Source organism: Delphinapterus leucas, chromosome 12 (genome assembly GCF_059928025.1).
Source record: "Delphinapterus leucas isolate spDelLeu-1000000601 "Yukka" chromosome 12, BTC_Dleu_Yukka2, whole genome shotgun sequence".
Classification (NCBI taxonomy): Eukaryota; Metazoa; Chordata; class Mammalia; order Artiodactyla; family Monodontidae; genus Delphinapterus; species Delphinapterus leucas.
Window position 1 is genome coordinate 17,808,766 of NC_143140.1, and position 72,089 is coordinate 17,880,854.

At 37.2% G+C, this 72,089-nt stretch overlaps 1 pseudogene; it reads right to left on the bottom strand.

The window, feature by feature from the left end:
- Nucleotides 1-17,023: 17,023 nt before the first annotated feature.
- LOC111183286 (nuclear pore complex protein Nup50 pseudogene) lies at nucleotides 17,024-19,857 on the bottom strand (annotated as a pseudogene).
- Nucleotides 19,858-72,089: the final 52,232 nt, after the last annotated feature.

Consider the following 72,089-nt stretch of genomic DNA (forward strand, 5'->3'; position numbering starts at 1 on the left):
GTCAAAGATAGTCTCTGTAGGAGTGAGCTAAGAATAACACATGGTGGCCTTTCAAAGTTGGTCTTTTTGGTTTTCTTATCCTTTTTAATAAGAATGAAAGAGTTTAATTTATCATTTATAGTTCTCTCTCTCTCTCTGTGGCTATGCTTCTAATGGCACCCTCACCAGCACCCAATCCAGCCAGCCTTTGCAAAAATGGGACATATGGTCCAGATGGAGGCATAGCTCCTTCCTTTAACTCAGAATTTGCTCTCCTCTGGGACTCCTGATTCCTATCTGGACTTTGCCTCTACTTCTCCAGGTTGCCACCTGAGAGGGACTGCTCACCTGACTCTTGAGCTCTGCATTGCCAGACACATCTTTGCATCAGGACTGTCTCCATGCCCTGCATTCTAAGGCCAGGTTCAGCTGACAAGTCCAGCAAGAGTTCACTGCTCTTTAGAGAGGAAATATCAGTCCTAGTCAAACCCTTCACTAAGGTAATGAAATCAGAAAATTTTAAACTAAGCAATTATTGCTGCTATTTAGGAAAATAATAGCAGTTAGCCCAATTCATCCTTCAGATCATTGTAGGCTAACTTAGGTGTCAGTAAAAATGAAGAAGGTGAAATCTGAGCTGAGCTTAAGGAGGGGTAGGCTGAAGTCAAGCATAAAGGAAGAATAATGCATGTCAGATGGAGGCGAATAAATCAGCCAAGGTACAGCATGAGCAAAACACATTCAACGGACAATCTTGGGAGAGCTGCTACTTTCAAGGTTACACAGGTAGCCTTAGCCAACTTATGAGGCATTTGGTGCCAGTTTTTTGATCCTCTTGTGAATTGGTTTCTGCTTTTTCAAGTGATTGTCTGAAGACCACCTGCATTGTAATTACCAACTTGCTTCACTGAAAATAGTTGGGACCCATATAAGCCTGCTATATAAGAATCCTTCAGCTAAAGCTAGGGAAGTTGGCTTTGTATCAAGTTCACCAGGTCATTCTTGTTTGAGAACAAGTACCATAGAGTTATCATTTTTAAATTTTTTTTGTTAACAGTCAACTATCATATGTTGACAAAAGCCCTGTTTGCATGGTGTGTGTGTGTGTGTGTGTGTGTGTGTGTGTGTGTGTCTATATGTGTGTAGGGGGCTCTTGGAATACCTGTGCTCTCAGTGCTCGGGGGAAAATCATTGCTGTAATTAACAGGGCAACTCTCCTCAGAGAGGAGAGTTACAATGACAGTGGAGGTTTTAGAAGATTAACCAATCATTAGGGTGTGAAATGAATTTGCTTCATACGAAACACACTTTAGATTCAAAGACATAAATTGGTTGAAAGAAAAGGATGAAAAAGATATGCCATGCATATGGTAACAAAATTAAAGACTTTAAAACAAAATTTATTACTAGAGACAATGATGAGTCAATCAAACAAGAACTGCTGTATCTGAATACATCAAATATAGCAATTATCAATATAAAGACATATATGCTCCTAACATCAGAGTCCCAAAACAAATAAAGCAAAATCTGACAGAATTGAAGGGAGAAATAGAAAAATTCAACAATAATAACTGGAGACTTCCATGTAATTTCAATAATGTACAGAACAACTAGGTAGAAAATTAGCAAAGGAACAGAAGACTTGAACAACACTGTATACTGACTATATTAAACAGACATCTATAGTACACTTCACCCAACAGGAACAGGCTATACATTCTTCTCAAGTGCACATTGAATATTCTGAGTATAGACCATATATCCAGCCATTAAGCAAGGCTAGATAAATTCAAAGGAATTTAAATCATACAAAATATGTTTTGTGATTACAATGGAGTAAAATTAGATGTTAATAAATAGAAAGGAATTTTGGAAGATCACAAGAATATGGAAATTAAGCAACACCCTTCTAAATAAAGATTGGGTAAAATAAGAAAGCACAAGAGAAATTTAAAAATAAATCAGGATTTCCCAGGCTGTCCAGTGGTTAAGACTCCATGCTCCCAATGCAGGGGGCACGGGTTTGATCCCTGGTCAGGGAACTAAGATCCTGCATGCTGCAGCCAAAAAAAAAAAAAAAAAGACCATGAAATCAATAAAAATTAAGTTACAGCATACCTACAGTTATAGGATAAGGTTCAAGTAATGCTTAGAGAGAAATTTATAGCTCTAAACACCTATATTTTAAAAAGAATAAAATTAATAACTAAAATTTCATCCTTAAGGAATTCAAAATAATGTAAACTAAACCCAAATTGAGGGAAGAAAAAACTAAAGATTAAAGAAGAAATAAAAGAAATAGGAAATAGAAAAAAATGAGAAAAAATCAATAAAACTAAAATTGGTTCTTTTAAAAGTCGATAAAATTGGCAAGCCTTTAGTTTGACTCATAAAGTAAAAAAAAAAAAGAGAGAGAGAGAGAAGCTTCAAATTACTACTATGAAGAATGAAAATGGGGACATAAATACCAATGTCACAGAAGAAAAAAAAGTAGCAGGCAGGATGGAAGCAAAAGGTTCCATGGTAACCAGGGAATGAAAAAATAAGTTTAGACTACTCATTTGAGATATTTATTGGTGAAAGAAATTAGTTAATTAGGCAAGAGCTTAGAGAGTGAAGAGTAAAGAAGGGTTTCTGGGAAGAGGGTATATTTTCAAATGTTGTGATTGTTAATTTTATGTGTCTATTTGGCTAAGGGATGCCCAGATTACTGGCAAAACATTATTTCTAGGTATGTCTGCGAGTGTGTCAGGAAGAGATTAGCATTTGAATCAGTAGACTGACTAGAGAAGCGTGCTCCCACCAGTGCTGGTGGACATCATCCAATCTGTTGAGGGCCCGAATGGAGCAAAGAGGTGGAAAGGAAGTGAAAACTCGCTTTCTCTGCTTGAGCTGAGACATACATCTTCTCCTATTCTTGGACACCACTGTTCCTGGTTCTCAGGCCTTTGGACTCACAACAGGACTTATGCCACTGGGCCCTCTTTCTCAGAACTTTGAACTTAGACTTAGACCATTGGCTTCCCTGGATCGTCAGGCCCTTGGACTAGGACTGAATTACACCACTGGCTTTTCTGGTTCTTCAGCTTGCAGTGGCAGACTGTGGGACTTCTCAACCCCCATAATCACATGAGCCTATTCCTATAACAAATCTCTTATCTCTATCTATGTCTATAGCTATATCCTATAGGTTCTGTTTCTTTGGAGAATCCTGTTAAATACAAATTTTATATTTGGAAGAGATAAATTAGAACAGTTAAGCAAAATATAAGTGGCAATTTACTGGTTCATTAAATTAGAAAGGATAATGGTGGGGTTGAAATCAAGCATCACTGGTTTTAAGAATTTAAACAAGTTCCTCTGTCTCTCTCTCTTTTACTCTCACTCTCTCACCCTCTTCCTTCTTGCTATTTTTCCATACTGTACTTTGTGGAAGGAAATCACTACGCTACATCACTTAAGAGGTGAGGAGTTATGCTCCACCTCCTTGAGGGCAGAATATCTACATAAATTATTTGTATATCTACTAACCCATGTATATACACATAGCAATAAACATTTCTATATGTAACCATATTCTTCTATATTAAGCTAAACATGAGTTCATACCAATGTTTATTCTGCTTATGTTTTATAATACTACAGAATACCTTGAGATTCAGTTGGACACAGAGGATGGAGAAAGGAAAATGAAGATTCTCATGCTCCAGAGCAGTACTAACCAATGGAAAGTTAATGTGAGTCACAAATGCAAGCCACATATATAGTTCTGAATTTTGTTTGGAATTGACACGTACACACTGCTATATTTAAGGTAGATAACCAACAAGGACCTACTGTATAACACAGGGAACTCTGCTCAGCACTCTGTAATAACCTAAATGGGAAAAGAATTTGAAAAAAATAGATACATGTGTATGTATAACTGAATCACTTTGCTGTACACCTGAAACAAACACAACATTGTTAATCAACTATACTTCAATATAAAATTTAAAAAATTTTAAATAAATAAAAAAGTAAAAGGAAATAATTGAAATGAATTTTATAATATTTTAATTTAATCCAGTATATCAAAAATACTATCACTTCTATATCTGATGCTAGACATGGTTCAAGTGCTCAGTAGCTGCCCGCAGGTAGTAGCTACTGTATAGGACAACATGGCTCCAGGGAAAAATAGCAATCGAGATCACTTTCCAACAATGCAGAAAGTGAATTGTATCACTGAGAGCATAAAAATGTTTCAGGGCTTTCATTCATTTTAATTTAAATTTCTTCTCTAGAATCCTACTCTCAGGTCATACGAAATTGTGATCTTAGGATTTGAGACCTTTTATACTGAACTGAAGAGGGGTCCTTTGTTTGTACTTTGTACTCTTAAGGTTAAAGTAATAGGCATTTCATTTGCGTTTTTTGTAGGTTTTTCTTTACTAGTTTATTCTGTTTTACAAGTACTGAAGATGATTGTGAAAAAGATGGTGATGGTGGTATAGTTTTGTAATTGCCTCAAATCTCCCCTCACAAAATGTAAAACAATTAGGATAATAAAACAGAAAATACACAGATAATATCTACAGAAAAACTAAGAATTCCCAGTAACTTCAATATGCAAGTGGGTGAGGACAAAAGAAAGATAACAAGAAGACCATTTCCTATATTAACTATGTAGAAGGAAGTGAAGGAGGACTAGACATTCTGGGGGCTCTAAGAGGTGGAGAACTCCAAAATCAGCAGACCAATTTGAGGCTGGTGGCTGAAACCAATGTGGACTTTTGCAGGCTCAAATTCACAGGTAAGAACAAGGCACCCATGGAAGTTCAGATGGTGTTAAATTGGTTGGTTGGCCCCTTATGAACTCTGAAACTTAACCAATTGAAACTCCATTCTAGAAAAACAATCCTGCTTTGGGGAGAAACTGCTGAAGATATAATCCAAACTGAGCAAGAAAAAAACACCAGGAAGCGAGGAAAGAGAAAGCCCAGATAAAGGTAAGAGATCTCAGTATAAGGCCGTATTTGTGAACTTACATATAACAATGGAAGAGGAAGCTCTAAGTCTTGAAACTGTGCTTTCCTCATCCACCATCCCTTCCTAAGAGTTCAGTTTAAAAAACCAATTAAATATAAGTAGTAGGAATGAACTTAGTTGAATCACTTAAAAAGTTATTGTAGAAAAAGAAACTAATGAATCGATAAAATAAGTGTACATTAGAAAGGTATGCCCATGCAACAAATACATAATTTAACCAAAAATGTCAAATCAAGCTAAAAGAAGTTAAGAAATGCTAGAAGTAATAAAAGATCGACATAAACCAGAATTATAAAAACTCATAAGTGAGAATGTAAGATGAACTGAAAAGGAAGAAAATAAAAGAATTAAAAGAAAAAAAATAACTATAGATTTGAAGACCAAATTAGAAAGAACAATAAAGCATATTAAAATAACAACTAATGTAAAAGATAAAAAGAATATAGAAATAAAATTTAAAAACAAGTAATGAAAGAGATGGAAAGGATTTGAGAGAAAGTGCTAGATAGAGGACAGGTAAAAAGATCTAATATAAGTACACCAGGAGTCACTGAAAGTGAAAATCAAAGCAATAGTACAGAATAAATACTAAGCATTACAGTTTCAGAAAAAAATTCCTAAACTTTATAAAAGAGCTTGAAACTATATTTAAAAGGTTATGCCACCTACTGGGGGGAATTGACCCAGAACAGCCAATGTTGCAATATATTTTAATAAAACTATTGACCTGAAAACTAAAGGAAAGAATACTTGGAGAATCCAGGCACAAAGACCAAGTCACTTATAATGAAAAAATAAATAAATAAATAGATTGCAGGCCTTTCCCGATCAGTGTTTTATACTAGAATGCAATGGAGTAACATGTGTAAGATTTTAAGAAAAACATTATTAATAAAGAATTTTTTTCAGATCAAATTGATCTTGTATAAATAGACAAACCATGAGGAAAATGAAATAACATAGGAAATATTATTGCTGAATTTACTTGAGAATAAGCTTCAAATAATCTACTTGAGAATAATAATCTACTTGAGAATAAGCTTTAAAACACAAAAATGACCAGAAATGCACTAGCATAAAGGACTGGTTATGGCCATAGAATCTACATTTACCTGTAGAACAAAGACTAGATAATGATTTTCAGGGAGATGGAAGAGTATATGATAGTTATATTCTCTGACAAGGTAGTAACAGTGCAACTACAACAATGTTGTAATAATTGGGACTGTATATAAAATGTAGAACAAGCTCAGTGATTTCAAGTATGTTCCTTGAGATTAGACCACTGGAGATGGAGAAGAGTAGAAGATAATACTAGCTCATTTTTCTCCTGCATGGGGGGAACAGATTAATGGTCTCTAAAAAGAGGGTGGGTATGAAGAGTACTGTATAAAAGAATTAATATACAGGGAGTTATTAAGACAAGAAAACAAACCTTTCTAAATATATGATAAAACAAAAAGTAAGAACAAATATATGAAATTGCATTTAAAAGTATATTTATATAGGGCTTCCCTGGTGGTGCAGTGGTTGAGAGTCCACCTGCCAATGCAGGGGACACCGGTTCGTGCCCCGGTCCGGGAAGATCCCACATGCCACGGAGTGGCTAGGCCCGTGAGCCATGGTCGCTGGGCCTGTGCGTCCGGAGCCTGTGCTCCGCAACAGGAGAGTCCATAACAGTGAGAGGCCCGCGTACAGCAAAAAAAAAAAAAAAGTATATTTATATAAACATGTAAATGTATATATATATATGAATATATAATCATATAAATATAGTATATTTATATTCCTCATATAAAATAATGAAATACAACATTGCAGAACTAAAGCCAAACACATTAATTTTGTCAGCAAACATAAATTGGCAAAACATAGCTATCAAAAGAAAAGGATATTCAAATTTGTCAACAAAGCAAAATCCAAAAATATGCTATTTACTAGAGATATACCTACAACCAAGAAATTCATAATGATTAAAATGACAGGATTAACAGATATATACCACCATGAAAATATAAAGAAAGCAAAGTTGGAAATTTTTAAATCTGGTGAGATAGCAATCAGAACATTAAAAAAGGCAAAGAAGGATATTTTCTAGTGCTAGTAGCTACGATTTACAACAGAGATTTAATTACTGATATTTATGCATCCAATAGTAAAGAAATTTCATAAGGAAAAAACCACATGAGTTTGCTGGATAGACAAAAACACAGCTATAATAGGAGATTTTAATATACACCTTTAGGATTGTCATGCCTTCTTTGAGAATTGATCCCTGTATCATAATGTATCCTACTTATCCTTGATAATCTTTATTGTTCTAAAGTCTACTTTGTATGAAATTAATACAACTACTCAAACTTTCCTTTTGTTAGTGCTCTCACATTAGCCTAAACTCAGTCTTCAGCAGTTCATTAAAAAATTCTACCTTAATCTTTCTACCAAATTAGATGGCATTCCATCTGAGGCAAGCAAATGCATGGATCTTCTTTCTCGTTACAGGTGCCTCTACAAATTTCAGGTAAGCTGCCTAACCTGCAACTTTATTTCTCTGGTGGGTGCAAGAAAAGTCATTAATTTGTAGTTTGCCTAGGTTTTCATTTTGTTAGGATAGAAGCGATGCTCTTTCCAGCTCTGTATATCTCTGAGGTGAAAGTGGAAGCACTCTACTAGGTTTTTTATTTGACTTTAGTGAGATTAGACATCTGATTCGTATGTCTGACAATATGCACGCAACTCTACTTACTCAACAAAAGAGACTTTGGAAGGAGTTAATAAATAATAACCCTTCATCAGGCAAAACCAGGATGCTGAGAGGCTCACCTGGATGCTTATCAAGCACCCCTGTGCCTTAACCTATGTTTGGACTATTTTAAAAGCAGAAAAATCCATTCTTGGTGTTTTCTGGCACAGTATCTTTTCCCCCAACTGGAAATGCGGTTGTCTCTATAATCTGCTCCTTCGTGACCTGGATGGTACATGAGTTGTTAGAAAGGAAGTTACTTGGTCTTTTTTGTATTTTCCCATCTCCCTTTATCTGTCATTTGCACATTGAAATCCTGGAAACTTTCTTTCTGTTCACAGATTTTCATGGAAACTGAACATTTGAAGGGACTCAGAGATAATGTATTTCAACTCTTCATTTAGGGATAGGAAAAGGAAGCCTAGGGAATCAAAATGACTCTAGTTTTACAGAAAGAAGGATTGTTGTCATATTACCAGTGATCCAGTTCTCTTTAAAGAGTTCAAATAATCAGATAGCAGACAGCCCACAAACTGCTATTTAGTATTTATATTTTAAAACATGGTCAGTGAATAAGCATGAAGAAGTAGAAAAAGTATGAAGCATAAGACATGTTAACACCTAGTCTACCCTGTTGACTACATGGTTAAAGCACTACCAAAAATTATCTAAGACTTTATAAATTTCATCCAATTTTAACATAGCTTTTCTTCTATTCGAAAAATATTCATTTATATTTAAGCATCCTTTCTATTCACAAGCATTTAAAATAGATTTTTTTGTTTTCACAGTATAACATGCCGCGACATCCATAGCTTATTTTTTAAAAATCTAAAAATACTCCTTTTTGAATTTGTCAATATGCTCTAGAGGTGGTTACAACCATGATTTTATAAGTTAATGGCTATGCGAGCATTTCTATAATTTTGCCTGGTTTCTCCAGATATCTTTATTTTCTCTTCAATATATTATCTCCTGGGCTTTACATACAGTGTGGCAATTAACATTTTTTAATAAAATAAATAAAAATGATTCAGCCTCCCCGCATTCCTACTTCTATTTTTGGTTGTATCAGAGTACATATTTCATAAAGTTTTTTTTGTGTGTGTTTGTTTTTTTGTTTTTGTGGCACGTGGGCCTCTCACTGCTGTGGCCTCTCCCTTTGTGGAGCACAGGCTCCGGACGCGCAGGCTCAGCGGCCATGGCTTATAGGCCTAGACGCTCCGCAGCATGTGGGATCTTCCCGGACCAGGGCATGAACCCGCGTTCCCTGCATTGGCAGGCGGACTCCCAGCCACTGCACCACCAGGGAAGCCCCTTCATAAAGTTTTTACAGAGCTAACCCCAAAATAAAGAAAATATGAAGTTTACTACGTAAGTAATCATTTTCAGTCACTTTCATAGCTATATTATGAATAGTTAATATGGATTTCCTTTGTTTTATTGCTAGATTTCATAACACCTCGGCTGGAAACTACCAAACTAATAAAAAAAGGAAAATAAGCATTAGATAATTAGGTTTACATGGGATTAAATTTTGGTGGCACAATTTAATGAGGGACCTCAAATTCATGATGAACATTTAGTTGGCCCCTCTTCTTTCAGCCAAGCATCTTACGTGATTGGTTTAATAACACTCAGTGTTTAAATTTTACAGGATGTGAATAAATTTGATGATTTGAGACTGTAAGACATAAAATAGATTTTGATTTATTTGCACCCCATTATTTTGATTAAATTTTCCATGAAACTACACAGTTTTAAGTTCTGGGGAGCTTGGGTAAATTTTTGCATGAGTAACATACAAAAATATTTAGATAAATATTGCAAAATTCAGCTAGCTCTGTGACTCCTTGACTACACTGTGTCAAAAATTTAGATCTTTTGAAATTGTTAGCTGATTCAGTGAAATTTCCATTCCAATATTTGGCATCTTGTGAATTCAAGTTTGACTGGCTTTGTCTTATTTTATATTTTGTCACTGGTTAGTTGCCATAGATCAAAAGGAGACTGAATTAGGAATAACCTAAAGTGTAAGGACAGTCAGCAGAAAACACATGAAAAATCATGATTCTATTATTTCAGATAACTGTGGCAAAGTATGAAAAAACAAAATTCCTGAATTTTGCTTTAGCCGTTAATTTTACTTTCTTGTTTTGCACTTGCTTTGCCCAACTATCTTAACCCAAATTACTATCAGAGTGAACAATTAACTTCAGATGACTTGCATGTTGTTTTTAAATTATTTTTTTATCAGGTCAAAAACACAGAGACATATAAAGAAAAAGTAACAACCATGTGACCACCAGTGAACTTTATCAGATCTGAGTCTTTTGTCATGTTCGCTTTAGATTTTGCAAGCAATTAAACATTAGAGATAATACAAAGTTATCATTCCAGAAACCAGTGGACCCCAGACAGTACACATCTAAGGACTATCTCAAAGACAAGAGACCACTACCATCTCCCTCTCTACCACTAAGGTTCCCTTGTTCACTTATACCCAAAACTATCTAAAGGAAGATGTAGAGGAATGATGATGATGTTAAGAGACAAAATATTACCAAAGTGACTATTGAAAATATCAGCTCAGATTAGGTTTAAAAACCAGAATGTATGAGTTCCTTCTTTCTCCAGCTAAAAAATTTGTATTTGTGAAGCAGAGATCAGCTTTATCCAAATAATGTAACACATTTTCCTCTACATGTCTGAATTGCAGTAAAAAAACATGCACATACATATAAAATCTATATATATATACACATATATTTATATATACACATATATATGCATAGATATAAATTAAGTCAACTACTTTGCATTAAGTAACAGAATATTTAACTTGTCAGAGTCACACAATTTTCCATTTATGGAATAGGTACGTTTTTAATTATTAATGTGAATATACCACAATAAAGCAATTTTTTAATACTATGAAATTGCAATGCGCTAAACACCTAACCAAATAATAATGGAAGAGGGTAATGTCCATTTGAAATGGAATACTACTCAAGTAGTAAAATGATTATGAAATAAAAGTCTTATTATGTCTTTGAAGAATTCCCATTTTAAAATATAGCCTCAGGGTGTTTCTTTTCTTTGTTTGATTTTCACTGACTGAAATAATTTAACAGGAAGACAGGCACGCATGACTGTTATTCTGCTTCTTTCTGAATTCTGAATTCTGAATAATTCAGTGACTAATATGCTCCGGAAGAGATAATGCTTTGCAATGGAAAATGGCATTGAGGAAACAAATTAATTACATTCTTGAATGGATGTGGATTTTTGCACCAAAAAATTTAGATAAATGTTGATTACATTCACTTACTTATATAAACTACTATCAGGAGCATAGTATTAATGCACAAACTGATTTTCCAGGAAATTGTCATGAATATGTGTTTGAATTCAGTTTTGTGTCATATTTATTCCCTAAAATAATTTCTATATCTCATCACCTTGATCTGCTGCTTAGTGCTACAAAAACCTAAGCTGTGGCCTCCAACAATATGTGTACAAGGATACTTAATATAACATTACTTGCAAGGGCAAAAAACTGGAAACAATGTGAATACCCTTCAGTATGGAAATAGCTGAATAAATTATTATATATCTCTACTAAGCATGAAACTAGACATTAGAAGAATAATTTAGAACTCATACACTCTAACCCATGGAATATCCAAAAATATTGTTAAATCAAAAGCATAAGTTGCAACAAAATGTGCATAATATATATGAGTTATCTCAGGATTTTTTAAAAACATGATTTGAATGTTTTCCTTCCTTTACTTGATTTGAAATCATTCAAACAGTATTGAAAGTATCTGATCATTAACAAGCTGATAGAATTTCCCTACAGAACCATCTCGACCTAGTATGTGTTGAACGTTCATTGGGTGGGTGAGCTTTTCTTTCTCTATATTTTCTGCGGTAATTAATCTGTTTAGATTTTCTGTCTTTCCCAAGGCCAATTTTGATAAGTTGTACTTTTCTGGGAATTTCTCCATTTCATCTAGAGTTTCAAATTTACTTGCAAAGTTGTGCAAATTAGTCTCATCATTTTAAAAATTTTCTCTTTTTTGATAGTTATTTTCCACTTGTCATTTCTAATTCTGTGTATTTGTGTCTTATTTTTATGTTGGTAGGATAGCTAGTGGTTTGTTTGTTTCACTGGTAGCCTCCAAAATGAATTTTCTTTCAGCAAAGTATTTCCATAAACAAAATGAATATTTTTCAAATAATTTCCATTTAGATTTATTTATTAGATCTACTATTTTTCTATTTCCAAATTCATTAATTTCTATGTTTATACTTACTAATTTCTTCTGGTTTTTAATTGTTCTCTTCCTACTTTAATTTGTTAAGTCATTAATTTTATTATAGTATATAATAGTTACTTAAATATATTGCTGATTCTAGAACTGAGGCAGTGAAACTATGAGATGAGCCTGGAGTATCTCGTAGTGCCACAAAGGAATGAAGTATTCAAAAGAAAAAATGATGGGGTGGTATCAAATAGATACAAGAGCCAATCTGAATGAAATTCTAGTGGCCAAAGAATTTGAGCAATAAAATAAATAACAATAGCATTGTTTTATAACCCAAAGTATAAAATAAATATATATGAGTACATACTGGTATAAATAAATAATTTTAATAAATAAATGAGGAGAAAGGGATAGTTTTTTTTTACAAAAGAATTCCAAATACTGTATATAGATATTACTCTCTCTAGGAGTGGAGCTTAATAACGACCCCCTGGAATGTGAAATGGACCTAGTCATGCACTTCCAAAGGATACAGTCAGGAAAAAATAGTAGCCATGCATTGGAGAAATCTGACAAACACAACCTTAACCGAGTGATCAAGGTTAATATTATCGATATCATGTTGATACCATATACTCCTAAATATATATATGTGATGAGATGGGTGCTTCTTTTCTGTGGTATTCTTCCAAAATCCACAAACCCAGTCCTCATGAGAAGAACATTAGACAAACCCTAATGAGAAACATTATATAAAATACCTGACTAGTACTGCTCAAAAATGTCAGATCATAAAAAATAAAGGAAGACTGAGAAGTTGTCACAGACCGAAGGAGACTAAGGAGACATCACAGCTAAAGGAAATGTATTATCCTGGATTGGATTCTGGAAATTTGTGGAAAAATGATTAAATAATTGGTTAATAGTAATGTACCAATGTTGATTCCTTAATTTGGACCAAAAGTACTATGATACATAAGATGAATACAATAGACTCAGTGGCTTATAAACAATAGAAATTTAGTTCTCTCAGTTCTGGAGACTAGGAAGTTCAAGATCGAGGTGTCAGCAGATTCTGTGCCTGGTGAGAGCTCCCTTCCTGGCTCACAGACTGTAGTCCTCTCACTGTGTGCTCACATGGCAAAAGGGTGAAGGAGTTCTCTGGGTTTATTTAATAAGGGCACTAACCCCATTCATGAGGGTTCCACCCTCATGACCTAATAACCTTCCAAAGACCTGCTTCCTAATTCCATCATATTAGGAGTTAGGATTTCAACATAATGAATTATGAGGGGATACATTCAGTCTATCAGCGATGTTAACACTAGGGGAAGCAAAGTAAAAAGTACATGAAAACTGTCTATGTTATCTCTGTAACTTTTCTTTATATCTAAAATTATTTCTAAGTAAAAATTTTAAATCTAGAATGGGTTGCAATGGCTTAAGTAAAATATAGCTTTGTGAATTCAGCCAATTGAAATTCAGATATTAATCCATAGTTTCTTCATTAAGTTATTTATTCATCAATATTTATTGATAATTTAGTGTATGAATAGCATTGTGCTAAGTTATGGATTGTAAAATGACCAAGTTAAAATCCTCAAGGCAACTCATCATCCTTAATAGATATGCTCAGATTCTGTCAAATAAACTTTTGAGGTTTAATTAGGGACAGGGGATTATTTTTGAAAATGTAAGGGAAAAACTGACTCTAAGAGACAGATGCAATACCTGAGTCTTCAGAGAAATCCAACTATTTTTATGTCTTTTAATATGATCTTTTTATTGATGAATTCAAACTACTCTAGCCTTTTAAAATTATTTGATCAGGCAAATATTACTGTCAGAAACTAGCTCAAATCAAAATTATCATGTAACCAGTTAAACTCATTGCATTTGAATATTAATTTCTGCCAATCCATAATCTAATCGTTTCAAAATAATCTGTTTTTTACCAAGCCTAATTATTTCTCAAGGAATTAAACACTTGGGAAAACATTACAACGTGTTTTGCTGGGTGCAAACTAGCCCTTTAAATCTGTATTTTTCAAAACATTTATAGTGGCCTATGGGTGAGCCATGATATTTTTAAGTATTTCATAATGAAATAGATAGAATATAATAGAGTACAATACAATATAATACAAAATGGGAATAACCAAATGGCATTTAATACAATAAAGATAAATATTGTTTTGTAAAATTTGTTTCAACGTAGATGTATGTGTGGGGTGTGTGTGTGTGTGTGTGTGTGTGTGTGTGTGTGTGTTATGTCTGGATGTAAAATATATTTCTTATATATGGATCAAGAAAAATCAGTTCAAATCTTCTGCTCTTATGCTTTTTTCAGTGTTGTTCCAGGACCAGAGACATAGCATATAGGTCTTATGAGAGGAGTCTTAACAATAAGCAACATGAAGGTAAAGAAAATAAAAAACATCTTCCTTGGGGAATCGGAAAAGGCTTTTTGAAGGAGGTGAGATTTGAACAGGGTTCAAATAATTACATACAAGAATCCCAATAGGTCGACATACTAGGAAAATGATACTTACTATAGGGTGGCTGGAAAGATGAAGACAAATGCTTCATGTGAATCAGAATCATCTAGATGCTTGTCAAAATGCAGATTTGGGGGCCTTGCACCCAGATATTCTGGTTCAATAGATCTGGAGTGTGACCAAGAAATCTGCATTTTTAATAAGCCCCTGCTCCATAAAAACACTCCCTGGGATTCTGATTCATGGGCTCCAAACACCATGCTAGCTTAGAGAAATGAAATTTACAAGAGGTCAACTAGGACAGTTTGACTGAAATAAAGTGAGGGTCCATAAAGGAAAATTTTAGAAGAATAAGCTAGAAAGCCAGATTGAGCCATGTTGTAAAGGGCTGGGTATTTCGATTTAAAGAGTGTGCACTTTACCTCAAAGCCATAGAGAATAATTTTTATGGAACTGAGAGACACCACCTACAATGATTAATTTGATGTTGGTATTAAAGGAAAGATAAATTGAAAGTGGAAAATTGGTCATAAGCATGTTGAATATCTAAGTATGAGTTAAAAGAACTGGCTTATTGCAGAGGAAGAGCAAATTTTGCACACTGAGAGTGTCTTGGTTTTTACATAAAATATCAAGTTAAGTAAAGTAATAAATTTTCAGATGATAGACTTAATCAGAATGTTTAACCACATATATCAGGTGCATCCATGACCACTAAAAGAACGGCTAATATTTTGTTCCAATCGGAATTCAGCATATTATGCTGTCCCTGAGATTTAATAACAATGTTGTCCCCTGCGAAACCTCATTCTGTCCCTTGAAAATAATAATCCATTTTATTCCTAACAAAGTAGGAAAACATTCGGCAATTTTTGATGCATTAAGTTTCAGCAGAATTGACATTAATTTTCAAAATAAAGCACCTTTGTATTAGAGAATAATAATTCATTCCTCATTATATCCATAATGTTTTCATTTAGCCTTAAGTATGCATAAATACAATCTCCAATTTCTGCTTATTTTATCTAAATTATGTGTTTCTGGTAACAAATCTTGCTTGTTCAAAAATGAAAATAAATTAGCATTAATTTTCATATCCTTGAATCCTGATATCTATCTATAAAGTCACCATAATAATCTATTTAATATGGTCTCTGCTCATTTGAAAGAATATAAACGTGTTTCTTCTGCAATGTGAACAACTCAAAAAAAAAAAAAAACAATGGAAATGAAGCCCAGGTGAACTTCAGAATGTGCTAGATTTTTTTTTTTAATTTTACTTTTTCACAAAGAAAACTGCATGGGGATGTCTGGAGGCCAGGGTTGTCTTTATAAGGAAATTGAACTTTAAGGAAAAACAGATTTGACCTCAAGCTACACATGCATAGATGGAACTTGGCAAACTTTCCCGTGGTCTAATGATTCTGGGAGTAAACAGGGTGCATGCATCCCCACCAAATGGCATTGCGCAGTCAGAATACAATAGGACTCCTTCCTCTACAAGCCTCAAGCTGAGTAAAACAACACATTTTCAGATTATAGACTTAATCAAAACACTTAACCACAGATGGCAGGCACATCTATGACCACTAACACAATTGCTAATATTTTGTTCTAAGAGCCTACACTGGGTTCTGTTTCTCTAAAGCACACTTATTTTAATCATTAGAACTAAATTTGATTGTTAGAATTTCAAAGCCACAATTCAGATTAGAGTTTACAAAAGCAGCTCTCTGATTATTCCAGCACAATAACCACTGATGCCCCGTGTTGGAAGTGACTTTACAGCTAAATTGAGAGTCTTAATATTAGGAGTGTTTTCTAAAATCAACTTATATACCATACAGTCTTTGCTTTTGAATTTTTAAATGCTTATAGGATACACACTATACTAAAGGCCAAATTTACTTCTATTCATAAACTGTGTCTGTGGGGTTGCTTAAGCTAAATGTCTATGGCAGAATTTATTCAATTTATGTTTATTAAATGCCTGGCATTGTACTAAGTGCTCTCTATATGATCACACAAACATACCTAGAAGAGGAGTGCTATTGTTGCATATGAATGAAAGCAAACTTAACCTGCCCATGGTAACACAGCTAGTAAATTGCAGATTTGAGATTGAAAACCAAGCAGTCTGGCTCCAAAGCCCATGATCTTAACTGAAATAAATATTATAAATATTTATTGATGAATATCTAAGGAAATCATAGCTTTAAAGGATCCATCCCTATGTGTTCTGATTACCTTTCGCTACTGAGCCAAAATAGAAGGTAGAAATGAGAAGCTATTTTCCTCTACAAGTTCCCATTTGAAAGTAATAAAGGAAATGCTTTTCGGATGACTCCTGCTCTATTATTGCACATTATCAACTGGATCACATTTCCTATTACTTTGCAAATTATTTGGCATTTATTTGCTATATTTAGCTGCAATTGGTCATTAGTCTACTTTGCTGGGTAAGTTGAATTCTCTAAGTAGGGTTTTAAAAAGTACTAAAGAGGGCTTCCCTGGTGGTGCAGTGGTTGAGAGTCCGCCTGCCGATGCAGGGCGGGAGACGCGGGTTCGTGCCCCGGTCCGGGAAAATCCCACATGTCGCGGAGCGGCTGGGCCCGTGAGCCATGGCCGCTGAGCCTGCGCGTCCGGAGCCTGTGCTCCGCAACGGGAGAGGCCACGACAGTGAGAGACCCGCGCACAGAGGAAAAAAAATAAAAATAATTCAGCAGTATAGTTCCTAAATTGGTGTCTGCCTGCACTAAATGCTGTGCTTCTGATTTGCTATAGGTTTCAGTGCAGGGTATCTATACCCTTCTCTTTAAATTCATTTTCTTATAAAATAGTTTATAGTTTTTGGAGTAAAAAGCATCTCCTTTTACTTGAGTAATTACTATTTTGGGCGGTTCATCATCCCTTCCTTTATCTCTACCTTTGCATTCATTTCTGCCATTTTCTGCTTGGCTCACCAATATTTTAGTGAAAAATGGTGAAGAAACTGGTTTACTTTGTGGAATATTTTTGCCAAAAAAGCTGGTTTGCCAAGGGAAAATGAAAATCCAGTCAGGGGGCCAAAGCTTAACAAGCCTAAAACAGAGGCATCAATCTTCTTGCAAAAGCATCTATTGCTCCTAGCAATGGGTCCATTTTCTTTTCAGACACAGACTTCACTTTCTTTTCAGATGTAGCTTTAGTTTTGCTGTCATGTAACAAAAATGATGATTCTTGTTGTAATTTGTTTCAACCAAATAGGGAAAGAGACTGTGTTTCAACCAACATTTTGTTAGTTCCATTTCGATCATTATTACTGCCACTGTTCCCATGTTTAATGTCTGCTAAATATTTCTTACAGTCTTTAAAGACAGGTGCCAGATCAGAGTGGGTTTGTGTCACATGCTTCACTATCCAATCATAAAGAAAAAGTTTAACACAGCCAACTTCTTGTTACTAGCATTCCATTGGTATGCTTTATCCCAATAAAGACAGGAAAAAGGGCCATTAGTTTTGGGATTTGAACTCTTTTTCTCACCTTTTGAAGTAATAGAATCAAAGGCTACCTTGGTCCATGTCCCAGTCTTTGGACTATTGAGGGAAGGGGCACTAATTACTGCTCTTTCCATTTGACAGTCCTTGTGAAGGTTGAACTCCAGTGCCTTTACCAAATCCAGAAAACTGTCCTCCTTCAGAAAGTACAACCAAACCGTTGAAACATTTAAAAGCCCCTTCACTATCAGATTGAGATTTAACCTTCCTACACTTTGCTTTTTTTCATGACTCTATTCCTCAAGACTTCCTCACTGACCACAGAGGATGCTGCCACATCTTCTGCTTTGTCATCTTGATCCCAATTTCTGTTTATTCCTTCTCTGTGATTCTTTTGGCAGGTTCAAGGTCACAATAGAGGAGCTCGAGTCTGAGGTAGATGCTGGTCTCCTGGAAGAGCGCTTCGTTGCTCCCAGTGAATTTCTAGGGCTCATGCTATTCCGAAAACTTCATGGTTATTAAGCCCAGAGTCTCAAACACTGCTTTTCCCAGGGGCCTCATCACTATGTTCCAGAGTGAAGAGGAGACCATTTCCCACTTCACTAAAGACCACTGTAGTAACAGTGCCAAGCTCTGGGCTGCCATCTTGTAACTACAAGGGCGTTTTATATTTTTTAGTTACTAAATCTGGCAACCCTATATTGAGCAGTGAGATATTTCAGGGAAAGGATGAAAGACATAGTCAAGACTTAGCAGATCGACATTACTAGAAGGAACTAAGAGGAGGGTCTTGTTTGTAGGGAGATATAACCAAGATCCCTGCATGCTGGTGGTACCCAGGGTTCGGTTCCCCTTGAAACCCCTAGATAAGGGAAAATCACCTGGAAAAAAAGGTATTTTTGTATACTGAACTACGTATCCTGAAAACAACTATTTTGAAACAGTGATCCTGGAAGTGGCAATATTAAGTGTTTTCCCCTGAACAGAAATAAACACTCTTGGGAAAGTTTAAGTTACATTTCAAAAAATATGAGTTTGTGACTGTAAATTTTAACCTGCGACAGTTGCCTCTTTGAGACGTGTTGCCAGTGCCAAGATATATTATCAGGGTTGCATATAGCAAGGGGCACCCCTCACACAGCAAAGGATAGTGTCTTTGTTTCTGTGACAGTGACCACTGCAGTTCTCTGGATACTAACCCACCTCTTCCCCAGAAGAGCCAGGGATAGCAAGACTTGTGTTCATAATTTCTTTATTTAAAAAAAAAAAGAATTACCTTATCAAAATAATACCCCTATTTTTAACGAGAAAAAGTAAATAGTCCTAAAATCTTATTTAAAAGAAAAAATAGCAATACCTTGTTTTACAGTTCCTCATCCAGACCCCCACTACCTAAAATTTAACTGAGACCTTTTCTTTGCCATTTGCTCCTATTCTGACTACAAGTTTCTACCTTTTCTGTTCTTCTACACTCATTCAAGTGGGGTTTGTGGAAGATCTTCAGATAAATATGTGTGTCTTCAATACGAAGTCTGGAAGTCTGATTTTCTTTATAATTCTTCACGGTGGCTAACACAGTGATCTATCCAAAAGGACAAATCAGTAAACAAAACTGAATGTTACTGAGCACATAGAAGGAAACAGCTGCTCTGAAAAACAGAAACTGGCAAATTCCCATTGGTAAATCTGTTTTTAGTGATGACCAAATACCTGTGGTCTGGATCTCCTGCATATCAGTGTTCTTGTAGTTCTTCAACCATGTGTAAACAGTCTCCAAAATTATTGGGAGATCCACAAGAGCATCAGAGCGCATGCATGAAATCGGTGGCCACTGCCAATTGTTCAATGCCATGTCTCCCTCTTTTACTAAGCAATAGAGTCACAAGGTCTTTCCTCTGTGTGCTCATGGAGAGAGCGATTTCTGTTGTCTTTTCCTCTTCTTGTGAAAACTTCTTATGAGGACACAATTCCTGTGGAATTAGGGCCACATTTAACCTCATTTAAATGACCTCATTTAATCATAAATACCTCCATGTAAAGCCCTATCTCAAAATACGGTCAAATTGGGGGTTAAGGACTTCAACATATGAATGGGGATGGGCACAATTCAGTTCATAACAAACAAAAATCATCTAAATAAATATTCAGTGGTTACATGTTATGTATATTAAAAAGTATATTTAATTCTCAGGGGGAAAGTCTGGGAAAGTTGAAAGCAGGAGTTAAACAAAGACACAAATTTTCAGTTTTCCCTCAATTTCACATGAAAATAAAAGCATGATTTAAATATGTCATTGCAAGGCAGGAGAACCAGCTCTATAAATCTGGATATTACATTTCCGTTAGTAAATACCTCTTCTAAAAGGAGGTATCCTTATCAGTTGCTATCTAGTTTATAGAAATTTACTAAAAATAGGTCAGACAATTATTTGAACCTGGAAATAATATAATCTCAGCACCCTCTCCCCACAGATTAATTGCAACTCTGAATGTACAAAACTTGAATAAAATGTTAACAGTAAACCTACTTCCCTTAGGAATTTATTATATTACTGGAAATTATGCAAATAGCTTTCCCCAAATTTTTTTTCAGAAAATATGTATTGACAAACCTCGTGGAATTATCTCAACTATTTCCAGGGCTGTTAATTTCTCTTAAAGTCTGCGTCAGTTTATTACTGTACTTCCTATTTGTGCGGGTTGTCATACTGATGAAAAGAATAAAAATAGCTATTGCACTTGTTTGTTTTTTTTGTTGTTGTTGTTTTTGTCTGCAGCACGTGGGATCTTAGTTCCCTGACCAGGGATCAAACCTGCGTCCTCTACAGTGGGAGCGCAGAGTCTTAACCACTAGACCACCAGGGAAGTCCTTTTCTGCACTTATCTGTAACGGTGGAAGTTTTGTTGCATGGAAAGGACCGGATTTATCATTAAGTTTCAGGATACTTTTAAACAGAATTCAGTCTAGAAATAATATGGGGAAAAAGTGTTTCTTTTGAAATTATGACAAAAAGCTCATAAAATAATTATAAAATTATATTACATAAGTATGAAACATGTGACCATATGGAATCATTCATAAGCAGAGAAAGTGGGTCCAAAGGGTGGCTGAGGGATTTGAAGGGTGTACGGCAGGAACAGGGTCCAGTGGGGCCTCCTGCTGATTTGCTAAGCAGAGAAGGGATCAGTCTCCAGTAACAGACTCATGTTATTCAAATTGCCCAGGAGAGATCCAAGGAGACGACTGGGGTTGGCTGCGTGAACACAGCTTGAAGGGGGCTAATGCACCACAGCTAGCCGGGAGGGAGTCCGGGAAAATGTCTGGAACTGCCTAAGAGGCAAGAGACCATTGTTTCAGGGTGCACGAGGAGAGGGGATTCAGAGCACTGCCTAAATGAGCTCCAGAGAAGGGCGCGAGCCGCGGCTATCAGCGCAGACCCCAGAGACGGGCATGAAACGCTAAAGCTGCTGCTGCCGCCACCAAGAACCCTGTGTGCGAGCACAGGTCACTCTCCACACCTCCCCTCCTGGGACCCTGTGCAGCCCGCCACTGACAGGGTCCCGTGATCCAGGGACAACGTCCCTGGGAGAACGCATGGCACGCCTCGGGCTGGTGCAACGTCACGCTGGGCCTCTGCCGCTGCAGGCTGGCCCGACATTCCGTACCCCTCCCTCCCCCCGGCTGGAGTGAACCAGAGCCCCCGAATCAGCGGCTCCTTTAACCCCGTCCTGTTTGAGTGAAGAACAGACGCCCTCAGGCGGCCTACACGCAGAGGCAGGGCCAAATCCAAAGCTGAGCCCCGGGAGCTGTGCGAACAAAGAAGAGAAAGGGAAATCTCTCCATGTAGCTCCAGGAGCAGCAGATTAAATCCCCACAATCAACTTCATGTACACTGCATCTCTGGACTACCTGAACAGACGATGAATCATCCCAAAATTGACACGGTGGACTTTGGAAGCAACTGTAGACTTGGGGTTTGCTTTCTGCATCTAATTTGTTTCTGGTTTTATGTTTATCTTAGTTTAGTATTTAGAGCTTATTATCATTGGTAGATTTGTTTATTGATTTGGTTGCTCTCTTCCCTTTTTGTTTTTTTAGTGTATATATATATATTTTTCCTTTTTTTCTCCTTTTGTGTGTATGTGTATGCTCCTTTGTGTGATTTTGTCTGTATAGCTTTGCTTTTACCATTTGTCCTAGGGTTCTGTCTGTCCATTTTTTGTTTGTTTGTTTTAGTATAATTTTTAGCGCTTGTTATCACTGGTGGATTTGTTTTTTGGTTTGGTTGCTCTCTCTTTCTTTTTATTTTTTTATTTTTAATAATTCTTTTATTTTAATAACTTTATTTCATTTTTTTTCTTTCTTTTTCCCCCCTTTTCTTCTGAGCCTGGTGGCTGACAAAGTCTTGGTACTCCAGCAGGTGTCTGGCCTGAGCCTCTTAGGTGGGAGAGCCAAGTTCAGGAAATCGGACCATCAGAGACCTCCTGGCCCCACGTAATATCAAACGGCAGAAGCTCACCCAGAGATCTCCATTGCACGCTAAGACCCAGCTCCACTCAACAACCAGCAAACTACAGTGCTGGACACCCTAGGCCAAAAAACTAGCAAGACAGGAACACAACCCCACCCATTAGCAGAGAGGCTGCCTAAAATCATAATAAGTTCACAGACACCAGAAAACACACCACTGGATGCAGTCCTGCCCACCAGAAAGACAAGATCCAGCCTCATCCACCAGAACACTGGCACCAGTCCCCTCCATCAGGAAGCCTACACAACCCACTGAACCAAACTTAGACACTGGGGGAAGACACCAAAAACAATGGGAACTACCAACCTGCAGCCTGCAGAAAGAAGACCCCAAACACAGTAAGTTAAGCAAAATGAGAAGATAGAGACACAGCACATGAAGGAACAAGGTAAAAACCCAACAGACCAAACAAATGAAGAGGAAATAGGAAGTCTACCTGAAAAAGAATTCAGAATAATCATAGTAAAGATGATCCAAAATCTTGGAAAGAGAATGGAGAAAATGCAAGAAACATTGAACAAGGACCTAGAAGAACTAAAGAGCAAACAAACAGTGATGAACAACACAATAAATGAAATTAAAAATTCTCTAGAAGTAATCAGTAGCAGAATAAATGACACAGAAGAATGGATAAGTGACCTGGAAGATAAAAGAGTGGAAATAACTACTGCAGAGTGGAATAAAGAAAAAAGGATGAAAAGAATTGAAGAGTCTCAGAGACCTCTGGGACAACATTAAATGCACCAACATTCAAATTATAAGGGTCCCAGAAGAAGAAGAGAAAAAGAAAGGGACTGAGAAAATATTTGAAGAGCTTATAGTTGAAAACTTCCCTAATATGGGAAAGGAAATAGTCAATCAAGTCCAGGAAGCACAGAGTCCCATATAGGATAAGTCCAATGAGAAACACACCAAGACACATATTAATCAAACTATCAAAAGTTAAATACAAAGAAAAATATTAAAAGCAGCAAGGGAAAAACAACAAATAACATACAAGGGAATCCCCATAAGTTTAACAGCTGATCTTTCAGCAGAAACTCTGCAAGCCAGAAGGGAGTGACAGGACATAATTAAAGTGATGAAAGAGAAACACCTACAACCAAGATTACTCTACCCAGCAAGGAGCTCATTCAGATTCGATGGAGAAATTAAAACCTTTACAGAGAAGCAAAAGCTAAGAGAATTCAGCACCACCAAACCAGCTTTACAACAAATCCTAAAGAAACTTCTCTAGGCAGGAAACACAATAGAAGGAAAACACTTACAATAACAAACCCAAAATAATTTTTAATATGGTAATAGGAACACACATACTGATAACTACCTTAAATGTGAATGGATTAAATGCTCCCACCAAAAGACATAGACTGGCTGAATGGATACAAAAACAAGACACATATATATGCTGTCTACAAGAGACCCACTTCAGACCTAGGGACACATACAGACTGAAAGTGAGGGGATGGAAAAGATATTCTATGCAAATGGAAATCAAAAGAAAGCTGGAGTAGCAATTCTCATATCAGACAAAGTGGACTTTAAAATAAAGACTATTGCAAGAGACAAAGAAGGACACTACATAATGATCAAGGGATCAATCCAAGAATAAGATATAACAATTGTAAATATTTATGCACCAACATAAGAGAACTCAATACATAAGGCAAATGCTAACAGCCATAAAAGGGGAAATCAACAGTAACACAATCATAGTAGGGGACTTTAACACCCCGCTTTCACCAGTGGACAGATCATCCAAACTGAAAATAAATAAGGAAACACAAGCTTTAAATGATACATTAAACACGATGGACTTAACTGATATTTATAGGACATTCCATCCAAAAACAACAGAATACACTTTCTTCTCAAGTGCTCATGGAACATTTTCCAGGATAGAGAATACTGGGCATATACCCTGAGAAAACCATAATTCAAAAAGAGACATGTACCACAATGTTCATTGCAGCACTATTTACAATAGCCAGGACATGGAAGCAACCTAAGTGTCCATCGACAGATGAATGGATAAAGAAGATGTGGCACATATATACAATGGAATATTACTCAGCCATAGAATGAAACAAAATTGAGTTATTTGTAGTGAGGTGGATGGAATGTCATACAGAGTGAAGTAAGTCAGAAAGAGAAAAACAAATATCGTATGCTAATACATATATATGGAATCTAAAAAATAGAAAATAAAGAAAATGGTTCTGAAGAACCTAGGGGCAGGACAGGCATAAAGATGCAGACGTAGAGAATGGACTTGAGGACACGGGGAGAGGGAAGGGTAAGCTGGGATGAAGTGAGAGAGTGACATGGACTTATATACACTACCAAATGTAAAATAGCTAGCTGGTGGGAAGCAGCCACATAGCACAGTGAGATCAGCTCGGTGCTTTGTGACCACCTAGAGGGGTGGGATAGGGAGGGTGGGAGGGAGACGCAAGAGGGAGGGGATATGGGAATATATATATATGTATAGCTGATTCATTTTGTTATACAGCAGAAGCTAACTCACCATTATAAAGCAATTATACTCCAATACAGATGTTAAAAAAAAAAAAAGTGCCCAGGAGAGAGATCCAGTTTATTCACAGTTTTGCAAGAGTCTGAACCTCAGCATGTGATTTTTAACATAAGATAACATTTTGATGAATATAGTAATTTGTGAAAGTTTGAACTATTTACTTTGAAAAATAAGAGACTGAACAGAAGCATGGTCTATGAATCATTTTTCACAGATTTCACAGAGCAGGAAGAAGCCGACATTTATTATCTTTGCCCCCAGGTATCCCAGTCTATGGATACTTCAGAGTTAGAGTTGATTGTCCACTGAGACACATGCAAACGGGCTGTTTATGATCAACTTCCATTCTGATTGGCCAGTGTTCTATTTTGATGCGCTACTGTCTGTGCCATAAAAGGTGCCTAAATATTCTGAATATCTCCCTGATGATAATGTTATAGCAAGTATTCAGCTTAAATTTTCAAATTATATTATTTCATTGATACGTGTGTGTGTGCATACACTTGATTTCACTTTATAGTAAAATATAAAAATTCTGAATATCATTTGACAGATTTTACAACTCCAAAGTAGACAAAATAAGCCAATAGGAAGCCAACTGACCCTGTTCTTGGATGTCGTATGCCCTACAAAGAGCACCGTCTCTTCACGCTACTAAACAGCCCTGCCTAATCCGAGCAGCATCATTATATACGAAGCAGGGACTGCAATAATGAAGGAGAGACTTAACCCAAGTCTCAGTTCTGAGAACTTGCACACATCACCTCTGTGAGTGAAAGCCTCCTTACCTCTAAAATAGGATCAAACAGTATGACCTCATCTTTTCCAAAAGGCTGCTGTGAGAGGCAGGTGAGAAGGTAACACAAATGTGAGGTCTTATTTTTCATTTTGTTTCCACTGGCTTTTAAAATCCAATCCATGAAATTTTCTTACTTTTAGGGACAATGATGCTTAAACCAATTCTCTTTGGTTCACTTGGATTCACTGTTTACACTGAAGAGAAAGTACCTACAGCAGAATTCTTAAGAAGTTGGCTCTGATAACTGGCTGTTTCCTCATTTTTCTCCTGTTAAGCTGAACTTCTTGGACCATCTTCTATACTGAAGAAGCCTAGCGTCATTATCCCACCTCCACGTGTTCAAGTCTCTTCCAAATACACTTTCCCCAGTATATGACATGAAGTTACTGGAGGCATATCGCATTTTTATTTCATACAACAAAGCAAACATTGGATTTTTTAAACTGTCACATTGGCTACACATGGGAGGTAAACATAAAGTGAATTTTGTTATAGCCCCTCTGTCAGAGAATTACTTTTACACTTAATAAAAAGGGGAATTTTATGAGAGGTTTAAAATCTGTTGTACAGTGTGAGCTAGAAACACAAAGGCCACATAGCTAACTGCAAATGTGAGACATGGCTGAACGTGGAAGGGTGAGTAGTGGGGACAAAGGGTAAGCGTTCTGTGTGGGAAGCAACCTCTTCTCCTGTATTTAACCTAAGTTGTAACTCTGTGATTTTTTAAATTTACAAACAGTTTGCCAATCTTATAAAGAACCCAAAGGCATACTCAGTCATGATAAAAATAGAAAATCATATCTGGCCACCTCTGTTGTAAAGTGGGCATGGTCGCCAAGAAAGGGGAATCCATGCCAGCACCTGTGGGTCAGGTGACTTCAGAGAGCCTGACCATATGGATGAGTAGCTCTTGTGTCTGCTAGACAACTGAGGAAGACAAAGTATTCAGGACTAGCATTATTTTTGCTTAAAGATTCCAAGAGGGAGAGATAGACTATACTGAAAATAATAGCATTCTAAAAGTCACAGGTGGTTTCAGAAATTCATGGCAGTCCGTCTACCCAGAGCCTTTACCAAAATGTCAAGGCCGTGAGGACTTGGGAAATTTGGTTGCTGGTTGAGCAGCTGTTTCCCAGAGACAATTCTATACCAAGAAAGGAGAAGTACGTGTTTGAGGAGTGCTAGTCATCTCTGCCACAGCTAAACCTTTGGCTTTAAAACGTTTGGGTAAACAATTTGCATACAATTTTCAAACTGAGCTGTGTATGAAATCTTGAACATTATTATTTCCTTGAGTGATTTTTATGATAAATCTAAAGTTGAGATTTCATTTTAAATGGATGAAGGGTAGATCCCAGCTTCCAATATAATCTTTGATTACATTGTTAATCAAAGTGAGATTATTAATTTAGGGAGTATTGCATTACGAACGGTTTTTGAGGAAGAGCTGTCTTTGTAAGCCAGCTGAGATTGCTTGGTCTTTGGTCTCAGCCGCGTCCCAAGTTGCTGGCTCTCCTTTTGTGGCCAATGAGTTCTTATGACAATCACCAATCTCACTTGTCCAATAATTTTCCTCTATTGAAAGACTTTCCTTTTGCTACCTAGTGAGCAAGATTACTACTGCCTAAGAAAACAAGACTCCCAGTAGATTAAAAATCATAAAATGTATACAAATTGGGGGTATTTGAGGTGGGGCAGAATCCAATGTTTTAGAATGGTATGACAGATTTTGCATGCTTCGTTTTAGTTACTATTACCACTAATAGCCCTATCATCAAACCACTTAAGCCTAAAAACATCATACAGTAAAATCACTCAGCTTTCACTTAAATGACAAATGGAAGATTTTATATATATGCTAAAAACCCATAAGTGACAAGGAAAGAATAAGTCAAAGAAGGATGTATACTCATTTTCCTATGTGTCCCTTTTTTGGCTAAATAGAATTCTAAACATGAAGATAATTTATATATGGATTAGGAAAATTAAGCCTGTAACTTACTCTCATGTTCGGTGAAGTTTTGAATTTTAAAAAGGGGATGAGATGTTAGTAATCCAGGTTACAGATGCCAGAGGATGAACATCTGAATGAGAGCAGGGGCTGGCACGTCTATGTAAAGAGACACATATAGAATATCTCTTATATTCATGAGTCTATGATTATTACTGTTACAAAAGAAAAAGAAAAAGACACAACATTTTGCTTACAATGTGAATTCAGCTTGTGTGTCCTACTCTGAATGCAGAGGCATAAGCTATCAAACAGCAATAGATTTGCTGAGCCAAAAAATGAGATAAAAAGTTATTTTAAAATATTTAACCTCAGTTCAGGATTTCAGATTATACTTTGGTAAAAATGATTATTTTAATAAGAACATTTTGCTTCTACTATCAATAAGTATTTTGTAATACATAGATATATATAAAGGTTAACTTTAAATTTATTGTATATTTTTTAATTCAGTCTAGGAATATATTTTGGCATCTATAAAAAAGCTTTGAATTCAAATTTAAATATTTTTATTGTCAGAAACGTCAGTAAATTCACTGAATAAAAAAAGCCTGCTATAACTTTATTAAACCTTCAGTGTTTGGTAAATTCCACATAAATCAGACTAAAAGCAGTGATCGCATTTCAGCATTCTACCTAATGACAGTATAAAATACACTACAGATCAAGATCTTTAGGTAAAGGATGTTTTCTGATGAGAAAAAAAGTGGAAATTCAAAAGGATAAGCAAATTAGCTTGAAAAATATTTTTACACACAATCATAATAAAACTTTAGAATAAAAATCAAGTTTTTTTTTAGAAAATACAGTTATGAAAATAAAATTTTCTTACATATTCCCTATGGATATTTTTAAATTATTTTAAATGTAAGAATTTGTGTCTGGTTAACAGCTTAGAAGTATATGTTTGTTTATAACTGTATAGTCATATTCAGCAGAAAATGGCAACTAAATATGAAGAGTCATAAAAAGAAAGCTATATTTTTCCATCAGCTTCTTTTAGTTTTTGGAGTTATTCTGATGCATGGTCAAATGTCCTAAATCATTGCTGGGGTATTAGGTCCCCAGAGCTGCTATAACAAAATACCACAAACTGGGTGGATTAAACAGACATTTACAGCCACACAGATTGGAGGCTAGAAGTCCAAGATGAAGGTGTAGGCAGGGTTGGTTTCTTCTGAGGGCTGTGAGGGAAGGACCTATTCCATGCCTCTCTCCTTGGCTTGTAGATGGCCGTTTTCATGTTCCTATGGCTTTTCCCCTGTATGTGAGTCCATCTCCAAATTTCTCTTTATAAGGAAAACAGTCATATTGGATTAGGGCCCATAATCACCTCATTTTAACTTGGTAAAAACCCTATCTCTAAATAAGGTCACATTCTGAGGTACTAGGGTTAGGACTTCAGCATATGAATGGGGGAGCACAATTCAGCCCATCACAACTGTAAATCTCAGTAATCATGAGTGCAGGTATCGGAGGATATATGATTGAGGCAGGTATATATATATATATATATATATATATATATATATATATATATATATGTATCATCTTTCCAACTCTTGTGGAAGCAGAGGGTCTTTCCATCCAGGGGAGAGCACTGGCAGCCTTCTCAGTTTTCATTAGCACAAAGTAGTCACAACTCATGCTTCGCTGGCTTCCCAAAGTGAACGTGTTGTTTGACAATAAGTGATATATGATGTCTGCAATCCAAAATGAGTGCTTTGTGAACATTCATTTAAGGATTCTAATGCTACTCTTGAATCAAATGAGTCATTAAAGGTCTACCTGAGAGCTCTCCATACCAAATAAATACCTTAACATTTGTTACACTAACTCCTTGCAGGGGGTTGATCACAGACTTACAATGTAGTTTTAGCCCTTGGAGTTTATCAAGGTGAATGTTGGAAATAAACTTTTGAATTCTGATTCTACATTTACTGTAAAACTACTGTTGTCCATTTTTTTTGTTTGTTAATTAGGAACAGAATTGTCTTTCTCAATAGCCAGCCTGTTCTCCCTTCTCTGATTATGAAAATATGTAATTTAAAATGCTATCTTTTTGGCCTTTGTGACTGTTATCAGAATTGATGCTGTCAGAGGAATTATGGAGCATAATTGTTTTTCTCCTCTTAGATGCATTATTATCTTTTAAAAAATTCCACATTTAATCTGTCTCTGTGTGTGTGTGTGTGTGTGTGCACATTTACCCATGCATGTGTGTGTGTGTCTCTTCTTTGGCAAGTTTTTCCTTAAAAATTTTGTAAATACATGAGGGGAAAGTGAGTCAATAACTTAAAATTTAATATCACAAGAAAAAACCAAACTACCTTCTTGTTTCTTATACTGTCTATTAATCTACACGACCACCTGTGATGACACAGTTACTCTCAGTAACTAAGGAGAATTAAGCCAATTTTATCTGTCCGCAAGCAGAATGGTTCTTAGAGTCTATAAATGTCAGTTATTCCAACTGCATCACGTGATTAATACGCAAACACTGAATGGTTTAAGCAGATGTCACAACTGAAATATTTCAGGAATCTTAGCTCCTGCTACTGAACCATTAAATATCACCTGTTGCCTTAGTACCATATGATTCATCAAGGACTTAAATGAAATTAAGTCTCTAATAGTACTTTCAGTAGATTTAAAGTTGAGGTTACACTTCTCCAATGCCTGGACATTTGTGTTAATTTATAAATTTTAATTTAATTTATAATTATAATTAATTATAATTATAAATTATATATAATTATAAATTATAAATATATATAAATTATAAATATAATTTTGAATTATAATTATAAATATAAATATATATAAATTATAAATATATATAATTATAAATTTTAATTAATTTATAATTTTAAAATTATAAATTAATTTATAAATTACTCATAGCTATAAGAGCATTCTATATCAATTCTACAAACAAATTCAGAGGCAGCAAATTTAAATCGTATTTCTTCTTTAATATGTTTTATAAAGTTAATTTTGTTTGCTTTGACCTGTGATATCACCAAAATCTGGTGAACAATTGAGACTAAACAACATCCTAGACATGTACATTTATAAGTTGGGTAACACTTGAACAAATTTTAATTTCTCTATCAAGATCTCCCATGTCAGATCATTACACGTTCACATCAGGGTTGTTTCATTATTGAGTTGTATATCCCATCTCAATAATTGATACATAACTCTTAGAGATTTTAAATTGCCAATTGGATAATAACCATGGGATTCTTATTTCCCCACTTCTAAGCAACTGTTTGGTATCTAGGGTATTTTTTTTATTATATACCTGATAGGATCAATCAAAGTATTATTTTAATTCACAGATTTTCTAGATCAAGTGCCGCTTTCTATCTTGTCTGTAAGAGTTTTGTGTAACAGACGATTAATTCAGAGTCCTTGCTTACCTGAAAAGTTCCTTCATTTCACGAGAAAACCCCATTATCCAACAACTCCTCCCACTAATTGGTCTTAATACCATTCTATCTTCTGGGCCTGTGTTTCGATAATTCAGCAACATTTTTTGCTCATGATGAGGAGTATGTTTTTATTTTTCATTATAATGTGGTTCCAGACCACTGCCTGTCTTGTCCTCAGAATCACCTGTTCACTTTCCAGGGGGCAGCCTATGAGTACTTAATCCAAGTAGAGGGATCAGATGGGATTGTGATGCCTAGAAATGAGGCAGACAAGTGTATGCAGGGAGGAGACACCCATGCTTTCAACAAAATATATTAATGAATTCTTTGTGGATTCCACAACGTTCTTTTCTAAAAATAGATGTAATATTCTAAGTTTCAATAGAAAGTCTGAAAGTCTAAACTAGAGTGTGAAACTTTCCACTCTTCAAGTTATAGAATAACGTATTTTCCCAAGCCATTCGTAACAGTTTGTACCAAAATGAAATGTGTTGCTTACATTGGAGCCTTCTAGAACAAAATATCTATGCCAAATTGTAGAGGAAAAAGTAACCAAGATCCATGAACTAAATATCTGAATTTTTAGAAGTTAATATATCATCTTATCTGCAGTTCAGAAGTTTCAATTTGTCAAAATTGGAGGAAGCTTGTTGGGTTGCTGAATGGCAATGCCACACCTTATTCCATACACACAATAGTTTCTTTATATGCATATATTATCATATTTTCATATACTTACTATAAGTAATGTCATAAATTACGTATACCATTTTATATGTATACATTTCCATAGAACAAATACCTTTACACTTGTAATCAAAGGGATAAAATTATCCATGTTTATTTTTAAAGTATATTTCAGTATTTGTGGGACTTAATACTAGAGATTTTGTCTAAATAGATAGCTGGATGATAATTCAATGTTACTTTTCAACTACGGTTTTTAACTAAATTGCAAAGTTCATCTTCCCTATATCTATAGTAGCTATGAAAAACCTCTCATTTCTCTTCTCTTATTCCAGGAGAAACCTGGTACTAATGTGTTAAGAAAAAGAAGTAAACAACCTTAAGATATTATAAGTGGTAGTAACCAGAGAACATCGTCAGAGCTTTAGAAATTCAACTTCATAATCCCATAACATACATTGTAGATATATTTGGTGATGAGACCATCTGCAGCTCTTGGTGCTAACAGGAAACGTCTTTACATGACAGATTTAGGGTATTTTTTAAGGTACTTTAATCTTATTTTATCCACCCAGAATGTCAGTTCTGCTCTCCAAAGAAATTTTAACAGTTACCCTATGTAATGTTTGCATTAAAAGGTGCTAAAAAACAATCATAAGTAGATGTTGAATAGTTTCCAGGCAGCTAAACACAGAGTGTGAGGATGTACAGAAAATATTCAGTTGTTAATTTACCTCATGAATATTATTATTAAAATACAAATATTTTACTCTTCAAGTAACATAAATTTATAGGATTGATAACATGCTACAGTAATTTGCAGTCAAGTTTCCGTTTGTCAGATAGCCTACATTTATAAAATTTTTAAACTTATTATCTGTTAGAAATTATACTAAGATGCCATCATGGGTCCTATAACTCAATAAGTTAGAATGGCCATCATGAGATGATATCTCAGTGTGGTTTTGATTTGCAGTTCCCTAATGATTAGTGATTTTGAGTATTTTTTGTACCTGTTGGCTATCTGGATGTCTTCTTTGGAAAAATGTCTATTTAGATCTTCTGTCCTTTTTAAAATTAGATCGTTTTCTTGTTATTGTGTTTTGTGAATTCATTATATGTTTTGGATATTAACCCCTTATTAGATATATGATTTGCAACTATTGTCTCCCATTTGGTAAGTTGCTTTTTCATTTTGTTAATGTTTTCCTTTGCTGTTCAGAAGCTTTTTAGTTCGACGCAGTCCTACTTATTTTTGCTTTTGTTGTTTTGCAAAAAATTGTAGCTAAGATTTATATCAAAAAGCCTACCACCTGTTTTCTTCCAGGAGTTTTATGTTTCAGGTCTTACATTCAAGTCTTTAATCCATTTTGAGTTGATTTTTGTGTATGGTGTAAGATAGTGATCCAGTTTCATTCTTTTACACGTGACTGTCTAGTTTGCCCAACACCATTCGTTGTACAGTTTTGACTTCTTTATCATAAATTAATTGACCATATATGTGTGGGGTTACTGCTGTCCTCTTTTTTTTGGTTCCAATGATATATGTGTCTGTTTTATGCCAATACCATACTCCTTGGACTGCGATAGCTTTGTTGTATAGTTTGAAATCAGGAAGCATGATGCCTCCAACTTTGTCCTTCTTCCTCAAGATTGTTTTGACTATTCAGGGTCTTTTGTGGTTCCATACAAATTTTAGGATTATTTGTTCTATTTCTGTGAAAAACGCCACTGGAATTTTGATAACAATTGTATTGAATCTGAAGATTATTTTGGTCAGTATGGACATTTTAACAATGTTAATTCTTCCAATCCATGAGCATGGGACATCTTTCCATTCATTTGTATCATCTTTAATTTCTTTCATCAATGTCATATAGTTTTCAGTGTACAGGTCATTATTAGTGTATGGAAATGCAAAGAAAACTTAGTATGTTGATTTTGGATCCTGCAACCTTACCAAATTCGTGTACTAGTTCTAACAGTTTTTGGTGGATTCTTTAGGGTTTTCTATAATATAGTATCATGTTATCTGCAAATAGTGATCGTTTTACTACTTTTCTTATTTGGATGCTCTTCATTTCTTTTTCTTTCCTAATTTCTCTGAGTAGGACTTCCAGTACTACGTCAAATAAAAGTGGCAAGACTGGGTATCCTTGTCTTGTCTTGTTTCTGATCTTAGAGGAAAATTATCAGCTTTTCACAATTGACTATGATGTTAGCTGTGGACTCCAATCAATTTCTTTTGCATAGAAATTAAACACTACTGATTTTACTAGATACCTACCATGTTTTTTTGAAGGGTGACTTGTTATGCTGTATAGTTTATGCCCAGCCAAAAAGCTTGAGTGACAACCAAAATCCGTATTGCTCCACTCACCAAACATTGCTCTTTGGCTTCAGTTCTTATCAACTCAGAGCGTGAGTCTTTTTTCTAGCTTGTCAATTCAGACTGTACCTTTTCTAAATAACTGTATGTGATGATGGGGTAGCCCCATCTTTGGGGTTATTTTATTTTCAGTTAAAACTATCCAAAGTTTCCTTTAAGGCTAGGAAGTTCATATAATATCAATCTGAGAGGTTTGTCATTTAAAAGCCTTCTGGTGGGGACTTCCCTGGTGGCACAGTGGTTAAGGATCCTGCCCACTAGCTAACTGTTTTGCATTTCATAGTGTATATATGTTGATGCAGCAGCATAGCACAGGGAGATCAGCTCGGTGCTTTGCGACAACCTAGAGGGTTGGGAGAGGGAGGATGGGAGGGAGGCCCAAGAGGGAGGGGGTGTGGGGATATACGTATGCATATGGCTGATTCACTTTGTTGTACAACAGAAGCTAACACATTATTGTGAAGCAATTATACCCCAGTAAAGACCTATTTAAAAAAAAAAAAAAAAAAGAATCTGCCTATCAATGCAGGGGACACAGTTTCAAGCCCTGGTCTGGGAAGATCCCATATGCCACGGAGCAGCTAAGCCATTGTGCTACAACTACTGAGCCCACGTGCCACAACTACTGAAGCCCACGTGCACAAGCATTGGAGATTATACAGACAAGAAAAGATGGGGAATCTCTAAGTTGGAGCACATTTCCCCACTTCCACAGATCATCAGTGGGGGTGGGGCTAGAGGAGAGACCAGGAGCCAATGCATTACCAGTACTTTTCCTCTAACCTCACTTCTTAACTGTCAGGTGCTAGGTGTGGAGGTAAGAGTGGGTTGTGTGACATGGAAAAGAATATCCCCAAAGCCAACTCTGCAGTTTCAGAACAAAGGTAACTTTGGGGGAAAAAAATATACTTAAGAAGTCAGTACATTTTCTAAACTGTATTCTCACCAAAGTGTTAGCACACCCAGAAGCAAAAGTTGTGTCACAATTTGCCAACACAATAGTCTCAAGCAATTAAAGAAAAATCACAAACAAAGAAACAAAACAGAGAAAAACAAAAACTTAGATTGTAGCTGCAAATAACAAAGTCAAGGAAATTACAACTACGCTATTCTGGAACAAATAAGAGGTGGAGAAATAACCATTTATTCCAAGATGTGTAGCTAGAAAAATATTGCAACCTGAAACTTTGTCAAAAAGACTTCAGGTATATATTACAAAAGGTATAGAGGATGTCAGAAATGAGAAACAATTTTAGGAAATTGAAATATATCACAAAGAATTAAACAACATGTGTCTGTACTTTCAAGGAATGTTGAGAACACTAACTCTATGAAACATGCTGAAGCGTGAGTTAATAAGGCATTAGGGCGATATTTTAAAATCAAATAGGCACCCAAAAAAACTACAGAGAAAAATAATACGAATGAAGGATTTATAATGTAATTAAAACCATTAATACACAGAAGACTCTAATGATGGTATGGAAAAGTAACTTCAGAAAAATTACACAAAATGAAGAAATGGACAAAGGGATAAAAATAATTATAGATAGATACGAAGACAGATATTGGGGACCCAAAATATGGTGTTTTTTGAAAAATGACTAGGATAAATGGAACAGGGAAAAAACCCTCACAGATATAATAGAGGGCTTCCACATAAATATGACAAGCTAGCCACATGTTTCTATCCTCCCTTACATAAATCTGCACTCAGAACACCTTACAGTAATGAAAAGTGGTAATGAAAGTCCATACGGACAAAAGAATTTGAAAGGGGACACCAGTGAGATAAGATTCCAACCAGGTTTGGGAAGAAGGAAAGCCGATGAATTACAATGTTTTGGCCATGGAAAGCAATATAGAAGAGAGGTTCAGAACTGGGGCAAACCGTGAAGTTGGAAAGTGAGGTCCTTGTTTCAGGCATCCCAAGACCACCCACAATTTTGATGATTCACTAGAAGGAATCACAGGATTCAGCATATAGTTGTACTCACAGCGAATATTTATTACAGTGATACAAGAAGGATCAGTAGGAAAGACATAGGTGGAGCCTAGAAGGAATCGATGCGAGGACTTCCTACACTCCATCCTCTGTCATACAGAGCACACATTCCTGCCATTGAGGAAAATGCAGCAACATGTGTGATGTTGCTGCCCAGGGAAGCCTGTTTGAGACTAAAAGTTTAGGGTTTTTACTGGTGGCTGATCATGTAAGCACCTTTTGCCTAGCACCTACCAAAATCTACACTCCCAGCAGGAAAGCAGGTATTCACCATAAATCCCAGTGTTGTATAAACAGACGAGGCACAGCAACTAACCTTACCACTTAGGGACAAAGAGAACGTTTTGAAAAGCCAAGGTACCAGAAGCCAGCCAACGGCCAACCTTGCAAGCAGGCCCTTCTAAAGACAGGAGCTTCAGCCTGCTGTGCAATGTCTCCCCAGGCCCATCTCAACTTTTACAAAATGACTTCCTCTTCCTCCACTCCTTTGCCAGAGAAGAGAGACTTATTCCCTGGAGGAATTAAAACAGGTTGTTTTAAACTGGGGATGCAGACCTCATGTAGCACAAAAAATGAGGCACAGGATGAAAGGCAAGGAGAGTAGGTAAAAGTCTGTGCACTGAGCTATGGAGTTCTTGGGCCACCACTGCTAGAAGGTTGGAAGATTCTAGTCTAGAGAATGATTCCCCAAGAAAATTACCCTGTACTTCAGGTAAAGATTTTCCAATGAAAGAATTTTAGAGATACTTAAATGCATTTCTCTCAATTAACTGACTAAGTTACTTTAGTAGACACCTGAGCTGGTTTGCTAAGGATCTCCTGTCTACAAACTGCCTCTTCCCCCATCATTATGTTTAGATGGAAATGCTTCTTTCAGTACAGTGTGACCTTGTCCCCTGGACCAATTTGATTTATGTTTTGTGCTCAACTCAAGTTGAATCCTTTTCTAGGATATTTTAATTCAGCCCTAGGGAGATATCTTGAGGTCATTCTCTTCCTGGTGTCTTAAAGGATGAAGTATAAAGATGGAAAGCCATTGGCAACCACATGTTCTGCCATGTGGAGAAGTGTGTTCTTCAATGGAAGAGAATAAAGTTCAACAACAGACAGGAATGGTGGCACCTGAGTACCTGGCATGGAATGTGCCTCACGCCCATCCTTGCCTTTCCCAGGGTTTGGTAGTCAACATTTTCCTGAATTCTATAAGCCAACCCATTTGCCTTTGTTCATACACCATTTGGGGTTGGCTTTCAGTCGTTTGCCAATAAGTGTTATTACTAAATACATTACGGTAATAAATCATTCCTGTTAGGTGAATTTTTAAGTTTATTTTAGTTTTAGTTTTATGCATTCTTCTGGAAACCAAATGACATTTTATCAATATTTCCTCTGATTCAGTTATTTCATCTGTAAGATAAAATGTTGGACTCTGGTTTTTCAACCCTGGCTGGGCATTGAGAATCACCTGGAGGGTTTGTGTGTGTATGTGTTTAATGTCCAGACTCCACTCTGCATACTTTCCTTTTCTTCTTCAAATACTAAAATTTATTAGTCTATGATTCAACTTGAACATTTATGCAATACATTAGGCTAATCTGAGAGATATTTTTGGTGGTGAGAGGTTTAAGAAAAACTTAATTGACATTATATAATAGAATATAAATATAATCTAATTTATCAGTATTCCAAAAGAAGCTAGTCAGTTAAATGTCAGATTTGCTGTGGTTGTTATCTTTTACTATAATAGCAGGAAAGGAACAAAAATATCTGAGGCAAGAGAAAAATTACATAGTACGTAAATAATACCAGTGCAGAATATTTTTTTTAAAGAGGTAGTATTTAAGGAAAATCTCACTGTACAAAGGGAAGAATCTCTTAAAGAAAATAATATTAAATCTGGTCATCTGCAAAGAATTGCTTTCAAATGTCTATTTCATCATAGAAAACAGCTATAAAATAAAGATGAACAGCTCTTGTAGTGGAGCCTTGCAGACCTCCAGCCTCGTATAAATACCCTGCAAAGTCCCACACACCCGAGGTCGCAGCCTTTTTCCTCCTTCCCACAGAAAGAAACAGAAGAAACACGTCTCTTTCTCATTTTCATTCAAGTCTTAATCATAATCCAAAGCTTTTATCTGCCATTAGTTTTTTCATTATTTTCCACTAACTGAGTCAACTAAATATTAAAGCATCTATTCTAGACAAAATACAAGGCCAACTCAAAGGAAAAAATAAAATTAAAATACAAATTCTACTATACTCTGAATTTGTGGGGATAAAGCAGGTCTGCATATAAAATATATGGGCACCACAAATATATAAATACCAGATGAGCTCTAAAGAGAATAAGATCAAACACGAGAGCCATTGTACAGTGAAGGGTGAAAGTCTAGATTTTGAATCCAGGCCATTTTCATTTTCCTGCTTTTGTGACTTTAATAGGTATTTAGTCTCAGCTTCCTTATCTTCAAAATGGGGATGATGATATCCCCATTTTGAATTTTTGAAGTTCAAAAAGTAGTTGTAAGAATTAAATTGATTAACATATGCACCATGACTATCACAGTACCTAGAATAGGGTAGTCATAAACCAAAAGAATTGTCTTAGTCAAGGCTCTTTTGAGGGCAAATTTCAGAGAAAAAAAAAACCTTAGGGCTTCCCTGGTGGCGCAGTGGTTAAGAGTCCGCCTGCCGATGCAGGGGACACGGGTTCGTGCCCCAGTCCAGGAAGATCCCACATGCCGCGGAGCGGCTGGGCCCGTGAGCCATGGCCGCTGAGCCTGCGCGTCTGGAGCCTGTGCTCCGCAACGGGAGAGGCCGCAGCAGCGAGAGGCCCGCGTACCGCAAAAAATAAATAAATAAATAAAAACCTTACTACCTTAAATGGGATTATCTCAAGGAAATCAAAAGAAGAAATTTCTTAGGGAGGAAGAAAAGACAAAAATCAACACCTAGCCTCTGGAAGTCTCAGTAGCCATTCTCCCAACTGTCTCTCTCCTCCTCTTTTCCTTTCTCCTCACACAGCCATAACACATACAAACCCACACTTTACAACCTGGAAAAATCTCCTAACCAACCGTCAGGCACCAGTTTAAATTTGATTTGTTCTACAAATTGTTCACAAATGCCCCAGAGGAGAATTAATTACTCTCCTTTCTGTATTCCCGTACACACTGTATTCTCATACATACATACATACATATGTAATACTCTGTGCAGGTCTGATCTCTTTGAAGGTGATCAGAGTGAAAACCTCAGAACACATGACTACAGAAACCACTCAGAACCAGTTTGATCTTTCCTAAAAATGGTTTCACCTAGCTGCCTCTTCCATTTCTTAAGTTCATAGCTCTTCCTTTTTGGCTTCTTGGATCAGGAATTCTGGAAGAGCATGGATGGGGTGTTCTGAGTCAGTCTCTCTCTGAGTTGGTAAATGTTGGCTGCAGCTGGAGCAGGTGACTGGCTGGGATCTATTTTTCTAAATGCAGTCTAAGAGCTTCTCCGTAAGGTCTCTCCATGTGGGGTAGCTTGGGCTTCCCTGATGAATGGCTTCCCTGGGGCAACTGAGCGGCTTACAAGGCAGTTTAAGCCTCCAATACTATTGTTGCATAACAAACTACCCCAAAACTTAGTGACAACAAAAAATCATTAATTTATTCATGAATGACTTCAAATTTCATGAATCTGAAATGTGAGCAGGACTAAGCACAGTATCACCTAAAGTCATTCAACTGGGGACTAGATAGTTAACTCTCAAGATGGCTTATTCACATGACTGACACACTGGTCTAGACTATTGGTGGATAACTCACCTACGAGTACGGAACGAAGCCCCATGTTGGCTTTTTCATAGGCTTCTTGGGCTTCCTCACAGTGTGGTGTCTGGACTCCAAGACCAAGTGTCCCACAAGAACAAGGGCATTTGTGGCATTTTAAAATCCAGCCTTAGAAACACATAATGTTAATAATGCCACATTCTATTAATTATAAGCAAGTCCCAAACATGCCAAAATTCAGAAGAAAGGAATTAGGTCCTACCTCTTGATGAGATCATGTTAAGTTTCTAAAAGAACACGTGGAATAGGAAATTTTGTTGAGGACATTTTTGGGAAACAATCTTCCCACAGCATATCCCTAAGAATATGGAAAATCTTATCTGAAAGCTTTGGGGCTGTGTGTGTTTAAAAATTCATAATTTTATACCTTTTAGAAAGGTAACATGGTATCTGAATGCTTCCTATATAAAATCCCCAGCGCTAGGGAAGCAAATCTAATCAAGAATAGTAATATTTTCCCACTGCAACAGTCATTCTAAGTAAAGTAAATAAACCTTGGAATGGCATTATGTCAGCTCAGATCCTGTTTTGCCACCAAATATTTGCCACATATTTACAAAAAAAAAACAAACTTATTTTCAGAGCTTTTTGGGGTTTTGGATTTGTAAATAAATGATTATACAACAAAAGTTATAATTTTCAAGAAAAGATTAATGTCTTAGTGATACCTCATGGATACATATCTTTAAACACTGTATTTCTTTTTTTTAATTATTTATTTTTTTAAGTCATACATCCTTCAAGTAGTACTAGTTTGTAATTTTTATATCTTGCTGTGATACGTGGAAAGCAGAATATTAATTTAACATCTCAAGATTTGGGGGAAAAAAGTTTCCAAAATCATGTTGACAACATCCAGCCGTGAAAACTGTCTTCTATCCAGAAGTAATAAAGAATATGAAGAAAAAACAATGGTGTTAGAGAAAGGTGGGGCTTTTCAACCACCAGTTGAATGCTTATTTGGCAACACAAATGTGGTTTGGAGGAAGCTCAGAGCCATTTGTTGTCCGCAGTGCTGAGAGACTATTGCTCCTGAGTTATTTAACACATTTAAATGTTTACTATGAACAGTTATCAAGGACAATTTAATAATAAATAATTATTGGATAACATTTCAGCTTTCCTCCATTGCCCCAGAGGCTCGTTCTACGATGGTGATCTTCAGCCTTGACTTAAACTAGGCATTGATTTTAATGCCCAAACTTCCAGCATCTGGCCAAAATGTGTATTTTCTTACCTCTTTGAACAGTTTAATCTGTAAAACCATTACTCCTTCCTTAAAAAAAAAATTATCTTGACTACAAAAGCAAAATAAGAATGAATGAAATATTACTTGATCTTTAATAATTTTTATTTTTCAAAAGCAAGATGTATAGTACTCACTTTATAGTGTTGTATGTTTTTTAAATCAACTGTCCTTTAGATAATTAAGAAAGTAGCAGAATCATTGAATTTTAAAGCCTGGAACATTTTTATATAGTTAATCCAAACTGACTTTATACATGAGGCAACCAAAGCTTAAAGCAGCTAGCAGATTTGCCCAAGGAAGTTCCTTTCATTGTTATAGAAATTTTCTCCACTTTCTTTTTCTCAATAAACCCATTTAAAGTAAACCAAATGAATCTTTTCACAATAAAAGATAGCCGAAGCTTTGTTCCTGACTTCCACATATTTCCAGAAACCAAGAAAAAGGGGATTCCTTCCAAAACGTTTCTTCAGTAAAACCTTTCTTAACATCTCTTTTTAATAAAATAATTATTAATGATATGCATAGTTTTCCTGAAAAAGTGATTTCTCAAGTGATACTTTCACTCTGTTTAGTAACAAAGTATAATTAAGAAAAAAACACCTGGGGACTTCCCTGGTGGTCTATTGGTTAAGAATCCGCCTGCCAATGCAGGGGACACAGGTTCGAGCCCTGGTCAGGGAAGATCCCACATGCCACAGGGCAACTAAGCCCATGAGCCACAATTACTGAGCCCGAGCTCTAGAGCCCACGAGCCACAACTACTGAAGCCCGTGCGCCTATAGCCCGTGCTCCTCAACAAGAGAAGTACCGCAATGAGAAGTCCGCCCACTGCAGCGAAGAGTAGACCCTGCTCGCTGCAACTAGAGAAAGGCTGCTCGCAGCAACAAAGACCCAGCACAGCCAAAAAAGAAAGAAAGAAAGAAAAAGGCAGCTGAATAAACTATGTGACGTTTGAAGGTTAAACGGTATCAACAAAAATGCACATAAAAGATTTTTAGTTTCTTTTTTTCCAAAATTAACCTAAAGGGTTTGTGCAGTTTGGATCTGACATAATTCAGTAGAGTATGAATAACAAGCCAAATTACATTTACTCTTTCTTTTCTTGAAATCTAATTGAGAAAGTTTGTAACCATCATCACACTTAACACCCCTGAGGAATGCTTTTTGGGTGAACACAACTTGACTTTCATTTTGATAAAATAGCTGATATACCTGAATTCAAAATGTATAATAATCCAATCCAGTTTCAGCATTTTTTCCAGAAAGGCTTTTACATGCTATACTTTTCTGGAAAATATGAATTATAAGTCATGTATTCACCTTCCTCAACTTCATTTCGTCCTTTTCCCGCTGCTTCATTTCTCAGAAAGAGAAAATAAAATAAAACTGATGTGACACTTTTAATATTAACCTCAGCTATGTCTGCAAGAATATAGTGATGTGATTTTTGTTTTGAGGTTTCTTTTTTTTCCTTTTGGAATGTGGAACGTTAGGTCATGCCTCAATTTTGTCCAGACTTAACCACCCCTCCTCTACTTTATATGTCTTGCTGGACCCACAGAGTCTGAGAATGGGATGGAGGACGCTTCCACATCTGGGAATGGGACGGGGAACCGATTATATCTATTTTTAAATCTTCAACATTTTTGTAGTAGCTGAAACCTGGAAAGTGGACTTGAATTATCTCATTGTTGGCCCTCACCTAATACCCACTTATCCTTTCCCGCATGTGGTCACTTGGAGATTTCTCGTGCCATTTCTGCAATGTTGTCAGAGGCCACCATCACTACCTCATTCATTCCCCAACCACTCACCACCTCAATACTCTAACTAAATGATAACCTACTGGCTGGAAAGAGTTAAGGTAGCTTTCTAAAGGCCAAACTAAATTCCATTCAGTAAAGCAATTGGATGGTATCTTTGTGAGTTTGAATAGTTAAATAACGTCCACAGGAATGGAGACTAACAAAATCCAATAGAGCAGACTAACAAAGAGACTGGAGCCTCACACTCTGGGGAGGAGAGTTGAGTTTTTGTCCCTTTAAATAACATTGATACACGAGAAATAAGCTGAATATGCTACAGCCACTCCCTTTCCAGATGTATTCCCAATAGGTTCTTCATCTGAGATTCAGTTTAACTGAGTACATGCTAACTGAGTACTTCCTGCAAGGGAGGCTCTGTGTTTACTACTCCTCTCTGTCAGACTCTGTAATAAGAAATGGGTCCCGTGCGTCCTCCTTCCTTGACGGGCTCATAGTTTAATAGGGAAGAGAGACACTGACAACTCTATTAGAAAAGGGTTGACCTGGAAATATAGCCAGAATGAGTTGGGACCCCAGCAAAGGGACACCAATCCAGCCTGAAGATAGAGGTGAATAGTTTCCGGAGAGAGATACCTGGTAGATGACAGTGGGTGGATAACAAGAAGGGTGGGAGATGAGAGGAGGTGCTTTTAGGCAAGGGGAACAACACAGATGAAAGCATGTAACAAAGCACAGTACGTTAAGGAACAACAAATTGTTTGGTGTGCTGGGAGCACATAAGAAGGTGTGAGCTGATACGGGCTGGGGAGATAATAGCATGAGATAGTATCATGAAGGGTCTTCTATTCCCAGTCTACAGAATGTGGATTCTATCTACAGGCAATGAGGAGCCATTGAATCAGTGCATAATTTAACCAGGGGAAAGAAGAGATTTTCATTAAAAGAATTCTGGAAGTAGGATGCTGAGTTAGAGTTGTAAACTAAAGCAGTGGTCCTGGAAATGAGAAAGAAATTTGGAAGCTGTTTGGAAGTGCTCTATCACTCTTGATTACAGGGTATTTGGGAAAAGAAGCAAGTTAGGGAGGGAAATAATATGAGAGGAATAATAGAAGCAAGTTAGGGAGTGTTTTGATGTAGGTAAGTTTGAGGTGCCTGAGAGACATCCAGGAAAAAATGGAAATAATTATACACGTATACACCAATAATGCAGCTCAGGAAAGAGTTTTGGGCTAGAAAGTGATATCATGAGCTCTTGAACAAAGCTCACATGTCACAAAAATATTCAAAAGATAAACAAAGCACAGGTAAGTGAGAAGTTAACCCAGAGATGCTCCTTCCCTGGGACTTTCACTCATGAAGACATTTGTTCAACCCCATCTCTTGGAGGCTGCTGAGGGATAGACTGTCTGCCGGGGCTTTTAAAGATGAGTGGAATCCAGCTTCTGCCCTCAAGTGCTCACAGTGGGGGGAAGGTTCTTAAATGGGAACAAACAATAGAATGTGAAGAATAAGTTTAGGACATAATTTGTTTTTCCTAGGAGACAGAGTCATAAGGAGACAGTGTCACAGAAAGCTTCACATAGTAAGAGTGACATATAAGAAAAGTCTTGAATATCTTTAAATGTAAATTAAATGAAGAAGAAGAGAGTATTATAGCACAGAGTTTAAAGTTCCACATAGTAAGACTCTCTATAGTTCAATAGTGCTAGACACAGACCAGAGTTTCCAAAAAAAAAAAAAAAGGAAGGATGGCTAAAGATGATATAAGGCTTAGTTTTTTATGTTTGTTTGCTTATTTTGAGTTTTCATTTTTAAATAATGATGGATTAGATTAAGCCATGGTTTCTCAAAATCAGCATTATTGAAATGTTGGACCAGATAATTCTTACTGTGAGGGCTGCCCTGTGTGCTATAGGATTTTCATCAGTAGCCCTAGCCTTTACCCACTAGATACCAGTAGCACCCTTACCCTCATTTATGACAACCAGAAATGTCTCCAGACAGTGCAAACATCCCCTGGGGGGAAAACAACCCACTTGAGAACCACTGGGTTAAGTTATCCAGACTTTCAATTTCCCACATCACACATAAAAGACAATAGTTAAAAGATCCATGTGCCTTTTCTGCCTTCTTAGTACCTAAGTGTTTACCCATGCAACAAAATTATATTCATATTTGAATCAGGGATCACCGGAATCGTAATTTCCCAGCCTCTGAACAGGATTCAACTTATACTTCTGCTCTCCTCTGATTATCACTAAGTGATTAAATTGAGCAATACCTATGCCTTCTGGTCTCCTGTTTATTTCTATTATTTTTTCCTTTTTATTTCCATAATAAATGTTACATAACATTACTACAGTACCTTATAGTGTTCAGAGTTCTTCCACAAAGAGAAACAATTAGGCATGTTCCGTGGTTGTGAAGACAGGGAGTTTGGAAGTCTGCTATTGGCAAATCTTGGAAATGAGAAAAAATAAAGAAGTAGACATAGTAACTAAGGAAATAAGCTCTACTGGGAAACAGTAGGGAGAGAGGGAGAAAGAGCAGGAAGGAGGGAAGGAAAGGGGCCTCCTTAATAGACACAATCTCTTTTCTCTCCCTTCTGAGAAGCCCATTAAGCCTTCAGAAACAGAATGATTCATTTTTATATACACTTGATATTCTGTAAAAGTCCATATTACATTAACAATGAAAACATCATGGATGCATTGGAATAGTGCTAAGGCCTCCCAGGTTCAATACCCTACAAATCATTTAGCAGAAAACAAACACAGGGCAGTCATGCAACCAGGTCACCACGTAAATAGGTTCCATCCCCATCTGCTCAAACTTTTGACACATTTAAGCCTCAATATCCTTTCATCCAAGAAATTTTCAGAAATGTTTTATTTTAAGAAGAGCCAAAGGAAAACCTCTTTGCATTTCAAATACCTTATTTAGACACTGAGTAGCTAATGTTTTATTTAGAAAAATGAGTAATCATCCTGCAAGACTTATAAAATGCTTATGAGAGGAAAAAAAGACCTTTAAGTTGGAAAATTCCTCTCGAAGGAATTCTAAATGTTGCAAAGAACATACTGGACCAATTTTTTTTTTTAATTCTCTTTGCATCAGCGTGTATAATTCACATCTGGGTTGCAACACAGAGGCTGAGACTGTTTACAGATCATCATTATCAGAGACAGAAAAATGTAACTCTAGTGAAGTGGGGTCCAGGGTGACTGAAATCACCAGCAGATCTCCCCGAAGGAAGCCCTTGAATCTGGCCTCCCCTGCAAGCCAGAGAAGTGGAGCCAGACCATGAAAACGTTTTTGTGTAGATACATGCTCCCTCCCGCAGAGGACTCCCTGGAAGGACCAAGACTTCTTGGTGGTTAGCGCTTTCCCATCATTTCTGTCCCCTTCAACCAGTCTGCTTCTGGACCAACTTTACAAGGTTGGATAAGATAAATGTTTTCTGTTAGCCTCCATGTGAGCTGGAGAAAGTGTACTCCAATCCTTTCACTGAAATGAAGAATTTACAGCTTCCTACCAGTAGTTTGGGTTTACGTTCTGGGCCTCAAGGCAAGATTTCTGTGACAGCTTCAACTGCCCCACAGACTGTTCGCTCTACAGATCCTCTGACTGGTCCTCCTTGAAACCCGGTCTTGCTTAACAGAGAGTCCTTCCAAATCTAGTGCCTGAGCAAAACAGGGCCAGACTGGGAGGCCCAGGGGTACCCCGGGTAGATTAGAAGCAACAGAAGAAAACAGGGAGTAAGGGGAGGATGTAAGAGAATCCAAACAGCTAAACATCCTTTTCAGTTGCTTTAAATGCCCTTCTTCCTCCCTCCAGACCCCCAGGAGGAAGGATTGTATTAATTTGTTGCCTTTCCTTTTGATCAAATGCTCTAGAGCTCAGCTGCCACAGATAGTAAAATAAATCAACGTCTAGAATCCTGCCAGAAGGGAGGTGCTGCTACAGAGGGTGTGAGGAACCAGAAGTGAGTATAACAGCCATGTTGCCTACAGAGAAGCTGCCCTCCCTGGGTGGGTCCCCGGCCCTGGATGAGGCAGCTTATTTACTTTTATATCCATGGTTTCCACAAAGGTATGATCCTGATCGTTGTTATATCTGTGAAGAACAAACTAAAAAGGTTTTTCTCTCAGTAAATGAGCTCCCCAGTAAGGAATAGAAGAAGGTCTTCTCAATGAACCTTCTACAGAGCATCAAGAATCCAAGGACAACTCTCCATGGACTAAGTTGCCAATCCTATGATCAGCTTCAGGCATTAGAATGGACACCATCATTTGTTGTCCAAATGAAATGCAAACCTCAGAATATTTTAAAGGGTATCAGCATTTCTTGGGAAAATAAAGTATTAACAGAAAATACTTAATAAATTCATGATGAAGTTTTATTTGCTTATAAAGCTTATGTTCGATTTTTTAAAATCTGGTATTTATCCTTTCTTCTACAGTTATAACTTGACCCTATTTGTCAAACACCAGATGTTTAAAAAATTATTTCTGCTAATATTGTGCTTTTAAAAATTGTATCTCATTAAAGTTCTCATTCGCTTTTTTTCTCAGTATTAGCACTGAGATCATGATTTTTCTTTTCATATGTTTGAGTCATTTCTATTTCTTTTTCTCTCTGGTCCCATTCTTTGTGCATTTTATTGTGGTTCCTCTGACCTTCTTTTTAAAATCAATTTGTAAAAGCTGTTCATATAGCAAGGAAATTAACCAGTTAGCTGTCTTATGAATATGAAATTACTTTTTTCTGTCATGTTATCTGTTTTGACTTTTTATAGTATATACGCCATATACAATCTTTTTTTTTTCTGACACCACTTTTCTTTCTAGAGGTATAATGGTATATACTATTTCTGGGTTGTGATTATATGTTCTTATCTGTTTCTTTAAAAAGTATTTGAAGGCGGGAACTATATTCATCTTTACAGCCTCAACACAGTGTCTGGTACATATTGGATGCTCAATGAATGCTTCAGTTCCCTCATGGCAGACGTTTTGTCTATTTTGTTCACTAGCTTGTACCTAGGACCTAACCAGAGACTGCTTCTAGCTCTCAAAAAGTATTTGCCAAATGAATGCATGAATGAATAACCCAAATAATGTTCTGGGAGAAACATTAATTCAGGCATCATTATTTTTTGTCTTTAGAGAAGAAATTCAGATTTTTAAATATAATACAGTGTTATCAACTGTAGTCACCATGTTTTTACATTAGATCCTCAGAAGTTATTCACCTTATAGCTGAAAGTTTTTACCCATTTCCAACCTCTCCCTATTTGCCCCTTCCCCCAGCCCCTGGCAACCACTTTCAACTCTCTATTTCTAAGAGTTTGACTTTTTAGTTAGATTCCATATATAAGTAATACTGTGCAGTATCTGTCTTTCTCTGTCCAGCTTATTTCACTTAGTAGAATACCCTCAAGTGCCATCCATGTTGTCACAGAAGGAAGGATTTCCTTCTTCTTAATGGTTGAGTAATATTCCACATCTTTTTTAGCTGTTCATCTGTTAACAGACACTGAGGTTATTTCCATATCTAGGCAGTTGTGAATAATGCTGCAACAAACATGAAAGTGCAGTCATCGCTTCGATATCCTGCTTTCATTTCCTTTGGATATACACCCAGAAGTGGGATTTTTGGATCATATAGTAGTACTATTTTTAACTTTTTGAGGAGCCTCCATACTGTTTTCCACAGTGGTTGCACCCATTAACAATCCCACCAACGGTGTGCTAGGGTTCCCTTTTCTCCACATCTTTACCAATATTTGTTATTTACTGACATGAAATGCCACCTTCACCATATACAAAATTCCCACATGAATATTCAGTTTGGTTCCATGGATCTATTTGTGTTTTCATGGATCAATGTTGTTTTTTTCATTCAGATGCTCAAACTTTCCTGAGCATCTACTAAGTGCCAGGCATTGTTCTGTTTCAGGCACTAAAGATATAGCCTTTGGAGGGTTTTGAGCAAGGGAATTATATGATATGCTTTTTGCATTAAAAAATTATGATGAGAAATGTATTGAGAATAATTACAGGTTGAAGGTGTAGAAAAAGGGCAACCAATTTAGGAGGTGAACAACAATGGTAGCTTACAGCTAAATGTAGAGGTGAAGTTGGAAAGAAGTGGTAATAGTATGGATGTATTTTGAAGGTAAAACCAATCAGATTGACTATCAGATTGGAGGCTGAGTGTGAAAGAAAGAGAAACATGGAAGATAAGATTTCTTAACAAAAAAACAGAGCAAATGGAATTGCTATTAAGTAAATTGGGAAGAGCATGAAAGAAACAGGCTTGGGGGAAGTATCAGGGTTGTTAAGAATTCTTGTGCATTCCACATCTGCACCACAGATGGGCAAGTTAAAATAGCAAAAGCTAGAACCAATTACTATTTTGCTCCAAAGATTATAAAATTCGTTAGAGCTGTTCACAAACATTCCAGTTTTCTTTCCAGGCATCTGGTAGTCTTACAATTCCCCATCCAATTTGAAGTTAGGTATAGCCAAGTAACTAGCTGTAGTCAATGAACGCTAGTTACATGGAGCCTTCATCAACTAGAGGCTCCATCAGTCTGAGTCCCTGAACATCCACAAGGAAAAAAGTTCTTCTATTATCCTGTGTTGGACATGTAGCTGGAGGAGGAAATAAACTTTGTTGGGTTAAGCCACTGAAGTTTTAGGGATGTTTGGTACTACAGCATATTCTAGCTGGCACTACGTAGCATATTCTTACCGATACAGAAGTTAGCACGTAGTGTGATGTGCAGTCATGACATATAACATAAAACCACAAATACATAGCATTGCTTAGTAATCAGGTGATGGGCAGCTAGGAAACTGTTACTGGAAGCTGAAAAGATGAGGATTAATGCTGCATACCAATGATATTTTTGGTAAAACTGTTGCCTGAAATAACTTGGAGGGAAGATAATATGTAGGGAGAATCTGTAGCTTTAGTGAAAGAGATAAGAAAATAATGTTACTGTTGTGTGCTGGTTGCTGTTAGCTTCGTTTGATAAAGTATTATGAGGAATAGATGAGTTCAGAAAAGATTTGGCTAGCTTCAGGCAGACGTAAAAGCAAATAAACTGGAATAGATAAAATCCACAAATCAAAAAGCTGCAAGAGGCTACTACTTCTCCTTTCTCAATTTGTAAAAGAAAGAGTTAAGGATGCCTTAGAATGATAAAGACCAGTTAGAACGCACGGAGGATAAAATCAAGGGTGTGGCTTTCAAGCTCATTGTTAAAGCCTCTGAATTGATTAAGGAGACAGAACAGCAAGGTACAGCTAAAGGTTTAATGCTTATTTCTTCCAACTGGAAACAGGTTTAGGGAAAAAAGATAAAAGCTTCATACACTCTTAATTAACTCAAGTGGAGACAGGAGAACTTCAGCAAAATGAATTAGTATGTCTAAAATGAACTGGTTATTGGCAAATGTAACTGAATGGAATCTAAAAGATATGGTGCTTGCTATTTTCAAGTTATACTACCACAGAAACCATATATGGGAACTGAAAAAGGGTGATGACTGTTCCAAGGTTTAAAATGATCTCAGGTCTCCACAGGTATGAAGCAGATTGATAAAACTGCTCAGTACTCAATGACAGACAAACTTCCCAGTATCTGTTTTGATTATCTAAAAGAATAATGGAAAAGAAAGAACATTCTAGAGCGACAGATTCAAAAGCCATGGGGAACAGTGGACCAGGAAGCTCTCCCAGTGAGCAGAGTTGGGGTCTAAATCAAGGAATGTTCCTCACTGTCTGGATTTCAGAATCATTATGGACCTGAAGCTGCTTTGGGTCTCCAGTTCTTCCCTCTTTCTAAATGGGAATGTTGATTTTGCTTGTCCTATGCCTCTCCCACCACTTTGTAATGGGTGTGTGGGAGGTAGGTAATTTGTCTATCACATTCACAGATCTTCAGACTAACAGCGGCCATGCCTAGACCTGGTAAAGACACTCTGCACCATCACTCAGAGATTTTGGACTTGAGGCTGAATGCAATACCTGGATGGAACTTTTGGGTAAGAGGTAGCCAAATATTTGAGGACCAGAAAGGTAGACTACGGTGGTCATTGGCTGAAAAACTGACTAGAAGTGAGATAAGCCACTTCCAGATGGAAACTTGAAGAATGTAGGATTCCCTCACATTCCCTTTTTCCTCCATCTGTCAGTATAAAAGTACATAAGGGAGTGGGTAAGTGCAACTCCTCCAAGTGTCAGGAAGGAGAACAGAAACCCCGATGAGCAGCCCTAATGACCACCAGAGTCTGCCTGTTCTCAGAGAAGAACAGTTATCCCTGAGATATTCTAGTCTCAGCCTCCTTTCTGCAAGTGAAAGGGAAGTAAAGGAGCAGACCCTGCCCACTCCCATTCCAAATCTACTGGCAGAGAGGACGAGCTAAGTTTTCAGTCAGAAAGGAGACCAGAGTTTTAAAATCGACTCACTTTAAATCATCCAAAGTGACCCCAATTCTAATCTGGCCAAGATGTTGTCCAAGATACAACAAAGAGAAATTCATCTGAGCTTGGTCCCAGTCAGTGACTACAGGAAAACCGGATGGTTTCGTGTTCATTCCCCACTGAGTTCAGACTGCTTGAGAAACCAGTTACAGCTGTGACCCCGTCGGAGCCCTGTTGTCCAAAGATAAACGTGGACTCTCAAAACGACGGATGTGGGAAATACCAGTGGATGTGACAGAACTGAGTTTGAAAGCATGTACAGAATGCTTTAAATCTCCTAAGAAAGTGTAGAGTAATACTCAAAAAGTTTAGAAAGGAAAAATAGCTAAGAACAATCTTAAGAGTTTGCCTAAGAGGTGGATTTCTCTGTCATTACTAGAGAAACACCAAAAATAGAAAAGTATAGAAATTGATTTTTGAAGTCTCTGTCTCAGATCCTGAATTTCCAAACAGGAAACATCTTCATAAACAAGAAGTGCCCACGATGACCTGGATGCCAGAGTCCTGGGGTATGAAAACACTCCCATGGTCCCTCACTTAAACATACCACCCAAGACAGCAGCTAACACACTGAAACAGGCAGTGGGGGGAATCTGTATTCCCTTTGATGCAAAAAGTAAGTTATCAATAACTGAGTTTATTTTCCAGAAAAAGAATTTCCACCCTTTAGGGCTTTAGTGAATTTGAATGACTGTCTCACTAATGAAAACAGATACCCTGATGTGTTGAATACCAGAGATCAGAGCATGTCAGTTGTTTGAATGAACGCCAGGAGGCCAGTTGAACAGGTGTGTGTGTAGATACACACTACAATGTGGATGGTCTCTTAAAAACAAGTACAGCAGGACAATTTTCAGCCACTTGCTTTGCTCTGAGATCAATTTGACTAAACCCTGACATATCTCTCATTTTTTTCAACTACCGATGCCATTATAGAAAAAAGCAGAGGAAGGCCGTGATGGCCCACATCCAATATTTGAGAAACAGGTGTCAAACGGATGATTTCAGGGGAACTGGCCTAATCTGTAACCAGCTAAAGTGGACAAGACATTATCAGAGCAGCTGAAAGCTCAGTCAGCTGCTTTGTCAGCTGTTGGGAAGCCTGGGGTCAGCACCTTTCCTGAGGCCCCTTCCAAAACACACTGGCAGATAAGATAGCTCATACCTACCAGTGGGCAGACCTCCTGTCAGTCCGATTGCTTGTGACTAGTCAGTGTGACTAGTCGGGCAACAGGCAAAGGTCCAGGGTTTGCAGGAGAAGGACTGAGCCCACAGTGAGGCTAAGGACCACACTGCACAACCACAACAAGGGGGTTGAGAAGTGCAACTGCCCGTTGGTTAGCTTTACGTGTGGGCAAGGTGAGTGGACTGGAGCAAGCTGCACCCACCAATCTGAAATCAAGGGCATAGGCATCACGTGAAAGCAAAAGCAGGCCTGGTGGAGCTTGAAAACCACAAACCAGGTGGGGAGGGAGAATGTCCTGGTCCCCCAAGAAACTAGTCTCTGATCCAGGTAGGCAAGAGAAAAAAACCTGAGATTACACCTGGTGATGGACACACAGTAGAAAAGGGATGGGCTGCGAAGTGGCAAAGCCAGCCTCTCCTGGGCCCAGGAAGGGCCTGCAAAGTCCACAGCCTGGATCCTTCTCTCCCAGGGACCTCCATAGAAATAGAAACATGAAATTTTTGAGATTCTCAGTTAAAGATTCTGGTTGGAAGATCAGCCCAACTTTCAGCTCAAAATTAAATCCTACATGGCTTCCTTTAAGGCAAAGGCAGCTTCTCACTGGCTGATGAAGATGTGGCTGCTATAACCACGGGAAAATGAGGGGCTCAGAGGGTCCTGGTCCAAGTTTTCTGACCAGTTAAGCCCCTGGAACTTTTGCCAAAGCCTCTGGAAGAATAGAATCTTCTCATAAAAGCAGAACTACAGTTAAATTTCCCACCAATAAAGCACGGAGCCTGGAAGACAGGTTATATTTGAGTAACAAAATATATTAAAATGTGACTTTTTTCCACCTGAGTTTCATGGAGCAAATTCAAATCTAAATACATATATTAGATAGATAGGCCTCCAATCAAGAGCTACTCTTTTATACAAAAATATTTTTTGTATTATTGGAAAACATGGATAAAAAAGAGAAGGAATATCTGCATGATTTTGCCACTAAAACTTCAGGCCATTAGTGACTAGTGGGTATATGACTTCAACCAAAAGAGTCATTCTAATGAGTCAGATAGCATTATGTACCTCCTGGAACAAACAGCCTTGGAGTTGTTCAAGGTTTGATATAGTTGCTGTTATTACTCCCAGTCTCATATTTTTTTTATTGAAGTATAGCTGATGTGCAATATCATGTCAGTTTCAGGTGTACAGCACAGCGATTCAGTTATACATACATAAATGTATACTCTTTTTCAGATTCTTTTCCCTTATAGGTTATTACAAGGTATTGAGTGTAGTTCCCTGGGCTATTCAGCAGGTCCTTGTTGGTTATCTATTTTATATATAGTAGTGTGAATATGTTATCTCTCCCCCCACCTTCTTTTTCCCTTTGGTAACCGTAAGTTTGTTTTCTGTGTCTGTGAGTCTCTTTCTGTTTTGGGAATAAGTTCATTTGTATCTTTCTTTAAGATTCCACACATAAGTGATATCATATGGTATTTGTCTTTATCTGGCTTACTTCACTTAGTATGATAAGCACTAGGTCCACCCATTTTGCTACAAATGACATCATTTCATTCTTTTTTATGGCTGAGTAATATTCCATTGTGTGTGTGTGTGTGTGTGTGTGTGTGTGTGTGTGTGTGTGTATATATATATATATATATACACCACAGTCCCATAATTTAAATATCATCTATATATTCTAATGATTTCGAAGTTTATATTTTCATCCTACACTCACTTCTAAGCTCCATGCATTCAACTGCCTGCTTTATACTTCCGCCTGAGGCTCACAAATCACACTTGGTTTGCACATCTCCTCCCCCAGTTGTGCTCTCCACCTTAACTGGTGCTGCTTCCATCACCCAGTCTCTCAAGCAGGGATTCTGAGAATCACTCTTGATAGTGCCTCATCACTCAGTCTTCATTTTTTTTAAAAAAATCCATCCCAATTACTGTCAGTTCTACACACAAAATAGATTTTGAACTCATCCACTTTTCACGAGTTCCACTGCCCCATGCTAATCCCTAGTCCCAGCCTCCATCATCCCTCCTCTGGGCCACCACTGCCCAGCCTCCTCTTTTGCCTCCTTTTCTTCTCCTGCTGCTCTCAATGTTATGTCTCCATCATCCAGTTTTCTTCTGCCGCATGAGGTCTTCTTTCAGTTCTTCTTGCAGTACTGGCACGGTGGAAAATGAAAATGCCCATGGAAATCCAACCTCAATCTAGGATCACAAGATCCCTCCCTTCCCAATGTTTCTTTCAAGTTTGCTTAAAAATGTAAAACATGAAAAAAATTGTACATGATTTTGAAGACCTCAAACATTGCAGTTCAACAGAGCAGACTTCTTTTTCCTACCAACCAAGGCCTTCCTTCCTTCTAATGCCAATTTATGCTCAAATACCATTTTTCCCCTAACAACCTGAAGTGTGAAAACATATGCTTTCCTCTGTTCACACCCTGTACGTAGCACATCCTGTAAAATTCCATCCTTCAGCAGTTAACTTATAGCTGTAGAATGATTATAGGTCTTAAAATGAAAGTTCGAGGGCTCAAGGAAAATAGTGGGTTCCTACTGTAAATATATCATGAGGCCAAACATTTCAGAAAATATTTGAGTTCCATAAACTTGCCTTTCTTAAAGGAGTCTTTGGAGAGCTATTGCTTTTTTCGTTTCCATTTAAAAATATGAAGTTTGTGCAATGATCATTTCCCCTAGGTTTGTAAACGGAAGCAAGCTGTACTTGGCTATCCAAGAAAGATCACAAAGCCTAGGCTTTCAGGATACTCTGGAAAAATGAACCATTTTTAAAGCAGTTCCTGCACTGTTGGGATAAATTGCAGTACTGAATTCAGTGTATGCCTCAGTCCGGAAAAAGAAGTTTTTAAACCCACAATAAACTTTTTTGTCTAATATGAGTATGATCCCAAAGTAGATAAGGTGGCACTGTTCAGTAGCTAAAAGTTAGATGGCAAAATGTACTGTAGCCAAGCCATTTCTGTATGGATCCCATAACCTCAGAAATCAGTGCAGTGAATGAAGTGAGTATGAATATCCCATATTCTGTCAAAACCTATAATAATGAAGGGAGTAAGGAGAATGAAACTTATAATTTTAGTGCAGGTGGATTCAATTAGGGGAAAAAAATGTTTTTTGGATCCAGAAATTGCAGAGGCATAATAAGTATCTTTTGAATGAAATAAAAGAGGCAGATAGCCTTTTATTAATAGCAGTGAGCATACATAACTGAAGGGATAGCCAGAAGAGGAAGAAGACAAATCACCAGACCTGGAAGTCCATTGTAGCAGAGTGGTTGACACTGTGTGACTTATTTCAAGGGGTGACGGATAACTGGTGACGGGTTTCTCGTCTATGGGACTTTGGCATCACTCAGTCTCTCCCTTGTCTGTTTCCGAATATAAAGGTTGTGTGAGATAATGTCCAATGGCGACGTTTGCATGAACGGGCTGTACCATGTCCCTAAGAAAGAATCACACCTGTGCAACCTCCCACAGGCTTTAAAATGCCAGAAAATACTAAGTAGCCTTTCCAAAGGATAACGGTATTCTATATCTGGAATCCCAGATGCATTTTGTTAAAGAAATACTGAGTTCAAAACTGACAATTAACATGGATGATTCAGGGGGGGATTGTTTTGTTTTGTAGCATTAAAAGTAACGCTAGATCATGCCAAATAAAGGGAGGGTGGAGAAACATCAAAGTCTGACAAGTAGAAAAATGACTGGGCTAATTGTTACGTTGTCTTGATGAAACAGTATGCAGCTACTGAAGACGATAATTATGAAAATGAAACATTAAAACCATTATAATTTAATTGTCATTGATAAGAACACAACATTGATTACAATCATGGAAAAATATTTTTTGCACAAGGGCTAGAAGGGAGTATAGCACATGAAAGTTATGTTTGGATGGTTGTATGATGGATTTTTAAAAATTTTTAGCTCAATTTTAATATTGTTTTATAAATTTTAAAACAATTCCTGACTACCAAGTTTATTATACTCTGTATGTCTAATATGAAAATAGAAATTTACAATTCGAAATTAAGCAATTTTTATCTTCATTAAAGAGGTATAAGAGCATAACATTCGGCTGGTTCAAAGCCTAGCTTGGCCCCTAGATAAGGGGGTTAACTTTAGATAAGTTAACCTTTCTGCACCTCAATTCTCTCCTCCACAAAATGGAAATACTAACCCCTCATGACTATTGTCAAAACTAAATTAGATAATTCATAAAAAGGCTTAGCAGAGTACTTGGCACATAGGAAATGACAACTACTATTGCAAATATACAAAATATAAAGCTCATTTATATACATGTTTGTATTACATATATGTTTGTGTATGTAAAGGCACTTAGCACATGCCTGTCACATACACTCAGTACGAAGGAGCGATAACATGATACTCATATAGCTACATCTATTGAGCACATACTATATGCCAAGAATTCTGCTAAGAATCTTTTTTTTTTTATTATTATTTTTATTTTTTGCGGTACGCAGGCCTCTCACTGCTGTGGCCTCTCCCGTTGCGGAGCAACAGGCTCCGGACGCGCAGGCTCAGCGGCCGTGGCTCACGGGCCCAGCCGCTCCGCGGCATGTGGTATCCTCCCGGACCAAGGCACGAACCCGCGTCCCCTGCATCGGCAGGCAGACTCTCAACCACTGCGCCACCAGGGAAGCCCCACTGCTAAGAATCTTAAACACATATATTATGCACTGTATGTGACATGTTATATGTTCTGTACTATAGCATCTCATTCTTACAAATATTCTGAGGGTGGGGAATTATTATCCCCATTCTACAGATAAGGAAATGGAGACTCAAAAAGCTTAAATAACTTCCCCAAGATCACAGAACTGCTAAATGCCATAGCTAGACAAGAACAAGGTTAGCTGACACCAAATACAAGCTCTTCCCTGCTAGCAATACTGCTTTCAATAAACGAGAAATAAGATATACTTAGCTCATATTTCAGCCCAGTAGATGCATCAATGGTCTGGTGACACTCAGTAAAACGGAGGTGCCCGTTTTTCCTTCAATCTCCTGTGAGTGTAAAGTCCTGTTGTGAAGACCGTGACTTTTCTTGTTGCTGAGAATCCTGGTCCTTCTGACTTCAGCTGCACCCAGCAAAGGCTGTGGGCCACGCTAACTTGAGAAATGAGGACGAGGGGTGTGAGGTCATCCCAAACTGGTGTTAAGGGAAAACAATTTCCCATTAGCAAGATGTACAAAGAAAGTCTTTCTCTGCAGATATGTCATCTTAACTATTAACACTGTTAAAGAAGTTTTTTGTTTTGGGGGGTTTTGTTTTGTTTTGTTTTTACCTTTGGAACTCCTTTAAGTTTCTAATGTGCTACTATGAAACCTGGATCCCCAAGAGAAGGATTTAACACGCAGTATTTCCAAGACTCTTTTTCTCCCTAGAACCCTTTGTTCTGGGAGCTCCAATTAATACCTTCTGGAATGAGTGTCCCTAGCAGCCCATTCCGGGGATGCTGATCGAGCAGAATAAGCCACTGCCTGGCATCAGGAGATGGAGCCTGGGTCCCAGCCCTCCACATACATCCAAGTGATCTTAGGCAACTGCCATGAGCCTCGGTTCTCGCCTATAAGATTAGGAGATGGTATCTAAAAGGCTATGAGTGGTACAGAATGTCTTTCTCTGTCAACTTCTGGAAAAAATCAACCCACGCAATTACTCCACACCAGTGTGGCTCTTAATTCCATCCTTCCATGTGGTTGAGAACTGGTTGATACAGGAACAAGTGTTAAAAAGATTGAAGCCCACATTGTTTGTTCTCAGCATAATACAGGAGGAATGTAAGAATTATAAAGCTAATAATGGAAAACTTAACAACCTAACAGGGCTCAGGAAAAATATCCTTCTGCCAGGCAACACACTGATGGCATGCTCAGAAAGCAATCCCAAGTGTTTTTACTGTGGAATTTCTCTCTTTGCCTACCCAGCCCTACTGCCCACCACTCTCCAATACCCCCTCCCCTCCAGCCAAGCCAATGCCTCAGGTAAACAAAGCTCACCACACCTAAAATGCTTACTCCCTTCCCATAATTCTCTATTCTTTTGCCCCAAACAGTGCCTCTCACCTGACATGTGGTGCCTTCCTTGATTCAGGAGATTCTGAGCTTCTTGAGAATAAGAACTCTGTCTTCTTGAATTTCCAGTTCCTCAGATAATACTAGGCATATTGTAAAGACCAAATGATAACACCAGCTTATCATGTTCTCTCCAATCGCTAATGTCTTTTCTACTTCTGTAAGCATACAGATAAGCATTTAAAACTATAAGCTGCCACATATAATCATTTTTTCCATATTTTTCATGGCTGCTTGTGGTATCTCTTCAGTAGGTTATAAGAGACTTATTCCTGCAGGTCATAATACCAAGAAAAGTATTAGGCAAGTAGAAAGTATTCCTTGAATACTTGGGGTTGTCTAGTTGATTGTAGCCCTTTTTTAAGAACCATTATAATATTAATAATATTGCTAGACTGTGATTAGCACTTGACACATATTATTTTCTTTATCCCTCATACTTAACTTTGACATAAGTAACATCATCCCCATTTGTACATAAGAAAAATAAGACTAATGTAGTTAAGTGATTTTCTTAAGGTCATGCAGCTACTAAAATAAGATGTCTATAAAATCTGTTGTCAACTGGGATACATCTGAACATGAGCAAAAACACAAAGTCATTAAAGTTATAGGACTTTTTGAAATATTTATTGAGAGTTGGTTTTATTACATTAGTAAACCTACTAAATAATTTTATTCAAAATTTTTCAAAATTATAATTGTTTTAAAATAAAAATAAAGCAAATTGAAAAAATTCATGACTAACTGAACATTAAAAATAACATAAATTAATAATTAGTTATGATACATATTTCAATATCTAAAATTGTTTTATAGTATCTTTTGAGGAATTTTATTTTCATGATAGTTTTATTATTTTTACATTTTTCATAAAGTTTCCTGAAATCTTCAAAATTGCATTTTTGATAAGTAGATATAAAATTATAACACTTTCAATGGAATTTTTCCTATGAAACATACTTTTTATTAATTAAGAAAAATACTTTCTAAAGGTTTTGAGGTACTCAGAAAAATGTCTGCTAAAGGAAGTCTATCCTCATTTCTATTTTCCTCATCTTTTTTGTTTGGGAACAGATCAATTTTGTAGGCCAAGTAATTTCATTCAACGTTGTCTATTCAAAGAATGTTTCCTTTTAAGGAAAGTTCTTAATATCAGTTGATTTATTACCCCTTAAATACTTTTCCAAACACAGACCCTGCAAAATTATAGGTAGGCACTCTCATTCCACTGCAATTCCAATATATAATAAATATTTGTCCAATTAAAATAGGAGTTCCACTAGAAGGTTCTTCCCATGAGTCAAGATATTCCAAAATACAAGTACAGAATTTATAAATCATCTTTTTTTCAGCTTTACTGGGGTATAATTGACCTATGAGATTGTAAGATATTTAAAGCGTACTTTGTGGGGCTTCCCTGGTGGCGCAGTGGTTGAGAGTCCGCCTACCGATGCAGGGGACGTGGGTTCGTGCCCTGGTCTGCGAAGATCCCACATGCCGCAGAGCAGCTGGGCCCGTGAGCCATGGCCGCTGAGCCTGCGCGTCCGGAGCCTGTGCTCCGGAATGGGAGAGGCCACAACAGTGAGAGGCCAACGTACCACTAAAAAAAAAAAAAAAAAAAGTGTACCTTGTGGTGATTTGCTATAAGTACACATTGTGAAAGAATTCCCCTTATCTAGTTAATTAGCATGTCCATCACATCACATCTTTCTGTGTGTGTGAACATTTAAGTTTTACTCTCTTAGCAAATTTTGATTATACAATACAGTGTTATAAAATATACTCACCATATTTTATAGGAGATCTGAGGACCTTATTCATCTTATAGGTGAAAATCATAGTAACTTTTTAACCAACTTTTTCCTATTTTCCTCACTCTGTAACCCTTGGCAACCACTTTTCTACTCTGTTTCTATGAGTTTTGACTTTTATTTTTGATTCCACATGTAAGTGATACCGTGCATGACTTGTCTTTCTCTGTTTAGCTTATTTCACTTAGTATAATTTGTCCAGTTAAAATAGGAGGGTCCATCTATGTTGTCAACAAAGGGCAGGATTTTCTTCTTTGTCATGGCTGAATAACATTCCATGGTGTGTGTGTGTGTGTGTGTGTGTGTGTGTGTGTGTATAATACCACATCTTTATCCATTCATCCATCAGTTATTGACATATCTTGGCTATTGTGATTAATGCTGCAATGAACATGGAAGTACAGATATCTCTTTAATATCTTGCTTTCCTTTCCTTTGGATATATACCCAGAAGTGGAACTGCTGGATTGTATGGTAGTTCTATTTTTAATTTTTTGAAGAATCTCTGTACTGTTCTCCACAGTGGCTGCACCAACTTACATTCCCCCCAATAGTGCACAAGGGTCCCCTTTTCTCCACAGCTTCCCCGGCACTTGTTATCTCTTGTCTTTTTTGATGAGAGACATTCCAGCAGGTGTGAGGTGATATCTCATTACGGTTTTGCTTTGCATTTCCCTGACGATTAGTGAGGTTGATTATTTTTAGATAATTGTCTCTTCATCCAGGCAATAAGTTTCTAAAAAGCAGGAATTTCTAATTATTAAAGTTTGTCTTTCTAGTTACGACTTTATCATCTCTTTTTACTTCAATTAAATAATTAAATCGGCCCTTTTCTAAAAAGTAGAATTTTTTTAATTAAAAAATTTTCGACTCAGAGGTTTCCGTAGATAAGAACAAAGCTATGCCTTGGAGCAAAAGCTCATCACCAACACATAGTGTTAGTGTTTGTAGCAGGTTGTTATAGAACTGGCCATTGTGGATTTTATTAGTCGATGTGTTTTCTCTATAAGTGATTAATTTTTAACTATCTTCCAAACATTAGGGACTTTATAAGGTCCTGGAAGTGCAAACACACAGTGAGAATGTTGAAAGTATTATTAAAAGGCATAAAATTACAAGAGAAATAAAAATAGAAGAAATAAAAATGAAAGTGGAGAAAAAATGACCAATGTTGTACCCCATACAGGATGAGTTGTTTGACAATGGAAATATTTGTGAAGAATAAAGAAGAAACTATGCACGCAAGAGTTGCATGGTGCCTGTGCGGTGACATTAATCCAAATAATTCAAACGTGAGTTCCATGAGGACAGAGATCCTGTCTGACGTTTCAGCTTTGTCCACTGTGCCTGGCACATGTGCTGCAAATATTTGTTGAATAAGTTAATTAATCAACCAATCGACCAAAGACAAGGAAATGTAATTGGCCAAATAAAGACATTTTAGGGTATATTTAGAGAATCAGCGTCCATGTTTCTTAAAGACTGAAGGGAAAACTTAAATGCTGAGCCTGATAGAAGCGCTATCACCCACAGATTAGGACCACCCAGGAATAATTCAGTGGGTTCACGACCCTTTAAAGTCATCAGAAGCAGAGAGCGTGTGGCAAGGTGGTGTCGCTTCCAAGGAGCTTCCTGCCTCAGTGGTGTCGCCATCTAGAAAAATAACTGATTTTTTAAAAGATGCCTGAAGAAAGTTGTCGGCCAGAATTACAGGACTGCACTGGTTTACAAATGAGCAAAGAAAACGCATCTACCCTTCCTCCCATCTGGGGGGATTTCTGCTCTCCATGGTGCTGTCCCCAGTCAACCTGGTCATTTGTACCCTGCTGGCCTCCAGGCAGCTGTGTTCTCTTTTCTGCATATCTTGATGACTAGGCCTACTGTAGCTTTCACCTGCACTTGGGTCTCCTATGAGGTCTGCTTGTGACTTCTATTCCATCCTGCCTCAACAAGTCTGCCTTTCTCCAGTCCTGGTGAAACATTCAGTCACCTCTGCTATGATAAACCCTCTGGCAAGTTCACCAGTCAAATTCTTAAATATATTCCACTTCATCCAGAGAGCATGTCAGAATTTCTGGACCCTTTCCATGACAACACAGTCCAAGGTCAGCTTGATACAAACAAGCTTGTTTTTCCAGACATCTTTTGCTGCTACTGCTACTCTAATGGAAACCACTATTATCCCTCTGCCATGTTGTTTTTGAGACCACACACTAAGACAAACTCTTTCTAGGGTTCCAAAAGGGGAGTGGCCTAACATTCCTCGGCATTGGGTTTTTCCCTTAAACTAAACGACACAATCTGTTCCCTAAGATTTGAGCCTAGAGTTAGAAGTTTTGTCACTTATCTAATCTCCATCTACCCCTTTCCACAATCCCTGGGAGAAACTGTTGGCTTCCTACTCCCTCTTCCTTTCTGGGTGGAACTTTGTCTATATCTTACCCTACTTCTTTCAGAGGAAAGACTGCTGGTCTCCATCTTAATGGCAAAAAGTTATCCTTTGTTTACAATGGGAAAATTTTGTGATCTAAATCAGGCAACTAAAGATATTCATAAATAAGGGCTTAATATCCAAAATATACCAAAAATTCATACAACTCAATGGAAAGAAAAAACAGATTAAAAATGGGCAGAGGACTTGAAGAGACATTTTTCTGAAAGAAGGCATACAGATGGCCAAGAGGCCCATGAAAAGATGCTCAACATCACTAATCATCAGGGAAATGCAAATCAAAACCACAATGAGATACCACTTCCTAGCTGTCAGAATGGCTAGTATCAAAAAGACGACAAATAAGTGTGAGTAAGGATGTGGAGGGAAGGGAACCCTTGTGCACCTTTGGGGGGAATGTAAATTAGTGCAGCCACTGTGGAGAACAGTGTGCAGGTTCCTCAAAAACTTAAAAATAGAACTACTGGGACTTCCCGGGCGGCGCAGTGGTTAAGAATCCGCCTGCCAATGCAGGGGACACAGGCTCGAGCCCTGGTCTGGGAAGATCCCACATGCCACAGAGCAACTAAGCCCGTGCACCACAACTACTGAGCCTGTGTTCTAGAGCCCGCAAGCCACAACTACTGAACCTGCAAGCCACAACTACTGAGCCCACGCACCTAGACCCCGTGCTCCGCAACAAGAGAAGCCACCGCAATGAGAAGCCCGCGCACCGCAACGAAGAGCAGCCCTGACTCGCCGCAACTAGAGAAAGCCTGCGTGCAGCAATGAAGACCCAACACAGCCAATAAATAAATTAATTAATTAATTAAAAAAAATAGAACTACCATATGATCCAGCAATTTCACTTCTAGGTATTTTTCCTGAAGAAAATGAAAACACCAATTCCAAAAGATATGTACACCCCTATGTTCATTGAGCATTATTTACAATAGCCAAGGTATGGAAGCAACATAAGTGCTCATTGATAGATGAATGGGTAAAGGATATGTGAGATATCTATATATAGATAGATATATAGATAGCTATATATATACAATAGAATATATATATCCTATATATAATAGATAATATATATAATGTATAATAGAATATTATTCAACCGTAAAAAAGACTGAAATCTTGCCTTTTGTGACAACATGAACAGACCTTGAGGGCATTAATCTAAGTGAAATAAGTCAGGCAGAGTAAGACAAATACCATATGATTTCCCTTATACACAGAACCTAAAAAACAAAACAAAAGAGCAACCATAACAAGACAGAAACAGAGTCATAGAGAGATGCAAAGAAAAAACGGGTGGTTGCCAGAGGGCAGTGAGGTGGAGAGATGAGTGAAATAGGTGAGGAGATTAAGAGGTACAAAGTTCCAGTTACAAAATAAATGAGATATGGGGCTGAAATGTACACAATGGGGAATATAGTCGATAATAATTTAATATATTTGAATGGTGATGAAGGGTTCCAGCTGTATAATAAATAAGCGCTAGGGATGTGATGTACAACATGATCAGTATAATGAGTGCTGCTGGCACAGATGAGAGCTGCTAAGAGAGTAATTCCTGAGAGCTCTCATCACAAAAAAATTATTTTCCTATTTTGTATCTACATGAGATGATGCACATTCACAGTAACTGTTTTTAGAATTATATACTCTATATGTTAATAAATATGTATTATTTATAAGTATCATAAAACTTAAGATTCAGAAGTAATATATAATTCAAATACTATTCAATTGTTTAATATGACACTACAAAACTAGGAATTTGGCTATATTTTATTCAATTAGCCTGCATAAATACCTTCTGTTGTGTCCTAGATAAGCTCCATTAGTTAAATATAAAGAAGTGAAGAAAAGTTCAAAATCTGTTATTATATGTACCAGCTTAAACGTGGACAGAGAAATACATATGCAGCAATAACCCATCACATTTTGTAATTATTTACAAAATAAATCATTAGCAGTTCAAGGAGGAGTAATGAATTATACTACTACTGAGAAATAATTTAAAATAACAAAATTCTTAACTTCTTTCAACACAGAAAAGATTAAGCCAATAAGAGAAATTATTTAACTCTCAAGAACTGATTATATAGGGAGGGCGGGAGGGAGGGAGACGCAAGAGGGAAGAGATATGGGAACATATGTATATATATAACTGATTCATTTTGTTGTAAAGCAGAAACTAACACACCATTGTAAAGCAACTATACTCCAATAAAGATGTTAAAAAAAAAAAAGAACTGATTATAACTTTCGTCTACACAGCATGAGAACTATTGATTTCACCTTTACATTTCTAAATAAAAGTTTTCCATGTTTCTCTTTCTGTTTTATTTTCAGGTGTACATTAAACTAAGATGTAGGGTGTATATATAAGATAGTTTCAAATAAAAATAGCCTTTTATTATCTTAGAGAATCTCTCTTTGGGATGCCAAAAGCGTAATCTCCACTAGCCCATCAAATAAGGCCTATTTCATGTCCGCTTTGTGTAAAGAGTTGGGCTAGAGAACGTAGACTTAAAGATGATTAAGACACAATGAGGGACTTCCCTCGTGGTACAGTGGTTAAGAATCTGCCTGCCAATGCAGGGACACGGGTTCGAGCCCTGGTCAAGGAAGATCCCACATGTCACGGAGCAACAAAGCCTGTGCGCCACAACTATTGAGCCTGTGCTCTAGAGCCTGCACGCCACAACTATTGAAGCCCGCACACTCTAGGGCCCATGTGCCGCAACTATTGAGCCTGCATGCTGCAACTACTGAAGCCCGCACACCTAGAGCCTGTGCTCCACAACACGAGAAGCCACCGCAATGAAAAGCCCGTGCACTGCAACGAAGAGTAGCCCCCGCTCGCCGCAAATAGAGGAAGTCCGCGTGCAGCAATGAAGACCTAACACAGCCAAACATAAAATTTTTAAAATTTTTTTAAAAAGTATGTTGATGAAAAATCAGAGATTAAAAATAAAAAAGACACAATGAGTATTATTATGCAGTTATGGAAATAGGAAATACAATTTTAAAATATTTTAATATAAAAGAGCTAAAGGTAAGTGACATACATGTGAAACTTGTCACTGATGAGTGCTCTGGTGAGCCCCAGTGGGGTGCGGAGCAGCAGGTACTGGATTATGGAGGAAGAAACCTGGTCCTTGAGATCCAACAGATCTGTATTCCTCCCTGCTCTGCAATGTACTAGGTAGAAGAACTTGGGTAGGTCACTTCATGTCTCTGGGTCTGTCTACAAAATGGGATGACAGTATTCATTGGGGGTTACGTAAGGGCTCAATGGGATGTCAGCTTTAAAGGCTGTCACAGTGACTGGCATAGATGACACATCACTCCTCTCCCCAAAGACCCCATACAGGTTATGTTATCTATGTTTCCTTCCCCAAGAGCTGTATTTGGTTGTCTGAATTTGCTCATTCTCTTTGAAAGCACTGTGTAGCTCATTTGTTCTAGAATATCCATCTTGTTCTTTGGGGATTGAGAAGAACAGGACAGCGTAGACTGTGGAGAATCAGCTGTTTTATGGTGAGAACCTCTATTGCAGCATTTACACAACATATTACAATGTTCTTCTATGATACTTAATAACATAGTAATGACACACATAAATTTTTTTTACTTTATCTCATTTTATGGTGCCTCTATGGGTTACAAACTTTAATCTGGTAAACTATTTCAGATGAAGAATTTAACTTTATTTTGTCCTTTCCTTTGCATGTTTTATATGGAATCTGTTCATTTCTGTTTTTCCCATCTGGAGACTTGGTGAATTCAGCAGGTACATTTGGTTTTTTGAATTGCCTTGTTCACATTTGGTTTAATCATATAAAAATGTCAGAAAAAAATAGATCACTATGTAAAAATACCTAGTGTTTAAAATAATAATAATAATCAAATAAGAAATTAAGAAAGTGCTCCATTGATTGGTATTTATAATTTTTCACCAGGCCCCCAAAATGATCCTTTTGTAAAATTATGGACAAACAGCACTTAAATACGTTGAGCAAAATTTACCTTAATAAAACCCAAATCCAATTGAAAGCAAAGATCCAGAACCTGGAGCCCAGAATAACAGCACATACTGCCATCTGAGAATGCCACTCTTCTTTTCCTCAAAGTGGTGGTTTTACCACCCACTCTCTGTCCTTCTGTGCACAATTTTAACAAGCTCCCTTAAAGTTATTAGAAAAAAAAAAAGGAGATAAATGCATGTTCCATTGAATGCTATGATTTTTGAGAATTTTGTCACTTTTTTATTATGATATAAATCAGTGTCTAAGTGCGTGTGTGGTGTACAGAGAGATAGCGAGACACAGAGATAGATACTGATTAAATGTACTTTAAAAAAGATCGAGAAAGATGCACCATGACCTGTTAACAGTGCTCAACTCTAAGGAGTGAGATTACAAAGGTAGATTTTTCTCGTATACTTTTATATTCTTTGCATTTCCCACAAATATTACACTTGAAAATATTTAAGTAAAGGAAAAATATTTCTTGGTGCACTTAACATAACAAAACATAGCAAGCTACATTCAAGGGTTAGGGTAATTCTTCCCTCAAGTTTTCCCCCCTCAGAAAAGAAAGGCAGCATTCGCCGTCTCACATAGGAGCAAAACATAGGATTCCTGTGTGCTTCTCTTTCCTTGACACGGTACTTCTAGCAAGATCTGTTGGTTCCTTACCTCCTTCACCAGCAGCAGGCCAGGCCCAGGCCACATCCTCGTCCATGTGGGCTACAGCACATGCCTGAGAACTGGTCTTCTGCTTCCGCTTCGCTCTGCTAAGTCACTCATGTCAATCCCCCGTGCAAAAACCTGTTCACACTTACTAGGAACAAAACCCAGCTTCCTTATCACCACGTGATCCAGTCCCTGTCTGTCTTTCCAGTCCTATCTCGTACCACTCACTGTTCCCTTCTCAGTCTGATCTACCTGCCATTCAGCAAACATATCGAGCTCTTGACAGCTGACATACTTGTATTAGTCGGCTTGGGCTGCCATAACAAGATACCAGAGTCTGGGTGGCTTAAACAATAGAAATTAATTCCTCACAGTTCTGGAGGCTGGAAGTATAGGATCAGAGTGTCGGCAGGTTTGGTTTGTCCTGAGGCCCCTCTCCTTGGCTCACAGATGCTACCTTTCCTGTGTCTTCACATGACCATCTCTGTCTGTGTCTGTGTCCAGATCCCCTCTTCTCATAAAAATACCAGTCATATTGGATTAGAGACCACCCATGTGAGCTCATTTTACCTTAATTGCCTCTTTAAAGGCTGTATCTCCAAACATAGTCACATTCCGAGGTGCTGGGGGTTAGGACCTCAACACTGCAATATGGAAAGGATACAATTGAGGCCGTAACAGTGCTCTTGTCTCCGCCTAAAATGTTCTTTCCCAAGGACTTTCATGGTTCCTTCTTTCATATCATTCAGCCCTCTGCCTAAATATCATCTCTTCAAGCAGGCTGTCTTCTATACCAGTTTACAGTAGCACGTAGGACCTCTTCATCCTATACCTTACCTACTTTAGCTTTCTTCATGGCACCTCAATGCTTTAGTAGCGCTATATGATTTCTTTTTTAATTTTCATTGTTTCTTCACCCTCACTTCCAGCACACATGCACACACTTGCATTCACACGCATGCACACACACATAGACACACACACATTAATGTATGTTTTATGAAGGCAGGGATTTTTATGTCTTATTTATTGCTGTAATTCAGTGTGCATAATTCTACCCGGAACACATTCTCAGCTCAGCAAATATTTACTTAACTAATTAATAATATTTCAAAGATTTTGCAAAGAAATTTCCATGAGGTCTTTCTAAGAGCATAAAAGCACGGGGTAAAAAATAAACAATTCCTTATATAGACCATGTACAGAAATGAGCATGGAACATGTTATTTTGGTCATGTTCCCTACAATTAATGTTTGCTGTTGGCTATTTAACAACAAATTTAACAGAATGTGTTTTACCGTGATTGATGTAGTTTATTAATTATGTACTGAATTAGACCAGCTGTTCTCAACCAAGGTCACTTTAATTCCCCCCAGAAGACAGTTGGCAGCATCTTATATATTTTTGGTTGTCACGACTGGGGCAGGAGTTCTCCTGGCGCCTAGTAGGTAGAAGCCAGGGATGCTTTAAACATTATACAATTCAATGGATATCTTCCCACAACAAAAAATTATTTGGCCCAAAATGTCAATAGTGCAGAGGTTGAAAAACCCTGATCTAAAGAAATTTAAATCAGAATAACAGAGATTCTTCTACTAATTACCCCTAATTTACTCCTATAGCTTTTGTTTTTTTTTGCATAAATGATGGGTTCTATATAATAAAATATCAGTGTGTCTTTTTTAAATGCCCTATTCCTAGCCAGCTCTAGACAAAATTGCAAATTTTGTCTTCGGAGGCCTTTCACTTTTTCCCTTCTGCCTTACTCCCCTTTTAATACCTCTTTATCCCTGTTAGTGTGGTCCCTTAAAGACTAAGATGTTCTCCCACTGAAGCTCCCTAGGGGCCAAAGTTTTCACTAGATACAATACCAGGATCTATCCTTACATGGGATAAGCCCCAGATGCCCACCAAGCTTTGTCACTTGTCTATGTCAGCTCAAAATCCTAGAACGATGGAAACAAACCATTAAAAAAAATAACTAGAAGGGGAAAATATAGAGCTCTGCATTTACGTCTCATGGACCAAATTTCACCAAGACTGGATCAGGGAGATGAATCAAATTTCACCAAGACTGGATCAGGGAGATGATTTTCATGTTGAAAAGATCTGGGATATTTTATTGAGCCCCAAGCTCAGCATGAGCCAGGACTGTACTGGAGGCTTAATGCCCTAATCTAAGAGCGTAATAAAACGACCATACTTGATCTGGTAAGCAGAACCTGGAATATACAAGAGAGTGTTGGGAACCTACAATGATTATGTGAGCGTCAATTTCTGGGGGTACACTGATAAATCACTCTAGTCAGTGGAACTGCTGAAGTGACTGGGTACCGCAAAGCCATGCTTTATATGGAACAAGTAAAGAAACTTGAAATGCTGGTGCACCAGAAGAGAACACTTAGGCAGAATAACAATCTCCAAATATCTGTGCAATGACTACCCAAATAAATACTTTTCCCTTGCTGTAGAGGGAAGAACTAATAGTATTGAGGTGAAGTGGCTGCCTTATGCTCAATATGGAAGAATTTTAGGACATCTTGGTAAAAGTGCTGCTTCACAAATAGTGTGTTTCTCATTACTAGAAATATGCAAGCAGAGACCATAGGACTGCTTCTCAGAGACACTGCAGAAGAGATTCCTATTTTGGGTAGGAAGTTAGACTAGAAATCCCTATGTGCCCTTCCAATTCTGGGATTCCATGAGTCTAACCATTCTTTTATTAAAAGCAAAATATTTAACTATTTTCTCCCCAAAGAAAATATATTTGAAAAAAGTTTTTCTCCTTACTCTCAATGGCCCTAAGCAAATCTTGAGAGAAATAGATTATCGAACATCTTTCAAACACTAGAAGGTTGTCATTAAATAAGTACCCTAACAAAGTTATAATAAAAATTATAATTGATATCACTTTTTTGACATATAATTACAGTTTACTCTGGGCATTAGAGTAAGAATACATATAACTTTTAGTAGCACAATCTGTCTATTAATCTCTTTTGATTTTTATTTAAACGCTTTCTTAGATATATTTTTTCAGGTAGGTATAAAAATTTTCTATAAGTTACATTTTTTTTAACAGACATTAGGGGATAATCAGAAAAGCTATTAATTAGATACAGAGAGATGGGTTTCCAGTTGTGGCTTGTTCCAGCATTCTAGCATTCTGACCACTAATGACTGTGTCCTCTGTCCAATTAATAAGTCTCTGGATCTCATTTTCCTCATCCTTAAAATTAGAGTTTTGTACTCAATTATACCTGAGATTTCTTTCATCACTTATTTTTATTATTCTATTACTTGCCATCGTAGATTAAGTTGCTACACAAGCTACCAGTGTAAGTCTTGAAGACTTCAAAGAATTACAAACAAAAGAGAGGTCAGAAAATCAAAGGAATAGGACAGACCCCAGACTCCTCAAAATGCTGACGTTTCATGTGTTATTACTGACATATAAAAGTGTAAACAGAACTGTGGTGCCCAAATCAACTAATTTTAGAAATCACAGCTTTTTGAGAATTAATCATTCACATGGTCCTGTTTGGTATGATGGAATCAAAAAGGAGGATGCAGTGCACATGTGAATAAGAGCAAGGGAAGTAAGCCTATATCATATTTTTTCTTTTCCTTTCATTCAATTCTACCCAAAGGCTCAGTACCTGCAGCAGTTGAGAAGAACTGAGTTTCTTTGGCATAGGTGAAGAAGCCATTCTGAAATGTCTATAGCAGCCTAAAATGCCAAGCCACAGTGCTGATTAATGTTGGTGAGAATACTGACTGGTTCTTCACACTTGGGTTTCTTCAATGCCACATCAGTGTGACTGTAAAACCACATGGAAGCCCCAAGGCTATGAGTGAACCATTGAAATAGAAGAAGTCACCATAAAAGCTGTTGTCTTCCCCTCTTCATCAGATAGGGAAATTGAGATTCTTTACTTGAAATCTGGACATTATATCAAAACTTTAAGCAAGTTACGCTCGTGACAATTAAAATTGTACTTTAACAACTTTCTCAACTTGATGATGAAACAAAATCATTGTTCAATTATTTCTTTTTTCCTACAAAG